Genomic DNA, 71,059 nt, shown 5'->3' with positions numbered 1-71,059 from the left:
TTCCTTTATTTCTATAGGCTGTGCCATTTGTTTGCCTTACATCCTCAGCCCTGGCCTGTTTATTTTTCTTGAAACAGAATTGTAATGTTCTCATTTTCAGCCCACTTCCTTACATGTGGTGTCAAAACACATAATCCATAATCCTTCTACGGCAAGAGGTAGGGGGAGAGAATTTCGATGGAGGCAAACTGAGCACACTAGCCTGGGTGGGCAGCCTTCACGAAGGAACGGATCCCTGTGGTAAAGGGTGCTTTTCAGCACCCTTGTAGAGCACTTCCAAACAAAGAGACATAGCCCAAGCGTGACGGGGCTCCATTCCTTCAAGGCTTCCAAGACATCTCTTGGGACACATTAGCCTGTACCCGGTGGGCCCCCGTGACGCCAGAGCTATGGAAAGTGAGACTGATCTGCAAAGAATGCCAGGGGCCTAGGAAAGGAGGCATCGAGTCTTCTCTTCAACGTCCTCAAGACCTCATTCTTGACTTTGGCTTATGCTTAAGGCAGAAGGACCACGTAGGTCTGATAAGGCCCAAGTCCGGCCTCTTGCTTCCAATCAAGTTGCAAGCTTGAATCAGCATGGCCTCCCCATAGACTTGAATAGATGACAACGTTCTCCTCTCGGGGCTTGTCCCTCTATTCTCGCTTCTTGCCAAGGATTCCTTTCTTACCCCTCGAATCAGCGTCTGTTTTATGTCTTCCAGTTTCTGTGTCCGCTTTCTGTTTCTCAAAGCTGTTTCTCGGTATCCCTCCCTTTAATAGCCTAGCCTAGGCCAATCCTCAGTCTGTAACCGTGCGGCCATCTTGGCGGACATGATCCTCGGGATGTCATAAACAACCTCAAAATTCGAAGTTGTCCTGACAACCTGCGTGCACACAGAGTTTCAGAGCCATCTCAGGCCAGTCTGACTCCTCACCCTTTCCTGGTAGGATAGTTTTCCTTTTTCTCGATTTCTTGTCGGTTTCTGTCTTGCCCCTCGAACTTTGGAAGGCCTGCTACATTCTCTCTAGACACTGGTTTCTGTCCTGTAAGATGATCCTGGGTTTCTCCTCTTACATTTTATGTAGATGGCCAAGTGGGTGGACGTTCCCCAGAGAAAGTCCTGGACTCCCTCCCAGGTTGAAGTTGCCCGGGCCATCCTCTGATGCGCAATGATCGTGTCATCTCCTAGCACTCTGCCGATTCCACCTTGGCAGGTCCCATGTTTTCCTTCCTTCTTCCTCTGGGGAAGTGTACCAGAGGCGTTCATGGATTGTAAAAGCCTCACGGTTCTTTTTCTGGTGCATATTGATAAGGTGACCTCACCATTGCTACTTAGTTTATGATCCCTGTCCGCACCGTACCATGAAATCTATATTTCCTAACACTGCTAATGTGATCTGCACCCGTGATGTGAAACAGTGAGGCCTGGGCCGGCCAAGCGGAACGTGGGCACTTACCCGCTCCGCCACAGGGCCGGCCCTGAATTGGACTTTTGGACCAACCTTTTGCCTGAGCTTGGGAACACGTGGGCCTGTTTGGATTATTCGTGAAGGTGATTAGTAGTAACATCCTGGACGGTAACCTTTTCCGTGGGTGCATGGGTTTAGCAGGCAGCATGTTCTGTGGGTAGTATTCCTCTTCATCTATTTGGAATGGTCTACCTTTCTGTAGCATCAGTACGCATTTTGAGGTGACTTTCCAGCCTTGGAAGTTCACCTTCTCTAATCTCTTTCAGCCCCAAAGCTTTATGCCGTCATTCTGGACCCCATTTTGGATTTTTTTTGCTTTTAGGTGAATTTATTGCCGCAACCCTGCATTAGAACATCCTATATCTTTCCGATTTGCATCCTCATCGATGTAGACTTCCGTGTAGCTGACATCATCTTCCCCTGCGTAAGCCTAATAGCAGGCCCTCACCACACACTTGTGCCTCATCATCTGTTTCACCCTCTCACACCTCCCCGCTTTGTCTCTGGGAACCCCCAATCAAATGTCCCGTGCCACCTGTTCCTGACCGCTTGTTTTGGCTTCTCCTACTCTTAAGTGAGGTCCTACGGTACTTGCCTTGCTCCCTGGGGCTTGTTTCACTTCCCTAAAACCCTCACAGCCATTCTGGTGGTCACAAATGGCTGGATTGCATCCTTGGTTCCGGCTGACTGGTATGCCATTGCGTGGCTATAGCCCATCTTCCTTCTGCACTCGTCCCTTGCTGGGCTCCAGGGAGGCTTCCAAGCCTTGGGTCGTGGGAGCGACGCTGTGGTGAACTCAGCGGTGCACATGTCTTTATGCAGGAGTGTTTCCGAGTTCTTTGGATCAACACGCCGCAGAGGAATAGCTGGATCATATGGGACATGGATTCTTCAAGTTCTGAGGCAGTTCCACACCGCTTGGCTTAGTGGCTGCACCGGTCTGCACTCCCACCAACGGTGCAGGAGGCTTCCCTTCTCTCCACCTCCTCTCTGACACTTGTGGCTTCCTGTCTGCTTCCTTATAGCCATTCTGACCACAGTGAGCTGCTGTGCCCTTGCAGTTTGCATTTGCAGTGGCCTGAGACTTCATGACGGTGAACAAGTGTTCATGCACCCATTGGCCCTCTTTCGATCTTCTTGGCAGAAATCTCTGTTTCCATCTTCTGCCCAGGTTTTCATTGGCTTGTTGTTTTTTTTTTTTTTTTCCTGTGGGGACGTGCGAGTTGATTGCATCTTTGCGCTTTTCACCCCTTGTCCGATGTGTGGTTTGCAAACATCCTCCCCCAGTCGTTGTGCTATCTTTGCATTCAGTCGATGGTTTCCTTCACTGGGCAGAAGCGTCCGCATTTGACGTGGTCCCGTTGGTTTCTTGTTGACTTGGTTGCCCTGGCCCAGTCGGACTTGCTTCTTCCAAACAGGCGGCTCAGACAGATGGCAAAGAGCACTCTGCCTAGGTCTTCTGCTACAAGGTTCACGGTTTCAAGTCTGCCATTCAAGGCTTTGATCCATTTCAGGTGGTGTGTGTGCCAGGTGTAACATCATGGTGTACTCTCGTTGTGTTCCATGTGGCTGTGCAGGCTTCCCAGCACCGTTTATGGTAGAGGCTCTCCTTTCTCCGCTGTCTCCTCTTGGCTCCCTGGTCGAAAATGGGCTGTCCATGTAGGTTTGAGTTGGGCTCTGGGTTCTCGATTCTGTTGCATGGGTCTGTGTGCCTGTTTTGGGGCCCAGACTGTGCCGTCTCGGTACCTAGTGCTTCGTCCTATATGTTGAAATCGGAAAGTGTGCCACGTCCTGCTTTTTTCGTTTTCCTGAGGATTCCTTTGCCTAGTCAGGGTCTCTTGTTGCTGGCTAGAAACTTTAGGATTCCCTCTTCTGTCTCTGTGGGAAACATTGCTGCAACTTTGACTGGGATTGCATGGAATCCAGAGATTCCTTGCTCTGGTAGGGACGTTTCCAGTGTGTTGATGCTTCCACTCCTAGATCCTGGAATCTCCTTCTTTCTCCTTGTGTCTTCTTGAATTTCTTTCCCCCAACGTTGGTTAGTTTTGCATTGCCATGGCTTTCACCTGTTCTGCTAAGTTTCTTCATAGAGATCTCAGCCTTCTCACTGGCATGCAGTTTTTCACTTTTTCTTTTCAGCTTCAGTTTCTCTATGCTTTGCAACTTGGAATCGGTTTTGTTCTGGCAGAAGTGCATCGCTGAGCTCACATCTGCTGGCAATGCTCCTGTCTTTGCTGTGGAAGTCTGGCCCTGTCTAACGTCCCTTCCCGTCTGCCTCTACACTACCTCGGACGCCTGCCCCAGAATGCCTGAAGCAGTGGTGAGCAGGCTCACCCGAGGGTCCACCCGGCCCACCCCGGGCCACCGACCCAGAAGGTGCGGACCTCACCGCTGCGCCACCGGCTGGCCCGTTTCATGTTCCGTTGGCAACCTGCAGTTGAGGGCAATGGGACTTGAATATGCTACTTGAGCCCAACTCTGGCACTGTGTAGATGAGGCCAGGTTGTTTTTCGGGTCCACTGCGATGTCAGAGGATTTGTCAGAATCGTGTCTCTGCTGTCCCGGCAAGCTTCACGGACACACGGTTTCCTGGCCCGCTTGGAGCAGTCTCATAACTCACCCTTCCCTCTTAGCCCAGCCTTGACCTTCGCTGCCGTCTTTTGGCTTGTGAATTTCTCTGCCTTTCAAACGTTCCAGCAGAGTCTGTCGAAAGACGGACATCATCTTTCATTGTGGATCATCCAGGTGTGATTTCTGTTCGAGTTGCATTTTCTGGGACCTTGGTCTCTTTTCCATAGGAGAATCGTCATGGTATTTCTCAGCGATCCCCCTTAGACATGCTTATCAGTCCGTTCCCCTTCCTTCCAAGTGATTCATTTTGCATTTCTGGAATCACCGTATGTTCTCTAGGACGAGGTGTGAGTGCTTTCGTGACTCTTGGTTGTTGTCTTTGAATTTGCACCGGTCACTTGAAGGAGTCTTTGCTGTCCTAGCCTGGGTCAAACTAAGCACCGGGAACACGTGGTCATCTGGGTTGGTTTGACATCCTGAGGTCAGAAACTCCAAACTCGAGGTGGTCCTGGCATCCCCCTTCACGGACACAATGTTTCCAGGACAAATTAGACGAGTCTGATGAATCCCTCTCTCCAGGAAAGATATTTTTCTGTCTCCTTTCCGGATTTGGGAAGTTTCGAACTTCACCCCTGATCCTGGAACGTTCCCCCAGGTGCCGTCTAGATACGGGCTTCCTTTATTTCTATAGGCTGTGCCATTTGTTTGCCTTACATCCTCAGCCCTGGCCTGTTTATTTTTCTTGAAACAGAATTGTAATGTTCTCATTTTCAGCCCACTTCCTTACATGTGGTGTCAAAACACATAATCCATAATCCTTCTACGGCAAGAGGTAGGGGGAGAGAATTTCGATGGAGGCAAACTGAGCACACTAGCCTGGGTGGGCAGCCTTCACGAAGGAACGGATCCCTGTGGTAAAGGGTGCTTTTCAGCACCCTTGTAGAGCACTTCCAAACAAAGAGACATAGCCCAAGCGTGACGGGGCTCCATTCCTTCAAGGCTTCCAAGACATCTCTTGGGACACATTAGCCTGTACCCGGTGGGCCCCCGTGACGCCAGAGCTATGGAAAGTGAGACTGATCTGCAAAGAATGCCAGGGGCCTAGGAAAGGAGGCATCGAGTCTTCTCTTCAACGTCCTCAAGACCTCATTCTTGACTTTGGCTTATGCTTAAGGCAGAAGGACCACGTAGGTCTGATAAGGCCCAAGTCCGGCCTCTTGCTTCCAATCAAGTTGCAAGCTTGAATCAGCATGGCCTCCCCATAGACTTGAATAGATGACAACGTTCTCCTCTCGGGGCTTGTCCCTCTATTCTCGCTTCTTGCCAAGGATTCCTTTCTTACCCCTCGAATCAGCGTCTGTTTTATGTCTTCCAGTTTCTGTGTCCGCTTTCTGTTTCTCAAAGCTGTTTCTCGGTATCCCTCCCTTTAATAGCCTAGCCTAGGCCAATCCTCAGTCTGTAACCGTGCGGCCATCTTGGCGGACATGATCCTCGGGATGTCATAAACAACCTCAAAATTCGAAGTTGTCCTGACAACCTGCGTGCACACAGAGTTTCAGAGCCATCTCAGGCCAGTCTGACTCCTCACCCTTTCCTGGTAGGATAGTTTTCCTTTTTCTCGATTTCTTGTCGGTTTCTGTCTTGCCCCTCGATCTTTGGAAGGCCTGCTACATTCTCTCTAGACACTGGTTTCTGTCCTGTAAGATGATCCTGGGTTTCTCCTCTTACATTTTATGTAGATGGCCAAGTGGGTGGACGTTCCCCAGAGAAAGTCCTGGACTCCCTCCCAGGTTGAAGTTGCCCGGGCCATCCTCTGATGCGCAATGATCGTGTCATCTCCTAGCACTCTGCCGATTCCACCTTGGCAGGTCCCATGTTTTCCTTCCTTCTTCCTCTGGGGAAGTGTACCAGAGGCGTTCATGGATTGTAAAAGCCTCACGGTTCTTTTTCTGGTGCATATTGATAAGGTGACCTCACCATTGCTACTTAGTTTATGATCCCTGTCCGCACCGTACCATGAAATCTATATTTCCTAACACTGCTAATGTGATCTGCACCCGTGATGTGAAACAGTGAGGCCTGGGCCGGCCAAGCGGAATGTGGGCACTTACCCGCTCCGCCACAGGGCCGGCCCTGAATTGGACTTTTGGACCAACCTTTTGCCTGAGCTTGGGAACACGTGGGCCTGTTTGGATTATTCGTGAAGGTGATTAGTAGTAACATCCTGGACGGTAACCTTTTCCGTGGGTGCATGGGTTTAGCAGGCAGCATGTTCTGTGGGTAGTATTCCTCTTCATCTATTTGGAATGGTCTACCTTTCTGTAGCATCAGTACGCATTTTGAGGTGACTTTCCAGCCTTGGAAGTTCACCTTCTCTAATCTCTTTCAGCCCCAAAGCTTTATGCCGTCATTCTGGACCCCATTTTGGATTTTTTTTGCTTTTAGGTGAATTTATTGCCGCAACCCTGCATTAGAACATCCTATATCTTTCCGATTTGCATCCTCATCGATGTAGACTTCCGTGTAGCTGACATCATCTTCCCCTGCGTAAGCCTAATAGCAGGCCCTCACCACACACTTGTGCCTCATCATCTGTTTCACCCTCTCACACCTCCCCGCTTTGTCTCTGGGAACCCCCAATCAAATGTCCCGTGCCACCTGTTCCTGACCGCTTGTTTTGGCTTCTCCTACTCTTAAGTGAGGTCCTACGGTACTTGCCTTGCTCCCTGGGGCTTGTTTCACTTCCCTAAAACCCTCACAGCCATTCTGGTGGTCACAAATGGCTGGATTGCATCCTTGGTTCCGGCTGACTGGTATGCCATTGCGTGGCTATAGCCCATCTTCCTTCTGCACTCGTCCCTTGCTGGGCTCCAGGGAGGCTTCCAAGCCTTGGGTCGTGGGAGCGACGCTGTGGTGAACTCAGCGGTGCACATGTCTTTATGCAGGAGTGTTTCCGAGTTCTTTGGATCAACACGCCGCAGAGGAATAGCTGGATCATATCGGACATGGATTCTTCAAGTTCTGAGGCAGTTCCACACCGCTTGGCGTAGTGGCTGCACCGGTCTGCACTCCCACCAACGGTGCAGGAGGCTTCCCTTCTCTCCACCTCCTCTCTGACACTTGTGGCTTCCTGTCTGCTTCCTTATAGCCATTCTGACCACAGTGAGCTGCTGTGCCCTTGCAGTTTGCATTTGCATTGGCCTGAGACTTCATGACGGTGAACAAGTGTTCATGCACCCGTTGGCCCTCTTTCCATCTTCTTGGCAGAAATCTCTGTTTCCATCTTCTGCCCAGGTTTTCATTGGCTTGTTGTTTTTTTTTTTTTTTTTTCCTGTGGGGACGTGCGAGTTGATTGCATCTTTGCGCTTTTCACCCCTTGTCCGATGTGTGGTTTGCAAACATCCTCCCCCAGTCGTTGTGCTATCTTTGCATTCAGTCGATGGTTTCCTTCACTGGGCAGAAGCGTCCGCATTTGACGTGGTCCCGTTGGTTTCTTGTTGACTTGGTTGCCCTGGCCCAGTCGGACTTGCTTCTTCCAAACAGGCGGCTCAGACAGATGGCAAAGAGCACTCTGCCTAGGTCTTCTGCTACAAGGTTCACGGTTTCAAGTCTGCCATTCAAGGCTTTGATCCATTTCAGGTGGTGTGTGTGCCAGGTGTAACATCATGGTGTACTCTCGTTGTGTTCCATGTGGCTGTGCAGGCTTCCCAGCACCGTTTATGGTAGAGGCTCTCCTTTCTCCGCTGTCTCCTCTTGGCTCCCTGGTCGAAAATGGGCTGTCCATGTAGGTTTGAGTTGGGCTCTGGGTTCTCGATTCTGTTGCATGGGTCTGTGTGCCTGTTTTGGGGCCCAGACTGTGCCGTCTCGGTACCTAGTGCTTCGTCCTATATGTTGAAATCGGAAAGTGTGCCACGTCCTGCTTTTTTCGTTTTCCTGAGGATTCCTTTGCCTAGTCAGGGTCTCTTGTTGCTGGCTAGAAACTTTAGGATTCCCTCTTCTGTCTCTGTGGGAAACATTGCTGCAACTTTGACTGGGATTGCATGGAATCCAGAGATTCCTTGCTCTGGTAGGGACGTTTCCAGTGTGTTGATGCTTCCACTCCTAGATCCTGGAATCTGCTTCTTTCTCCTTGTGTCTTCTTGAATTTCTTTCCCCCAACGTTGGTTAGTTTTGCATTGCCATGGCTTTCACCTGTTCTGCTAAGTTTCTTCATAGAGATCTCAGCCTTCTCACTGGCATGCAGTTTTTCACTTTTTCTTTTCAGCTTCAGTTTCTCTATGCTTTGCAACTTGGAATCGGTTTTGTTCTGGCAGAAGTGCATCGCTGAGCTCACATCTGCTGGCAATGCTCCTGTCTTTGCTGTGGAAGTCTGGCCCTGTCTAACGTCCCTTCCCGTCTGCCTCTACACTACCTCGGACGCCTGCCCCAGAATGCCTGAAGCAGTGGTGAGCAGGCTCACCCGAGGGTCCACCCGGCCCACCCCGGGCCACCGACCCAGAAGGTGCGGACCTCACCGCTGCGCCACCGGCCGGCCCGTTTCATGTTCCGTTGGCAACCTGCAGTTGAGGGCAATGGGACTTGAATATGCTACTTGAGCCCAACTCTGGCACTGTGTAGATGAGGCCAGGTTGTTTTTCGGGTCCACTGCGATGTCAGAGGATTTGTCAGAATCGTGTCTCTGCTGTCCCGGCAAGCTTCACGGACACACGGTTTCCTGGCCCGCTTGGAGCAGTCTCATAACTCACCCTTCCCTCTTAGCCCAGCCTTGACCTTCGCTGCCGTCTTTTGGCTTGTGAATTTCTCTGCCTTTCAAACGTTCCAGCAGAGTCTGTCGAAAGACGGACATCATCTTTCATTGTGGATCATCCAGGTGTGATTTCTGTTCGAGTTGCATTTTCTGGGACCTTGGTCTCTTTTCCATAGGAGAATCGTCATGGTATTTCTCAGCTATCCCCCTTAGACATGCTTATCAGTCCGTTCCCCTTCCTTCCAAGTGATTCATTTTGCATTTCTGGAATCACCGTATGTTCTCTAGGCCGAGGTGTGAGTGCTTTCGTGACTCTTGGTTGTTGTCTTTGAATTTGCACCGGTCACTTGAAGGAGTCTTTGCTGTCCTAGCCTGGGTCAAACTAAGCACCGGGAACACGTGGTCATCTGGGTTGGTTTGACATCCTGAGGTCAGAAACTCCAAACTCGAGGTGGTCCTGGCATCCCCCTTCACGGACACAATGTTTCCAGGACAAATTAGACGAGTCTGATGAATCCCTCTCTCCAGGAAAGATATTTTTCTGTCTCCTTTCCGGATTTGGGAAGTTTCGAACTTCACCCCTGATCCTGGAACGTTCCCCCAGGTGCCGTCTAGATACGGGCTTCCTTTATTTCTATAGGCTGTGCCATTTGTTTGCCTTACATCCTCAGCCCTGGCCTGTTTATTTTTCTTGAAACAGAATTGTAATGTTCTCATTTTCAGCCCACTTCCTTACATGTGGTGTCAAAACACATAATCCATAATCCTTCTACGGCAAGAGGTAGGGGGAGAGAATTTCGATGGAGGCAAACTGAGCACACTAGCCTGGGTGGGCAGCCTTCACGAAGGAACGGATCCCTGTGGTAAAGGGTGCTTTTCAGCACCCTTGTAGAGCACTTCCAAACAAAGAGACATAGCCCAAGCGTGACGGGGCTCCATTCCTTCAAGGCTTCCAAGACATCTCTTGGGACACATTAGCCTGTACCCGGTGGGCCCCCGTGACGCCAGAGCTATGGAAAGTGAGACTGATCTGCAAAGAATGCCAGGGGCCTAGGAAAGGAGGCATCGAGTCTTCTCTTCAACGTCCTCAAGACCTCATTCTTGACTTTGGCTTATGCTTAAGGCAGAAGGACCACGTAGGTCTGATAAGGCCCAAGTCCGGCCTCTTGCTTCCAATCAAGTTGCAAGCTTGAATCAGCATGGCCTCCCCATAGACTTGAATAGATGACAACGTTCTCCTCTCGGGGCTTGTCCCTCTATTCTCGCTTCTTGCCAAGGATTCCTTTCTTACCCCTCGAATCAGCGTCTGTTTTATGTCTTCCAGTTTCTGTGTCCGCTTTGTGTTTCTCAAAGCTGTTTCTCGGTATCCCTCCCTTTAATAGCCTAGCCTAGGCCAATCCTCAGTCTGTAACCGTGCGGCCATCTTGGCGGACATGATCCTCGGGATGTCATAAACAACCTCAAAATTCGAAGTTGTCCTGACAACCTGCGTGCACACAGAGTTTCAGAGCCATCTCAGGCCAGTCTGACTCCTCACCCTTTCCTGGTAGGATAGTTTTCCTTTTTCTCGATTTCTTGTCGGTTTCTGTCTTGCCCCTCGAACTTTGGAAGGCCTGCTACATTCTCTCTAGACACTGGTTTCTGTCCTGTAAGATGATCCTGGGTTTCTCCTCTTACATTTTATGTAGATGGCCAAGTGGGTGGACGTTCCCCAGAGAAAGTCCTGGACTCCCTCCCAGGTTGAAGTTGCCCGGGCCATCCTCTGATGCGCAATGATCGTGTCATCTCCTAGCACTCTGCCGATTCCACCTTGGCAGGTCCCATGTTTTCCTTCCTTCTTCCTCTGGGGAAGTGTACCAGAGGCGTTCATGGATTGTAAAAGCCTCACGGTTCTTTTTCTGGTGCATATTGATAAGGTGACCTCACCATTGCTACTTAGTTTATGATCCCTGTCCGCACCGTACCATGAAATCTATATTTCCTAACACTGCTAATGTGATCTGCACCCGTGATGTGAAACAGTGAGGCCTGGGCCAGCCAAGCGGAACGTGGGCACTTACCCGCTCCGCCACAGGGCCGGCCCTGAATTGGACTTTTGGACCAACCTTTTGCCTGAGCTTGGGAACACGTGGGCCTGTTTGGATTATTCGTGAAGGTGATTAGTAGTAACATCCTGGACGGTAACCTTTTCCGTGGGTGCATGGGTTTAGCAGGCAGCATGTTCTGTGGGTAGTATTCCTCTTCATCTATTTGGAATGGTCTACCTTTCTGTAGCATCAGTATGCATTTTGAGGTGACTTTCCAGCCTTGGAAGTTCACCTTCTCTAATCTCTTTCAGCCCCAAAGCTTTATGCCGTCATTCTGGACCCCATTTTGGATTTTTTTTGCTTTTAGGTGAATTTATTGCCGCAACCCTGCATTAGAACATCCTATATCTTTCCGATTTGCATCCTCATCGATGTAGACTTCCGTGTAGCTGACATCATCTTCCCCTGCGTAAGCCTAATAGCAGGCCCTCACCACACACTTGTGCCTCATCATCTGTTTCACCCTCTCACACCTCCCCGCTTTGTCTCTGGGAACCCCCAATCAAATGTCCCGTGCCACCTGTTCCTGACCGCTTGTTTTGGCTTCTCCTACTCTTAAGTGAGGTCCTACGGTACTTGCCTTGCTCCCTGGGGCTTGTTTCACTTCCCTAAAACCCTCACAGCCATTCTGGTGGTCACAAATGGCTGGATTGCATCCTTGGTTCCGGCTGACTGGTATGCCATTGCGTGGCTATAGCCCATCTTCCTTCTGCACTCGTCCCTTGCTGGGCTCCAGGGAGGCTTCCAAGTCTTGGGTCGTGGGAGCGACGCTGTGGTGAACTCAGCGGTGCACATGTCTTTATGCAGGAGTGTTTCCGAGTTCTTTGGATCAACACGCCGCAGAGGAATAGCTGGATCATATGGGACATGGATTCTTCAAGTTCTGAGGCAGTTCCACACCGCTTGGCGTAGTGGCTGCACCGGTCTGCACTCCCACCAACGGTGCAGGAGGCTTCCCTTCTCTCCACCTCCTCTCTGACACTTGTGGCTTCCTGTCTGCTTCCTTATAGCCATTCTGACCACAGTGAGCTGCTGTGCCCTTGCAGTTTGCATTTGCAGTGGCCTGAGACTTCATGACGGTGAACAAGTGTTCATGCACCCATTGGCCCTCTTTCCATCTTCTTGGCAGAAATCTCTGTTTCCATCTTCTGCCCAGGTTTTCATTGGCTTGTTGTTGTTTTTTTTTTTTTTCCTGTAGGGACGTGCGAGTTGATTGCATCTTTGCGCTTTTCACCCCTTGTCCGATGTGTGGTTTGCAAACATCCTCCCCCAGTCGTTGTGCTATCTTTGCATTCAGTCGATGGTTTCCTTCACTGGGCAGAAGCGTCCGCATTTGACGTGGTCCCGTTGGTTTCTTGTTGACTTGGTTGCCCTGGCCCAGTCGGACTTGCTTCTTCCAAACAGGCGGCTCAGACAGATGGCAAAGAGCACTCTGCCTAGGTCTTCTGCTACAAGGTTCACGGTTTCAAGTCTGCCATTCAAGGCTTTGATCCATTTCAGGTGGTGTGTGTGCCAGGTGTAACATCATGGTGTACTCTCGTTGTGTTCCATGTGGCTGTGCAGGCTTCCCAGCACCGTTTATGGTAGAGGCTCTCCTTTCTCCGCTGTCTCCTCTTGGCTCCCTGGTCGAAAATGGGCTGTCCATGTAGGTTTGAGTTGGGCTCTGGGTTCTCGATTCTGTTGCATGGGTCTGTGTGCCTGTTTTGGGGCCCAGACTGTGCCGTCTCGGTACCTAGTGCTTCGTCCTATATGTTGAAATCGGAAAGTGTGCCACGTCCTGCTTTTTTCGTTTTCCTGAGGATTCCTTTGCCTAGTCAGGGTCTCTTGTTGCTGGCTAGAAACTTTAGGATTCCCTCTTCTGTCTCTGTGGGAAACATTGCTGCAACTTTGACTGGGATTGCATGGAATCCAGAGATTCCTTGCTCTGGTAGGGACGTTTCCAGTGTGTTGATGCTTCCACTCCTACATCCTGGAATCTCCTTCTTTCTCCTTGTGTCTTCTTGAATTTCTTTCCCCCAACGTTGGTTAGTTTTGCATTGCCATGGCTTTCACCTGTTCTGCTAAGTTTCTTCATAGAGATCTCAGCCTTCTCACTGGCATGCAGTTTTTCACTTTTTCTTTTCAGCTTCAGTTTCTCTATGCTTTGCAACTTGGAATCGGTTTTGTTCTGGCAGAAGTGCATCGCTGAGCTCACATCTGCTGGCAATGCTCCTGTCTTTGCTGTGGAAGTCTGGCCCTGTCTAACGTCCCTTCCCGTCTGCCTCTACACTACCTCGGACGCCTGCCCCAGAATGCCTGAAGCAGTGGTGAGCAGGCTCACCCGAGGGTCCACCCGGCCCACCCCGGGCCACCGACCCAGAAGGTGCGGACCTCACCGCTGCGCCACCGGCCGGCCCGTTTCATGTTCCGTTGGCAACCTGCAGTTGAGGGCAATGGGACTTGAATATGCTACTTGAGCCCAACTCTGGCACTGTGTAGATGAGGCCAGGTTGTTTTTCGGGTCCACTGCGATGTCAGAGGATTTGTCAGAATCGTGTCTCTGCTGTCCCGGCAAGCTTCACGGACACACGGTTTCCTGGCCCGCTTGGAGCAGTCTCATAACTCACCCTTCCCTCTTAGCCCAGCCTTGACCTTCGCTGCCGTCTTTTGGCTTGTGAATTTCTCTGCCTTTCAAACGTTCCAGCAGAGTCTGTCGAAAGACGGACATCATCTTTCATTGTGGATCATCCAGGTGTGATTTCTGTTCGAGTTGCATTTTCTGGGACCTTGGTCTCTTTTCCATAGGAGAATCGTCATGGTATTTCTCAGCGATCCCCCTTAGACATGCTTATCAGTCCGTTCCCCTTCCTTCCAAGTGATTCATTTTGCATTTCTGGAATCACCGTATGTTCTCTAGGACGAGGTGTGAGTGCTTTCGTGACTCTTGGTTGTTGTCTTTGAATTTGCACCGGTCACTTGAAGGAGTCTTTGCTGTCCTAGCCTGGGTCAAACTAAGCACCGGGAACACGTGGTCATCTGGGTTGGTTTGACATCCTGAGGTCAGAAACTCCAAACTCGAGGTGGTCCTGGCATCCCCCTTCACGGACACAATGTTTCCAGGACAAATTAGACGAGTCTGATGAATCCCTCTCTCCAGGAAAGATATTTTTCTGTCTCCTTTCCGGATTTGGGAAGTTTCGAACTTCACCCCTGATCCTGGAACGTTCCCCCAGGTGCCGTCTAGATACGGGCTTCCTTTATTTCTATAGGCTGTGCCATTTGTTTGCCTTACATCCTCAGCCCTGGCCTGTTTATTTTTCTTGAAACAGAATTGTAATGTTCTCATTTTCAGCCCACTTCCTTACATGTGGTGTCAAAACACATAATCCATAATCCTTCTACGGCAAGAGGTAGGGGGAGAGAATTTCGATGGAGGCAAACTGAGCACACTAGCCTGGGTGGGCAGCCTTCACGAAGGAACGGATCCCTGTGGTAAAGGGTGCTTTTCAGCACCCTTGTAGAGCACTTCCAAACAAAGAGACATAGCCCAAGCGTGACGGGGCTCCATTCCTTCAAGGCTTCCAAGACATCTCTTGGGACACATTAGCCTGTACCCGGTGGGCCCCCGTGACGCCAGAGCTATGGAAAGTGAGACTGATCTGCAAAGAATGCCAGGGGCCTAGGAAAGGAGGCATCGAGTCTTCTCTTCAACGTCCTCAAGACCTCATTCTTGACTTTGGCTTATGCTTAAGGCAGAAGGACCACGTAGGTCTGATAAGGCCCAAGTCCGGCCTCTTGCTTCCAATCAAGTTGCAAGCTTGAATCAGCATGGCCTCCCCATAGACTTGAATAGATGACAACGTTCTCCTCTCGGGGCTTGTCCCTCTATTCTCGCTTCTTGCCAAGGATTCCTTTCTTACCCCTCGAATCAGCGTCTGTTTTATGTCTTCCAGTTTCTGTGTCCGCTTTCTGTTTCTCAAAGCTGTTTCTCGGTATCCCTCCCTTTAATAGCCTAGCCTAGGCCAATCCTCAGTCTGTAACCGTGCGGCCATCTTGGCGGACATGATCCTCGGGATGTCATAAACAACCTCAAAATTCGAAGTTGTCCTGACAACCTGCGTGCACACAGAGTTTCAGAGCCATCTCAGGCCAGTCTGACTCCTCACCCTTTCCTGGTAGGATAGTTTTCCTTTTTCTCGATTTCTTGTCGGTTTCTGTCTTGCCCCTCGAACTTTGGAAGGCCTGCTACATTCTCTCTAGACACTGGTTTCTGTCCTGTAAGATGATCCTGGGTTTCTCCTCTTACATTTTATGTAGATGGCCAAGTGGGTGGACGTTCCCCAGAGAAAGTCCTGGACTCCCTCCCAGGTTGAAGTTGCCCGGGCCATCCTCTGATGCGCAATGATCGTGTCATCTCCTAGCACTCTGCCGATTCCACCTTGGCAGGTCCCATGTTTTCCTTCCTTCTTCCTCTGGGGAAGTGTACCAGAGGCGTTCATGGATTGTAAAAGCCTCACGGTTCTTTTTCTGGTGCATATTGATAAGGTGACCTCACCATTGCTACTTAGTTTATGATCCCTGTCCGCACCGTACCATGAAATCTATATTTCCTAACACTGCTAATGTGATCTGCACCCGTGATGTGAAACAGTGAGGCCTGGGCCGGCCAAGCGGAACGTGGGCACTTACCCGCTCCGCCACAGGGCCGGCCCTGAATTGGACTTTTGGACCAACCTTTTGCCTGAGCTTGGGAACACGTGGGCCTGTTTGGATTATTCGTGAAGGTGATTAGTAGTAACATCCTGGACGGTAACCTTTTCCGTGGGTGCATGGGTTTAGCAGGCAGCATGTTCTGTGGGTAGTATTCCTCTTCATCTATTTGGAATGGTCTACCTTTCTGTAGCATCAGTATGCATTTTGAGGTGACTTTCCAGCCTTGGAAGTTCACCTTCTCTAATCTCTTTCAGCCCCAAAGCTTTATGCCGTCATTCTGGACCCCATTTTGGATTTTTTTTGCTTTTAGGTGAATTTATTGCCGCAACCCTGCATTAGAACATCCTATATCTTTCCGATTTGCATCCTCATCGATGTAGACTTCCGTGTAGCTGACATCATCTTCCCCTGCGTAAGCCTAATAGCAGGCCCTCACCACACACTTGTGCCTCATCATCTGTTTCACCCTCTCACACCTCCCCGCTTTGTCTCTGGGAACCCCCAATCAAATGTCCCGTGCCACCTGTTCCTGACCGCTTGTTTTGGCTTCTCCTACTCTTAAGTGAGGTCCTACGGTACTTGCCTTGCTCCCTGGGGCTTGTTTCACTTCCCTAAAACCCTCACAGCCATTCTGGTGGTCACAAATGGCTGGATTGCATCCTTGGTTCCGGCTGACTGGTATGCCATTGCGTGGCTATAGCCCATCTTCCTTCTGCACTCGTCCCTTGCTGGGCTCCAGGGAGGCTTCCAAGTCTTGGGTCGTGGGAGCGACGCTGTGGTGAACTCAGCGGTGCACATGTCTTTATGCAGGAGTGTTTCCGAGTTCTTTGGATCAACACGCCGCAGAGGAATAGCTGGATCATATGGGACATGGATTCTTCAAGTTCTGAGGCAGTTCCACACCGCTTGGCGTAGTGGCTGCACCGGTCTGCACTCCCACCAACGGTGCAGGAGGCTTCCCTTCTCTCCACCTCCTCTCTGACACTTGTGGCTTCCTGTCTGCTTCCTTATAGCCATTCTGACCACAGTGAGCTGCTGTGCCCTTGCAGTTTGCATTTGCAGTGGCCTGAGACTTCATGACGGTGAACAAGTGTTCATGCACCCATTGGCCCTCTTTCCATCTTCTTGGCAGAAATCTCTGTTTCCATCTTCTGCCCAGGTTTTCATTGGCTTGTTGTTGTTTTTTTTTTTTTTCCTGTGGGGACGTGCGAGTTGATTGCATCTTTGCGCTTTTCACCCCTTGTCCGATGTGTGGTTTGCAAACATCCTCCCCCAGTCGTTGTGCTATCTTTGCATTCAGTCGATGGTTTCCTTCACTGGGCAGAAGCGTCCGCATTTGACGTGGTCCCGTTGGTTTCTTGTTGACTTGGTTGCCCTGGCCCAGTCGGACTTGCTTCTTCCAAACAGGCGGCTCAGACAGATGGCAAAGAGCACTCTGCCTAGGTCTTCTGCTACAAGGTTCACGGTTTCAAGTCTGCCATTCAAGGCTTTGATCCATTTCAGGTGGTGTGTGTGCCAGGTGTAACATCATGGTGTACTCTCGTTGTGTTCCATGTGGCTGTGCAGGCTTCCCAGCACCGTTTATGGTAGAGGCTCTCCTTTCTCCGCTGTCTCCTCTTGGCTCCCTGGTCGAAAATGGGCTGTCCATGTAGGTTTGAGTTGGGCTCTGGGTTCTCGATTCTGTTGCATGGGTCTGTGTGCCTGTTTTGGGGCCCAGACTGTGCCGTCTCGGTACCTAGTGCTTCGTCCTATATGTTGAAATCGGAAAGTGTGCCACGTCCTGCTTTTTTCGTTTTCCTGAGGATTCCTTTGCCTAGTCAGGGTCTCTTGTTGCTGGCTAGAAACTTTAGGATTCCCTCTTCTGTCTCTGTGGGAAACATTGCTGCAACTTTGACTGGGATTGCATGGAATCCAGAGATTCCTTGCTCTGGTAGGGACGTTTCCAGTGTGTTGATGCTTCCACTCCTACATCCTGGAATCTCCTTCTTTCTCCTTGTGTCTTCTTGAATTTCTTTCCCCCAACGTTGGTTAGTTTTCCATTGCCATGGCTTTCACCTGTTCTGCTAAGTTTCTTCATAGAGATCTCAGCCTTCTCACTGGCATGCAGTTTTTCACTTTTTCTTTTCAGCTTCAGTTTCTCTATGCTTTGCAACTTGGAATCGGTTTTGTTCTGGCAGAAGTGCATCGCTGAGCTCACATCTGCTGGCAATGCTCCTGTCTTTGCTGTGGAAGTCTGGCCCTGTCTAACGTCCCTTCCCGTCTGCCTCTACACTACCTCGGACGCCTGCCCCAGAATGCCTGAAGCAGTGGTGAGCAGGCTCACCCGAGGGTCCACCCGGCCCACCCCGGGCCACCGACCCAGAAGGTGCGGACCTCACCGCTGCGCCACCGGCCGGCCCGTTTCATGTTCCGTTGGCAACCTGCAGTTGAGGGCAATGGGACTTGAATATGCTACTTGAGCCCAACTCTGGCACTGTGTAGATGAGGCCAGGTTGTTTTTCGGGTCCACTGCGATGTCAGAGGATTTGTCAGAATCGTGTCTCTGCTGTCCCGGCAAGCTTCACGGACACACGGTTTCCTGGCCCGCTTGGAGCAGTCTCATAACTCACCCTTCCCTCTTAGCCCAGCCTTGACCTTCGCTGCCGTCTTTTGGCTTGTGAATTTCTCTGCCTTTCAAACGTTCCAGCAGAGTCTGTCGAAAGACGGACATCATCTTTCATTGTGGATCATCCAGGTGTGATTTCTGTTCGAGTTGCATTTTCTGGGACCTTGGTCTCTTTTCCATAGGAGAATCGTCATGGTATTTCTCAGCTATCCCCCTTAGACATGCTTATCAGTCCGTTCCCCTTCCTTCCAAGTGATTCATTTTGCATTTCTGGAATCACCGTATGTTCTCTAGGCCGAGGTGTGAGTGCTTTCGTGACTCTTGGTTGTTGTCTTTGAATTTGCACCGGTCACTTGAAGGAGTCTTTGCTGTCCTAGCCTGGGTCAAACTAAGCACCGGGAACACGTGGTCATCTGGGTTGGTTTGACATCCTGAGGTCAGAAACTCCAAACTCGAGGTGGTCCTGGCATCCCCCTTCACGGACACAATGTTTCCAGGACAAATTAGACGAGTCTGATGAATCCCTCTCTCCAGGAAAGATATTTTTCTGTCTCCTTTCCGGATTTGGGAAGTTTCGAACTTCACCCCTGATCCTGGAACGTTCCCCCAGGTGCCGTCTAGATACGGGCTTCCTTTATTTCTATAGGCTGTGCCATTTGTTTGCCTTACATCCTCAGCCCTGGCCTGTTTATTTTTCTTGAAACAGAATTGTAATGTTCTCATTTTCAGCCCACTTCCTTACATGTGGTGTCAAAACACATAATCCATAATCCTTCTACGGCAAGAGGTAGGGGGAGAGAATTTCGATGGAGGCAAACTGAGCACACTAGCCTGGGTGGGCAGCCTTCACGAAGGAACGGATCCCTGTGGTAAAGGGTGCTTTTCAGCACCCTTGTAGAGCACTTCCAAACAAAGAGACATAGCCCAAGCGTGACGGGGCTCCATTCCTTCAAGGCTTCCAAGACATCTCTTGGGACACATTAGCCTGTACCCGGTGGGCCCCCGTGACGCCAGAGCTATGGAAAGTGAGACTGATCTGCAAAGAATGCCAGGGGCCTAGGAAAGGAGGCATCGAGTCTTCTCTTCAACGTCCTCAAGACCTCATTCTTGACTTTGGCTTATGCTTAAGGCAGAAGGACCACGTAGGTCTGATAAGGCCCAAGTCCGGCCTCTTGCTTCCAATCAAGTTGCAAGCTTGAATCAGCATGGCCTCCCCATAGACTTGAATAGATGACAACGTTCTCCTCTCGGGGCTTGTCCCTCTATTCTCGCTTCTTGCCAAGGATTCCTTTCTTACCCCTCGAATCAGCGTCTGTTTTATGTCTTCCAGTTTCTGTGTCCGCTTTGTGTTTCTCAAAGCTGTTTCTCGGTATCCCTCCCTTTAATAGCCTAGCCTAGGCCAATCCTCAGTCTGTAACCGTGCGGCCATCTTGGCGGACATGATCCTCGGGATGTCATAAACAACCTCAAAATTCGAAGTTGTCCTGACAACCTGCGTGCACACAGAGTTTCAGAGCCATCTCAGGCCAGTCTGACTCCTCACCCTTTCCTGGTAGGATAGTTTTCCTTTTTCTCGATTTCTTGTCGGTTTCTGTCTTGCCCCTCGAACTTTGGAAGGCCTGCTACATTCTCTCTAGACACTGGTTTCTGTCCTGTAAGATGATCCTGGGTTTCTCCTCTTACATTTTATGTAGATGGCCAAGTGGGTGGACGTTCCCCAGAGAAAGTCCTGGACTCCCTCCCAGGTTGAAGTTGCCCGGGCCATCCTCTGATGCGCAATGATCGTGTCATCTCCTAGCACTCTGCCGATTCCACCTTGGCAGGTCCCATGTTTTCCTTCCTTCTTCCTCTGGGGAAGTGTACCAGAGGCGTTCATGGATTGTAAAAGCCTCACGGTTCTTTTTCTGGTGCATATTGATAAGGTGACCTCACCATTGCTACTTAGTTTATGATCCCTGTCCGCACCGTACCATGAAATCTATATTTCCTAACACTGCTAATGTGATCTGCACCCGTGATGTGAAACAGTGAGGCCTGGGCCAGCCAAGCGGAACGTGGGCACTTACCCGCTCCGCCACAGGGCCGGCCCTGAATTGGACTTTTGGACCAACCTTTTGCCTGAGCTTGGGAACACGTGGGCCTGTTTGGATTATTCGTGAAGGTGATTAGTAGTAACATCCTGGACGGTAACCTTTTCCGTGGGTGCATGGGTTTAGCAGGCAGCATGTTCTGTGGGTAGTATTCCTCTTCATCTATTTGGAATGGTCTACCTTTCTGTAGCATCAGTATGCATTTTGAGGTGACTTTCCAGCCTTGGAAGTTCACCTTCTCCAATCTCTTTCAGCCCCAAAGCTTTATGCCGTCATTCTGGACCCCATTTTGGATTTTTTTTGCTTTTAGGTGAATTTATTGCCGCAACCCTGCATTAGAACATCCTATATCTTTCCGATTTGCATCCTCATCGATGTAGACTTCCGTGTAGCTGACATCATCTTCCCCTGCGTAAGCCTAATAGCAGGCCCTCACCACACACTTGTGCCTCATCATCTGTTTCACCCTCTCACACCTCCCCGCTTTGTCTCTGGGAACCCCCAATCAAATGTCCCGTGCCACCTGTTCCTGACCGCTTGTTTTTGCTTCTCCTACTCTTAAGTGAGGTCCTACGGTACTTGCCTTGCTCCCTGGGGCTTGTTTCACTTCCCTAAAACCCTCACAGCCATTCTGGTGGTCACAAATGGCTGGATTGCATCCTTGGTTCCGGCTGACTGGTATGCCATTGCGTGGCTATAGCCCATCTTCCTTCTGCACTCGTCCCTTGCTGGGCTCCAGGGAGGCTTCCAAGTCTTGGGTCGTGGGAGCGACGCTGTGGTGAACTCAGCGGTGCACATGTCTTTATGCAGGAGTGTTTCCGAGTTCTTTGGATCAACACGCCGCAGAGGAATAGCTGGATCATATGGGACATGGATTCTTCAAGTTCTGAGGCAGTTCCACACCGCTTGGCGTAGTGGCTGCACCGGTCTGCACTACCACCAACGGTGCAGGAGGCTTCCCTTCTCTCCACCTCCTCTCTGACACTTGTGGCTTCCTGTCTGCTTCCTTATAGCCATTCTGACCACAGTGAGCTGCTGTGCCCTTGCAGTTTGCATTTGCAGTGGCCTGAGACTTCATGACGGTGAACAAGTGTTCATGCACCCATTGGCCCTCTTTCCATCTTCTTGGCAGAAATCTCTGTTTCCATCTTCTGCCCAGGTTTTCATTGGCTTGTTGTTGTTTTTTTTTTTTTTCCTGTAGGGACGTGCGAGTTGATTGCATCTTTGCGCTTTTCACCCCTTGTCCGATGTGTGGTTTGCAAACATCCTCCCCCAGTCGTTGTGCTATCTTTGCATTCAGTCGATGGTTTCCTTCACTGGGCAGAAGCGTCCGCATTTGACGTGGTCCCGTTGGTTTCTTGTTGACTTGGTTGCCCTGGCCCAGTCGGACTTGCTTCTTCCAAACAGGCGGCTCAGACAGATGGCAAAGAGCACTCTGCCTAGGTCTTCTGCTACAAGGTTCACGGTTTCAAGTCTGCCATTCAAGGCTTTGATCCATTTCAGGTGGTGTGTGTGCCAGGTGTAACATCATGGTGTACTCTCGTTGTGTTCCATGTGGCTGTGCAGGCTTCCCAGCACCGTTTATGGTAGAGGCTCTCCTTTCTCCGCTGTCTCCTCTTGGCTCCCTGGTCGAAAATGGGCTGTCCATGTAGGTTTGAGTTGGGCTCTGGGTTCTCGATTCTGTTGCATGGGTCTGTGTGCCTGTTTTGGGGCCCAGACTGTGCCGTCTCGGTACCTAGTGCTTCGTCCTATATGTTGAAATCGGAAAGTGTGCCACGTCCTGCTTTTTTCGTTTTCCTGAGGATTCCTTTGCCTAGTCAGGGTCTCTTGTTGCTGGCTAGAAACTTTAGGATTCCCTCTTCTGTCTCTGTGGGAAACATTGCTGCAACTTTGACTGGGATTGCATGGAATCCAGAGATTCCTTGCTCTGGTAGGGACGTTTCCAGTGTGTTGATGCTTCCACTCCTACATCCTGGAATCTCCTTCTTTCTCCTTGTGTCTTCTTGAATTTCTTTCCCCCAACGTTGGTTAGTTTTCCATTGCCATGGCTTTCACCTGTTCTGCTAAGTTTCTTCATAGAGATCTCAGCCTTCTCACTGGCATGCAGTTTTTCACTTTTTCTTTTCAGCTTCAGTTTCTCTATGCTTTGCAACTTGGAATCGGTTTTGTTCTGGCAGAAGTGCATCGCTGAGCTCACATCTGCTGGCAATGCTCCTGTCTTTGCTGTGGAAGTCTGGCCCTGTCTAACGTCCCTTCCCGTCTGCCTCTACACTACCTCGGACGCCTGCCCCAGAATGCCTGAAGCAGTGGTGAGCAGGCTCACCCGAGGGTCCACCCGGCCCACCCCGGGCCACCGACCCAGAAGGTGCGGACCTCACCGCTGCGCCACCGGCCGGCCCGTTTCATGTTCCGTTGGCAACCTGCAGTTGAGGGCAATGGGACTTGAATATGCTACTTGAGCCCAACTCTGGCACTGTGTAGATGAGGCCAGGTTGTTTTTCGGGTCCACTGCGATGTCAGAGGATTTGTCAGAATCGTGTCTCTGCTGTCCCGGCAAGCTTCACGGACACACGGTTTCCTGGCCCGCTTGGAGCAGTCTCATAACTCACCCTTCCCTCTTAGCCCAGCCTTGACCTTCGCTGCCGTCTTTTGGCTTGTGAATTTCTCTGCCTTTCAAACGTTCCAGCAGAGTCTGTCGAAAGACGGACATCATCTTTCATTGTGGATCATCCAGGTGTGATTTCTGTTCGAGTTGCATTTTCTGGGACCTTGGTCTCTTTTCCATAGGAGAATCGTCATGGGATTTCTCAGCTATCCCCCTTAGACATGCTTATCAGTCCGTTCCCCTTCCTTCCAAGTGATTCATTTTGCATTTCTGGAATCACCGTATGTTCTCTAGGCCGAGGTGTGAGTGCTTTCGTGACTCTTGGTTGTTGTCTTTGAATTTGCACCGGTCACTTGAAGGAGTCTTTGCTGTCCTAGCCTGGGTCAAACTAAGCACCGGGAACACGTGGTCATCTGGGTTGGTTTGACATCCTGAGGTCAGAAACTCCAAACTCGAGGTGGTCCTGGCATCCCCCTTCACGGACACAATGTTTCCAGGACAAATTAGACGAGTCAGATGAATCCCTCTCTCCAGGAAAGATATTTTTCTGTCTCCTTTCCGGATTTGGGAAGTTTCGAACTTCACCCCTGATCCTGGAACGTTCCCCCAGGTGCCGTCTAGATACGGGCTTCCTTTATTTCTATAGGCTGTGCCATTTGTTTGCCTTACATCCTCAGCCCTGGCCTGTTTATTTTTCTTGAAACAGAATTGTAATGTTCTCATTTTCAGCCCACTTCCTTACATGTGGTGTCAAAACACATAATCCATAATCCTTCTACGGCAAGAGGTAGGGGGAGAGAATTTCGATGGAGGCAAACTGAGCACACTAGCCTGGGTGGGCAGCCTTCACGAAGGAACGGATCCCTGTGGTAAAGGGTGCTTTTCAGCACCCTTGTAGAGCACTTCCAAACAAAGAGATATAGCCCAAGCGTGACGGGGCTCCATTCCTTCAAGGCTTCCAAGACATCTCTTGGGACACATTAGCCTGTACCCGGTGGGCCCCCGTGACGCCAGAGCTATGGAAAGTGAGACTGATCTGCAAAGAATGCCAGGGGCCTAGGAAAGGAGGCATCGAGTCTTCTCTTCAACGTCCTCAAGACCTCATTCTTGACTTTGGCTTATGCTTAAGGCAGAAGGACCACGTAGGTCTGATAAGGCCCAAGTCCGGCCTCTTGCTTCCAATCAAGTTGCAAGCTTGAATCAGCATGGCCTCCCCATAGACTTGAATAGATGACAACGTTCTCCTCTCGGGGCTTGTCCCTCTATTCTCGCTTCTTGCCAAGGATTCCTTTCTTACCCCTCGAATCAGCGTCTGTTTTATGTCTTCCAGTTTCTGTGTCCGCTTTGTGTTTCTCAAAGCTGTTTCTCGGTATCCCTCCCTTTAATAGCCTAGCCTAGGCCAATCCTCAGTCTGTAACCGTGCGGCCATCTTGGCGGACATGATCCTCGGGATGTCATAAACAACCTCAAAATTCGAAGTTGTCCTGACAACCTGCGTGCACACAGAGTTTCAGAGCCATCTCAGGCCAGTCTGACTCCTCACCCTTTCCTGGTAGGATAGTTTTCCTTTTTCTCGATTTCTTGTCGGTTTCTGTCTTGCCCCTCGAACTTTGGAAGGCCTGCTACATTCTCTCTAGACACTGGTTTCTGTCCTGTAAGATGATCCTGGGTTTCTCCTCTTACATTTTATGTAGATGGCCAAGTGGGTGGACGTTCCCCAGAGAAAGTCCTGGACTCCCTCCCAGGTTGAAGTTGCCCGGGCCATCCTCTGATGCGCAATGATCGTGTCATCTCATAGCACTCTGCCGATTCCACCTTGGCAGGTCCCATGTTTTCCTTCCTTCTTCCTCTGGGGAAGTGTACCAGAGGCGTTCATGGATTGTAAAAGCCTCACGGTTCTTTTTCTGGTGCATATTGATAAGGTGACCTCACCATTGCTACTTAGTTTATGATCCCTGTCCGCACCGTACCATGAAATCTATATTTCCTAACACTGCTAATGTGATCTGCACCCGTGATGTGAAACAGTGAGGCCTGGGCCGGCCAAGCGGAACGTGGGCACTTACCCGCTCCGCCACAGGGCCGGCCCTGAATTGGACTTTTGGACCAACCTTTTGCCTGAGCTTGGGAACACGTGGGCCTGTTTGGATTATTCGTGAAGGTGATTAGTAGTAACATCCTGGACGGTAACCTTTTCCGTGGGTGCATGGGTTTAGCAGGCAGCATGTTCTGTGGGTAGTATTCCTCTTCATCTATTTGGAATGGTCTACCTTTCTGTAGCATCAGTACGCATTTTGAGGTGACTTTCCAGCCTTGGAAGTTCACCTTCTCTAATCTCTTTCAGCCCCAAAGCTTTATGCCGTCATTCTGGACCCCATTTTGGATTTTTTTTGCTTTTAGGTGAATTTATTGCCGCAACCCTGCATTAGAACATCCTATATCTTTCCGATTTGCATCCTCATCGATGTAGACTTCCGTGTAGCTGACATCATCTTCCCCTGCGTAAGCCTAATAGCAGGCCCTCACCACACACTTGTGCCTCATCATCTGTTTCACCCTCTCACACCTCCCCGCTTTGTCTCTGGGAACCCCCAATCAAATGTCCCGTGCCACCTGTTCCTGACCGCTTGTTTTTGCTTCTCCTACTCTTAAGTGAGGTCCTACGGTACTTGCCTTGCTCCCTGGGGCTTGTTTCACTTCCCTAAAACCCTCACAGCCATTCTGGTGGTCACAAATGGCTGGATTGCATCCTTGGTTCCGGCTGACTGGTATGCCATTGCGTGGCTATAGCCCATCTTCCTTCTGCACTCGTCCCTTGCTGGGCTCCAGGGAGGCTTCCAAGTCTTGGGTCGTGGGAGCGACGCTGTGGTGAACTCAGCGGTGCACATGTCTTTATGCAGGAGTGTTTCCGAGTTCTTTGGATCAACACGCCGCAGAGGAATAGCTGGATCATATGGGACATGGATTCTTCAAGTTCTGAGGCAGTTCCACACCGCTTGGCGTAGTGGCTGCACCGGTCTGCACTACCACCAACGGTGCAGGAGGCTTCCCTTCTCTCCACCTCCTCTCTGACACTTGTGGCTTCCTGTCTGCTTCCTTATAGCCATTCTGACCACAGTGAGCTGCTGTGCCCTTGCAGTTTGCATTTGCAGTGGCCTGAGACTTCATGACGGTGAACAAGTGTTCATGCACCCATTGGCCCTCTTTCCATCTTCTTGGCAGAAATCTCTGTTTCCATCTTCTGCCCAGGTTTTCATTGGCTTGTTGTTGTTTTTTTTTTTTTTCCTGTAGGGACGTGCGAGTTGATTGCATCTTTGCGCTTTTCACCCCTTGTCCGATGTGTGGTTTGCAAACATCCTCCCCCAGTCGTTGTGCTATCTTTGCATTCAGTCGATGGTTTCCTTCACTGGGCAGAAGCGTCCGCATTTGACGTGGTCCCGTTGGTTTCTTGTTGACTTGGTTGCCCTGGCCCAGTCGGACTTGCTTCTTCCAAACAGGCGGCTCAGACAGATGGCAAAGAGCACTCTGCCTAGGTCTTCTGCTACAAGGTTCACGGTTTCAAGTCTGCCATTCAAGGCTTTGATCCATTTCAGGTGGTGTGTGTGCCAGGTGTAACATCATGGTGTACTCTCGTTGTGTTCCATGTGGCTGTGCAGGCTTCCCAGCACCGTTTATGGTAGAGGCTCTCCTTTCTCCGCTGTCTCCTCTTGGCTCCCTGGTCGAAAATGGGCTGTCCATGTAGGTTTGAGTTGGGCTCTGGGTTCTCGATTCTGTTGCATGGGTCTGTGTGCCTGTTTTGGGGCCCAGACTGTGCCGTCTCGGTACCTAGTGCTTCGTCCTATATGTTGAAATCGGAAAGTGTGCCACGTCCTGCTTTTTTCGTTTTCCTGAGGATTCCTTTGCCTAGTCAGGGTCTCTTGTTGCTGGCTAGAAACTTTAGGATTCCCTCTTCTGTCTCTGTGGGAAACATTGCTGCAACTTTGACTGGGATTGCATGGAATCCAGAGATTCCTTGCTCTGGTAGGGACGTTTCCAGTGTGTTGATGCTTCCACTCCTAGATCCTGGAATCTCCTTCTTTCTCCTTGTGTCTTCTTGAATTTCTTTCCCCCAACGTTGGTTAGTTTTCCATTGCCATGGCTTTCACCTGTTCTGCTAAGTTTCTTCATAGAGATCTCAGCCTTCTCACTGGCATGCAGTTTTTCACTTTTTCTTTTCAGCTTCAGTTTCTCTATGCTTTGCAACTTGGAATCGGTTTTGTTCTGGCAGAAGTGCATCGCTGAGCTCACATCTGCTGGCAATGCTCCTGTCTTTGCTGTGGAAGTCTGGCCCTGTCTAACGTCCCTTCCCGTCTGCCTCTACACTACCTCGGACGCCTGCCCCAGAATGCCTGAAGCAGTGGTGAGCAGGCTCACCCGAGGGTCCACCCGGCCCACCCCGGGCCACCGACCCAGAAGGTGCGGACCTCACCGCTGCGCCACCGGCCGGCCCGTTTCATGTTCCGTTGGCAACCTGCAGTTGAGGGCAATGGGACTTGAATATGCTACTTGAGCCCAACTCTGGCACTGTGTAGATGAGGCCAGGTTGTTTTTCGGGTCCACTGCGATGTCAGAGGATTTGTCAGAATCGTGTCTCTGCTGTCCCGGCAAGCTTCACGGACACACGGTTTCCTGGCCCGCTTGGAGCAGTCTCATAACTCACCCTTCCCTCTTAGCCCAGCCTTGACCTTCGCTGCCGTCTTTTGGCTTGTGAATTTCTCTGCCTTTCAAACGTTCCAGCAGAGTCTGTCGAAAGACGGACATCATCTTTCATTGTGGATCATCCAGGTGTGATTTCTGTTCGAGTTGCATTTTCTGGGACCTTGGTCTCTTTTCCATAGGAGAATCGTCATGGGATTTCTCAGCTATCCCCCTTAGACATGCTTATCAGTCCGTTCCCCTTCCTTCCAAGTGATTCATTTTGCATTTCTGGAATCACCGTATGTTCTCTAGGCCGAGGTGTGAGTGCTTTCGTGACTCTTGGTTGTTGTCTTTGAATTTGCACCGGTCACTTGAAGGAGTCTTTGCTGTCCTAGCCTGGGTCAAACTAAGCACCGGGAACACGTGGTCATCTGGGTTGGTTTGACATCCTGAGGTCAGAAACTCCAAACTCGAGGTGGTCCTGGCATCCCCCTTCACGGACACAATGTTTCCAGGACAAATTAGACGAGTCAGATGAATCCCTCTCTCCAGGAAAGATATTTTTCTGTCTCCTTTCCGGATTTGGGAAGTTTCGAACTTCACCCCTGATCCTGGAACGTTCCCCCAGGTGCCGTCTAGATACGGGCTTCCTTTATTTCTATAGGCTGTGCCATTTGTTTGCCTTACATCCTCAGCCCTGGCCTGTTTATTTTTCTTGAAACAGAATTGTAATGTTCTCATTTTCAGCCCACTTCCTTACATGTGGTGTCAAAACACATAATCCATAATCCTTCTACGGCAAGAGGTAGGGGGAGAGAATTTCGATGGAGGCAAACTGAGCACACTAGCCTGGGTGGGCAGCCTTCACGAAGGAACGGATCCCTGTGGTAAAGGGTGCTTTTCAGCACCCTTGTAGAGCACTTCCAAACAAAGAGATATAGCCCAAGCGTGACGGGGCTCCATTCCTTCAAGGCTTCCAAGACATCTCTTGGGACACATTAGCCTGTACCCGGTGGGCCCCCGTGACGCCAGAGCTATGGAAAGTGAGACTGATCTGCAAAGAATGCCAGGGGCCTAGGAAAGGAGGCATCGAGTCTTCTCTTCAACGTCCTCAAGACCTCATTCTTGACTTTGGCTTATGCTTAAGGCAGAAGGACCACGTAGGTCTGATAAGGCCCAAGTCCGGCCTCTTGCTTCCAATCAAGTTGCAAGCTTGAATCAGCATGGCCTCCCCATAGACTTGAATAGATGACAACGTTCTCCTCTCGGGGCTTGTCCCTCTATTCTCGCTTCTTGCCAAGGATTCCTTTCTTACCCCTCGAATCAGCGTCTGTTTTATGTCTTCCAGTTTCTGTGTCCGCTTTGTGTTTCTCAAAGCTGTTTCTCGGTATCCCTCCCTTTAATAGCCTAGCCTAGGCCAATCCTCAGTCTGTAACCGTGCGGCCATCTTGGCGGACATGATCCTCGGGATGTCATAAACAACCTCAAAATTCGAAGTTGTCCTGACAACCTGCGTGCACACAGAGTTTCAGAGCCATCTCAGGCCAGTCTGACTCCTCACCCTTTCCTGGTAGGATAGTTTTCCTTTTTCTCGATTTCTTGTCGGTTTCTGTCTTGCCCCTCGAACTTTGGAAGGCCTGCTACATTCTCTCTAGACACTGGTTTCTGTCCTGTAAGATGATCCTGGGTTTCTCCTCTTACATTTTATGTAGATGGCCAAGTGGGTGGACGTTCCCCAGAGAAAGTCCTGGACTCCCTCCCAGGTTGAAGTTGCCCGGGCCATCCTCTGATGCGCAATGATCGTGTCATCTCATAGCACTCTGCCGATTCCACCTTGGCAGGTCCCATGTTTTCCTTCCTTCTTCCTCTGGGGAAGTGTACCAGAGGCGTTCATGGATTGTAAAAGCCTCACGGTTCTTTTTCTGGTGCATATTGATAAGGTGACCTCACCATTGCTACTTAGTTTATGATCCCTGTCCGCACCGTACCATGAAATCTATATTTCCTAACACTGCTAATGTGATCTGCACCCGTGATGTGAAACAGTGAGGCCTGGGCCGGCCAAGCGGAACGTGGGCACTTACCCGCTCCGCCACAGGGCCGGCCCTGAATTGGACTTTTGGACCAACCTTTTGCCTGAGCTTGGGAACACGTGGGCCTGTTTGGATTATTCGTGAAGGTGATTAGTAGTAACATCCTGGACGGTAACCTTTTCCGTGGGTGCATGGGTTTAGCAGGCAGCATGTTCTGTGGGTAGTATTCCTCTTCATCTATTTGGAATGGTCTACCTTTCTGTAGCATCAGTACGCATTTTGAGGTGACTTTCCAGCCTTGGAAGTTCACCTTCTCTAATCTCTTTCAGCCCCAAAGCTTTATGCCGTCATTCTGGACCCCATTTTGGATTTTTTTTGCTTTTAGGTGAATTTATTGCCGCAACCCTGCATTAGAACATCCTATATCTTTCCGATTTGCATCCTCATCGATGTAGACTTCCGTGTAGCTGACATCATCTTCCCCTGCGTAAGCCTAATAGCAGGCCCTCACCACACACTTGTGCCTCATCATCTGTTTCACCCTCTCACACCTCCCCGCTTTGTCTCTGGGAACCCCCAATCAAATGTCCCGTGCCACCTGTTCCTGACCGCTTGTTTTGGCTTCTCCTACTCTTAAGTGAGGTCCTACGGTACTTGCCTTGCTCCCTGGGGCTTGTTTCACTTCCCTAAAACCCTCACAGCCATTCTGGTGGTCACAAATGGCTGGATTGCATCCTTGGTTCCGGCTGACTGGTATGCCATTGCGTGGCTATAGCCCATCTTCCTTCTGCACTCGTCCCTTGCTGGGCTCCAGGGAGGCTTCCAAGCCTTGGGTCGTGGGAGCGACGCTGTGGTGAACTCAGCGGTGCACATGTCTTTATGCAGGAGTGTTTCCGAGTTCTTTGGATCAACACGCCGCAGAGGAATAGCTGGATCATATGGGACATGGATTCTTCAAGTTCTGAGGCAGTTCCACACCGCTTGGCTTAGTGGCTGCACCGGTCTGCACTCCCACCAACGGTGCAGGAGGCTTCCCTTCTCTCCACCTCCTCTCTGACACTTGTGGCTTCCTGTCTGCTTCCTTATAGCCATTCTGACCACAGTGAGCTGCTGTGCCCTTGCAGTTTGCATTTGCATTGGCCTGAGACTTCATGACGGTGAACAAGTGTTCATGCACCCATTGGCCCTCTTTCCATCTTCTTGGCAGAAATCTCTGTTTCCATCTTCTGCCCAGGTTTTCATTGGCTTGTTGTTTTTTTTTTTTTTTTTTTCCTGTGGGGACTTGCGAGATGATTGCGTCTTTGCGCTTTTCACCCCTTGTCCGATGTGTGGTTTGCAAACATCCTCCCCCAGTCGTTGTGCTATCTTTGCATTCAGTCGATGGTTTCCTTCACTGGGCAGAAGCGTCCGCATTTGACGTGGTCCCGTTGGTTTCTTGTTGACTTGGTTGCCCTGGCCCAGTCGGACTTGCTTCTTCCAAACAGGCGGCTCAGACAGATGGCAAAGAGCACTCTGCCTAGGTCTTCTGCTCCAAGGTTCACGGTTTCAAGTCTGCCATTCAAGGCTTTGATCCATTTCAGGTGGTGTGTGTGCCAGGTGTAACACCATGGTGTACTCTCGTTGTGTTCCATGTGGCTGTGCAGGCTTCCCAGCACCGTTTATGGTAGAGGCTCTCCTTTCTCCGCTGTCTCCTCTTGGCTCCCTGGTCGAAGATGGGCTGTCCATGTACGTTTGAGTTGGGCTCTGGGTTCTCGATTCTGTTGCATGGGTCTGTGTGCCTGTTTTGGGGCCCAGCCTGCGGCGTCTCGGTACCTACTGCTTCGTCCTATATGTTGAAATCGGAAAGTGTGCCACGTCCTGCTTTTTTCGTTTTCCTGAGGATTCCTTTGCCTAGTCAGGGTCTCTTGTTGCTGGCTAGAAGCTTTAGGATTCCCTCTTCTGTCTCTGTGGGAAACATTGCTGCAACTTTGACTGGGATTGCATAGAATCCAGAGATTCCTTGCTCTGGTAGGGGCGTTTCCAGTGTGTTGATGCTTCCACTCCTAGATCCTGGAATCTCCTTCTTTCTCCTTGTGTCTTCTTGAATTTCTTTCCCCCAACGTTGGTTAGTTTTCCATTGCCATGGCTTTCACCTGTTCTGCTAAGTTTCTTCATAGAGATCTCAGCCTTCTCACTGGCATGCAGTTTTTCACTTTTTCTTTTCAGCTTCAGTTTCTCTATGCTTTGCAACTTGGAATCGGTTTTGTTCTGGCAGAAGTGCATCGCTGAGCTCACATCTGCTGGCAATGCTCCTGTCTTTGCTGTGGAAGTCTGGCCCTGTCTAACGTCCCTTCCCGTCTGCCTCTACACTACCTCGGACGCCTGCCCCAGAATGCCTGAAGCAGTGGTGAGCAGGCTCACCCGAGGGTCCACCCGGCCCACCCCGGGCCACCGACCCAGAAGGTGCGGACCTCACCGCTGCGCCACCGGCCGGCCCGTTTCATGTTCCGTTGGCAACCTGCAGTTGAGGGCAATGGGACTTGAATATGCTACTTGAGCCCAACTCTGGCACTGTGTAGATGAGGCCAGGTTGTTTTTCGGGTCCACTGCGATGTCAGAGGATTTGTCAGAATCGTGTCTCTGCTGTCCCGGCAAGCTTCACGGACACACGGTTTCCTGGCCCGCTTGGAGCAGTCTCATAACTCACCCTTCCCTCTTAGCCCAGCCTTGACCTTCGCTGCCGTCTTTTGGCTTGTGAATTTCTCTGCCTTTCAAACGTTCCAGCAGAGTCTGTCGAAAGACGGACATCATCTTTCATTGTGGATCATCCAGGTGTGATTTCTGTTCGAGTTCCATTTTCTGGGACCTTTGTCTCTTTTCCATAGGAGAATCGTCATGGTATTTCTCAGCGATCCCCCTTAGACATGCTTATCAGTCCGTTCCCCTTCCTTCCAAGTGATTCATTTTGCATTTCTGGAATCACCGTATGTTCTCTAGGCCGAGGTGTGAGTGCTTTCGTGACTCTTGGTTGTTGTCTTTGAATTTGCGCCGGTCACTTGAAGGAGTCTTTGCTGTCCTAGCCTGGGTCAAACTAAGCACCGGGAACACGTGGTCATCTGGGTTGGTTTGACATCCTGAGGTCAGAAACTCCAAACTCGAGGTGGTCCTGGCATCCCCCTTCACGGACACAATGTTTCCAGGACAAATTAGACGAGTGTGATGAATCCCTCTCTCCAGGAAAGATATTTTTCTGTCTCCTTTCCGGATTTGGGAAGTTTCGAACTTCACCCCTGATCCTGGAACGTTCCCCCAGGTGCCGTCTAGATACGGGCTTCCTTTATTTCTATAGGCTGTGCCATTTGTTTGCCTTACATCCTCAGCCCTGGCCTGTTTATTTTTCTTGAAACAGAATTGTAATGTTCTCATTTTCAGCCCACTTCCTTACATGTGGTGTCAAAACACATAATCCATAATCCTTCTACGGCAAGAGGTAGGGGGAGAGAATTTCGATGGAGGCAAACTGAGCACACTAGCCTGGGTGGGCAGCCTTCACGAAGGAACGGATCCCTGTGGTAAAGGGTGCTTTTCAGCACCCTTGTAGAGCACTTCCAAACAAAGAGACATAGCCCAAGCGTGACGGGGCTCCATTCCTTCAAGGCTTCCAAGACATCTCTTGGGAAACATTAGCCTGTACCCGGTGGGCCCCCGTGACGCCAGAGCTATGGAAAGTGAGACTGATCTGCAAAGAATGCCAGGGGCCTAGGAAAGGAGGCATCGAGTCTTCTCTTCAACGTCCTCAAGACCTCATTCTTCACTTTGGCTTATGCTTAAGGCAGAAGGACCACGTAGGTCTGATAAGGCCCAAGTCCGGCCTCTTGCTTCCAATCAAGTTGCAAGCTTGAATCAGCATGGCCTCCCCATACACTTGAATAGATGACAACGTTCTCCTCTCGGGGCTTGTCCCTCTATTCTCGCTTCTTGCCAAGGATTCCTTTCTTACCCCTCGAATCAGCGTCTGTTTTATGTCTTCCAGTTTCTGTGTCCGCTTTGTGTTTCTCAAAGCTGTTTCTCGGTATCCCTCCCTTTAATAGCCTAGCCTAGGCCAATCCTCAGTCTGTAACCGTGCGGCCATCTTGGCGGACATGATCCTCGGGATGTCATAAACAACCTCAAAATTCGAAGTTGTCCTGACAACCTGCGTGCACACAGAGTTTCAGAGCCATCTCAGGCCAGTCTGACTCCTCACCCTTTCCTGGTAGGATAGTTTTCCTTTTTCTCGATTTCTTGTCGGTTTCTGTCTTGCCCCTCGAACTTTGGAAGGCCTGCCACATTCTCTCTAGACACTGGTTTCTGTCCTGTAAGATGATCCTGGGTTTCTCCTCTTACATTTTATGTAGATGGCCAAGTGGGTGGACGTTCCCCAGAGAAAGTCCTGGACTCCCTCCCAGGTTGAAGTTGCCCGGGCCATCCTCTGATGCGCAATGATCGTGTCATCTCCTAGCACTCTGCCGATTCCACCTTGGCAGGTCCCATGTTTTCCTTCCTTCTTCCTCTGGGGAAGTGTACCAGAGGCGTTCATGGATTGTAAAAGCCTCACGGTTCTTTTTCTGGTGCATATTGATAAGGTGACCTCACCATTGCTACTTAGTTTATGATCCCTGTCCGCACCGTACCATGAAATCTATATTTCCTAACACTGCTAATGTGATCTGCACCCGTGATGTGAAACAGTGAGGCCTGGGCCGGCCAAGCGGAACGTGGGCACTTACCCGCTCCGCCACAGGGCCGGCCCTGAATTGGACTTTTGGACCAACCTTTTGCCTGAGCTTGGGAACACGTGGGCCTGTTTGGATTATTCGTGAAGGTGATTAGTAGTAACATCCTGGACGGTAAACTTTTCCGTGGGTGCATGGGTTTAGCAGGCAGCATGTTCTGTGGGTAGTATTCCTCTTCATCTATTTGGAATGGTCTACCTTTCTGTAGCATCAGTACGCATTTTGAGGTGACTTTCCAGCCTTGGAAGTTCACCTTCTCTAATCTCTTTCAGCCCCAAAGCTTTATGCCGTCATTCTGGACCCCATTTTGGATTTTTTTTGCTTTTAGGTGAATTTATTGCCGCAACCCTGCATTAGAACATCCTATATCTTTCCGATTTGCATCCTCATCGATGTAGACTTCCGTGTAGCTGACATCATCTTCCCCTGCGTAAGCCTAATAGCAGGCCCTCACCACACACTTGTGCCTCATCATCTGTTTCACCCTCTCACACCTCCCCGCTTTGTCTCTGGGAACCCCCAATCAAATGTCCCGTGCCACCTGTTCCTGACCGCTTGTTTTGGCTTCTCCTACTCTTAAGTGAGGTCCTACGGTACTTGCCTTGCTCCCTGGGGCTTGTTTCACTTCCCTAAAACCCTCACAGCCATTCTGGTGGTCACAAATGGCTGGATTGCATCCTTGGTTCCGGCTGACTGGTATGCCATTGCGTGGCTATAGCCCATCTTCCTTCTGCACTCGTCCCTTGCTGGGCTCCAGGGAGGCTTCCAAGCCTTGGGTCGTGGGAACGACGCTGTGGTGAACTCAGCGGTGCACATGTCTTTATGCAGGAGTGTTTCCGAGTTCTTTGGATCAACACGCCGCAGAGGAATAGCTGGATCATATGGGACATGGATTCTTCAAGTTCTGAGGCAGTTCCACACCGCTTGGCGTAGTGGCTGCACCGGTCTGCACTACCACCAAAGGTGCAGGAGGCTTCCCTTCTCTCCACCTCCTCTCTGACACTTGTGGCTTCCTGTCTGCTTCCTTATAGCCATTCTGACCACAGTGAGCTGCTGTGCCCTTGCAGTTTGCATTTGCAGTGGCCTGAGACTTCATGACGGTGAACAAGTGTTCATGCACCCATTGGCCCTCTTTCCATCTTCTTGGCAGAAATCTCTGTTTCCATCTTCTGCCCAGGTTTTCATTGGCTTGTTGTTGTTTTTTGTTTTTTTCCTGTGGGGACGTGCGAGTTGATTGCATCTTTGCGCTTTTCACCCCTTGTCCGATGTGTGGTTTGCAAACATCCTCCCCCAGTCGTTGTGCTATCTTTGCATTCAGTCGATGGTTTCCTTCACTGGGCAGAAGCGTCCGCATTTGACGTGGTCCCGTTGGTTTCTTGTTGACTTGGTTGCCCTGGCCCAGTCGGACTTGCTTCTTCCAAACAGGCGGCTCAGACAGATGGCAAAGAGCACTCTGCCTAGGTCTTCTGCTACAAGGTTCACGGTTTCAAGTCTGCCATTCAAGGCTTTGATCCATTTCAGGTGGTGTGTGTGCCAGGTGTAACATCATGGTGTACTCTCGTTGTGTTCCATGTGGCTGTGCAGGCTTCCCAGCACCGTTTATGGTAGAGGCTCTCCTTTCTCCGCTGTCTCCTCTTGGCTCCCTGGTCGAAAATGGGCTGTCCATGTAGGTTTGAGTTGGGCTCTGGGTTCTCGATTCTGTTGCATGGGTCTGTGTGCCTGTTTTGGGGCCCAGACTGTGCCGTCTCGGTACCTAGTGCTTCGTCCTATATGTTGAAATCGGAAAGTGTGCCACGTCCTGCTTTTTTCGTTTTCCTGAGGATTCCTTTGCCTAGTCAGGGTCTCTTGTTGCTGGCTAGAAACTTTAGGATTCCCTCTTCTGTCTCTGTGGGAAACATTGCTGCAACTTTGACTGGGATTGCATGGAATCCAGAGATTCCTTGCTCTGGTAGGGACGTTTCCAGTGTGTTGATGCTTCCACTCCTAGATCCTGGAATCTGCTTCTTTCTCCTTGTGTCTTCTTGAATTTCTTTCCCCCAACGTTGGTTAGTTTTCCATTGCCATGGCTTTCACCTGTTCTGCTAAGTTTCTTCATAGAGATCTCAGCCTTCTCACTGGCATGCAGTTTTTCACTTTTTCTTTTCAGCTTCAGTTTCTCTATGCTTTGCAACTTGGAATCGGTTTTGTTCTGGCAGAAGTGCATCGCTGAGCTCACATCTGCTGGCAATGCTCCTGTCTTTGCTGTGGAAGTCTGGCCCTGTCTAACGTCCCTTCCCGTCTGCCTCTACACTACCTCGGACGCCTGCCCCAGAATGCCTGAAGCAGTGGTGAGCAGGCTCACCCGAGGGTCCACCCGGCCCACCCCGGGCCACCGACCCAGAAGGTGCGGACCTCACCGCTGCGCCACCGGCCGGCCCGTTTCATGTTCCGTTGGCAACCTGCAGTTGAGGGCAATGGGACTTGAATATGCTACTTGAGCCCAACTCTGGCACTGTGTAGATGAGGCCAGGTTGTTTTTCGGGTCCACTGCGATGTCAGAGGATTTGTCAGAATCGTGTCTCTGCTGTCCCGGCAAGCTTCACGGACACACGGTTTCCTGGCCCGCTTGGAGCAGTCTCATAACTCACCCTTCCCTCTTAGCCCAGCCTTGACCTTCGCTGCCGTCTTTTGGCTTGTGAATTTCTCTGCCTTTCAAACGTTCCAGCAGAGTCTGTCGAAAGACGGACATCATCTTTCATTGTGGATCATCCAGGTGTGATTTCTGTTCGAGTTGCATTTTCTGGGACCTTGGTCTCTTTTCCATAGGAGAATCGTCATGGGATTTCTCAGCTATCCCCCTTAGACATGCTTATCAGTCCGTTCCCCTTCCTTCCAAGTGATTCATTTTGCATTTCTGGAATCACCGTATGTTCTCTAGGCCGAGGTGTGAGTGCTTTCGTGACTCTTGGTTGTTGTCTTTGAATTTGCACCGGTCACTTGAAGGAGTCTTTGCTGTCCTAGCCTGGGTCAAACTAAGCACCGGGAACACGTGGTCATCTGGGTTGGTTTGACATCCTGAGGTCAGAAACTCCAAACTCGAGGTGGTCCTGGCATCCCCCTTCACGGACACAATGTTTCCAGGACAAATTAGACGAGTGTGATGAATCCCTCTCTCCAGGAAAGATATTTTTCTGTCTCCTTTCCGGATTTGGGAAGTTTCGAACTTCACCCCTGATCCTGGAACGTTCCCCCAGGTGCCGTCTAGATACGGGCTTCCTTTATTTCTATAGGCTGTGCCATTTGTTTGCCTTACATCCTCAGCCCTGGCCTGTTTATTTTTCTTGAAACAGAATTGTAATGTTCTCATTTTCAGCCCACTTCCTTACATGTGGTGTCAAAACACATAATCCATAATCCTTCTACGGCAAGAGGTAGGGGGAGAGAATTTCGATGGAGGCAAACTGAGCACACTAGCCTGGGTGGGCAGCCTTCACGAAGGAACGGATCCCTGTGGTAAAGGGTGCTTTTCAGCACCCTTGTAGAGCACTTCCAAACAAAGAGACATAGCCCAAGCGTGACGGGGCTCCATTCCTTCAAGGCTTCCAAGACATCTCTTGGGACACATTAGCCTGTACCCGGTGGGCCCCCGTGACGCCAGAGCTATGGAAAGTGAGACTGATCTGCAAAGAATGCCAGGGGCCTAGGAAAGGAGGCATCGAGTCTTCTCTTCAACGTCCTCAAGACCTCATTCTTGACTTTGGCTTATGCTTAAGGCAGAAGGACCACGTAGGTCTGATAAGGCCCAAGTCCGGCCTCTTGCTTCCAATCAAGTTGCAAGCTTGAATCAGCATGGCCTCCCCATACACTTGAATAGATGACAACGTTTTCCTCTCGGGGCTTGTCCCTCTATTCTCGCTTCTTGCCAAGGATTCCTTTCTTACCCCTCGAATCAGCGTCTGTTTTATGTCTTCCAGTTTCTGTGTCCGCTTTCTGTTTCTCAAAGCTGTTTCTCGGTATCCCTCCCTTTAATAGCCTAGCCTAGGCCAATCCTCAGTCTGTAACCGTGCGGCCATCTTGGCGGACATGATCTTCGGGATGTCATAAACAACCTCAAAATTCGAAGTTGTCCTGACAACCTGCGTGCACACAGAGTTTCAGAGCCATCTCAGGCCAGTCTGACTCCTCACCCTTTCCTGGTAGGATAGTTTTCCTTTTTCTCGATTTCTTGTCGGTTTCTGTCTTGCCCCTCGATCTTTGGAAGGCCTGCTACATTCTCTCTAGACACTGGTTTCTGTCCTGTAAGATTATCCTGGGTTTCACCTCTTACATTTTATGTAGATGGCCAATTGGTTGGACGTTCCCCAGAGAAAGTCCTGGACTCCCTCCCAGGTTGAAGTTGCCCGGGCAGTCCTCTGATGCGCAATGATCGCGTCATCTCCTAGCACTCTGCCGATTCCACCTTGGCAGGTCCCATGTTTTCCTTCCTTCTTCCTCTGGGGAAGTGTACCAGAGGCGTTCATGGATTGTAAAAGCCTCACGGTTCTTTTTCTGGTGGGTATTGATAAGGTGACCTCACCATTGCTACTTAGTTTATGATCCCTGTCCGCACCGTACCATGAAATCTATATTTCCTAACACTGCTAATGTGATCTGCACCTGTGATGTGAAACAGTGAGGCCTGGGTCAGCCAAGCGGAACGTGGGCACTTACCCGCTCCGCCACAGGGCCGGCCCTGAATTGGACTTTTGGACCAACCTTTTGCCTGAGCTTGGGAACACGTGGGCCTGTTTAGATTATTCGTGAAGGTGATTAGTAGTAACATCCTGGACGGTAACCTTTTCCGTGGGTGCATGGGTTTAGCAGGCAGCATGTTCTGTGGGTAGTATTCCTCTTCATCTATTCGGAATCGTCTACCTTTCTGTAGCATCAGTACGCATTTTGAGGTGATTTTCCAGCCTTGGAAGTTCACCTTCTCTAATCTCTTTCAGCCCCAAAGCTTTATGCCGTCATTCTGGACCCCATTTTGGATTTTTTTTGCTTTCAGGTGAATTTATTGCCGCAACCCTGCATTAGAACATCCTATATCTTTCCGATTTGCATCCTCATCGATGTAGACATCCGTGTAGCTGACAGCATCTTCCCCTGCATAAGCCTAGTAGCAGGCCCTCACCACACACTTGTGCCTCATCATCTGTTTCACCCTCTCACACCTCCCCGCTTTGTCTCTGGGAACCCCCAATCAAATGTCCCGTGCCACCTGTTCCTCACCGCTTGTTTTTGCTTCTCCTCTTAAGTGAGGTCCTACGGTACTTGCCTTGCTCCCTGGCGCTTGTTTCACTTCCATAAAACCCTCACAGCCATTCTGGTGGTCACAAATGGCTGGATTGCATCCTTGGTTCCGGCTGACTGGTATGCCATTGCGTGGCTATAGCCCATCTTCCTTCTGCACTCGTCCCTTGCTGGGCTCCAGGGAGGCTTCCAAGCCTTGGGTCGTGGGAGCGACGCTGTGGTGAACTCAGCGGTGCACATGTCTTTATGCAGGAGTGTTTCCGAGTTCTTTGGATCAACACGCCGCAGAGGAATAGCTGGATCATATGGGACATGGATTCTTCAAGTTCTGAGGCAGTTCCACACCGCTTGGCGTAATGGCTGCACCGGTCTGCACTCCCACCAACGGTGCAGGAGGCTTCCCTTCTCTCCACCTCCTCTCTGACACTTGTGGCTTCCTGTCTGCTTCCTTATAGCCATTCTGACCACAGTGAGCTGCTGTGCCCTTGCAGTTTGCATTTGCATTGGCCTGAGACTTCATGACGGTGAACAAGTGTTCATGCACCCGTTGGCCCTCTTTCGATCTTCTTGGCAGAAATCTCTGTTTCCATCTTCTGCCCAGGTTTTCATTGGCTTGTTGTGTTTTTTCTTCTTGTGGGGATGTGTGAGTTGATTGCATCTTTGGGCTTTTCACCCCTTGTCCGATGTGTGGTTTGCAAACATCCTCCCCCAGTCGTTGTGCTATCTTTGCATTCAGTCGATGGTTTCCTTCACTGGGCAGAAGCGTCCGCATTTGACGTGGTCCCGTTGGTTTCTTGTTGACTTGGTTGCCCTGGCCCAGTCGGACTTGCTTCTTCCAAACAGGCGGCTCAGACAGATGGCAAAGAGCACTCTGCCTAGGTCTTCTGCTACAAGGTTCACGGTTTCAAGTCTGCCATTCAAGGCTTTGATCCATTTCAGGTGGTGTGTGTGCCAGGTGTAACATCATGGTGTACTCTCGTTGTGTTCCATGTGGCTGTGCAGGCTTCCCAGCACCGTTTATGGTAGAGGCTCTCCTTTCTCCGCTGTCTCCTCTTGGCTCCCTGGTCGAAAATGGGCTGTCCATGTAGGTTTGAGTTGGGCTCTGGGTTCTCGATTCTGTTGCATGGGTCTGTGTGCCTGTTTTGGGGCCCAGACTGTGCCGTCTCGGTACCTAGTGCTTCGTCCTATATGTTGAAATCGGAAAGTGTGCCACGTCCTGCTTTTTCCGTTTTCCTGAGGATTCCTTTGCCTAGTCAGGGTCTCTTGTTGCTGGCTAGAAACTTTAGGATTCCCTCTTCTGTCTCTGTGGGAAACATTGCTGCAACTTTGACTGGGATTGCATGGAATCCAGAGATTCCTTGCTCTGGTAGGGACGTTTCCAGTGTGTTGATGCTTCCACTCCTAGATCCTGGTATCTCCTTCTTTCTCCTTGTGTCTTCTTGAATTTCTTTCCCCCAACGTTGGTTAGTTTTCCATTGCCATGGCTTTCACCTGTTCTGCTAAGTTTCTTCATAGAGATCTCAGCCTTCTCACTGGCATGCAGTTTTTCACTTTTTCTTTTCAGCTTCAGTTTCTCTATGCTTTGCAACTTGGAATCGGTTTTGTTCTGGCAGAAGTGCATCGCTGAGCTCACATCTGCTGGCAATGCTCCTGTCTTTGCTGTGGAAGTCTGGCCCTGTCTAACGTCCCTTCCCGTCTGCCTCTACACTACCTCGGACGCCTGCCCCAGAATGCCTGAAGCAGTGGTGAGCAGGCTCACCCGAGGGTCCACCCGGCCCACCCCGGGCCACCGACCCAGAAGGTGCGGACCTCACCGCTGCGCCACCGGCCGGCCCGTTTCATGTTCCGTTGGCAACCTGCAGTTGAGGGCAATGGGACTTGAATATGCTACTTGAGCCCAACTCTGGCACTGTGTAGATGAGGCCAGGTTGTTTTTCGGGTCCACTGCGATGTCAGAGGATTTGTCAGAATCGTGTCTCTGCTGTCCCGGCAAGCTTCACGGACACACGGTTTCCTGGCCCGCTTGGAGCAGTCTCATAACTCACCCTTCCCTCTTAGCCCAGCCTTGACCTTCGCTGCCGTCTTTTGGCTTGTGAATTTCACTGCCTTTCAAAGGTTCCAGCAGAGTCTGTCGAAAGACGGACATCATCTTTCATTGTGGATCATCCAGGTGTGATTTCTGTTCGAGTTCCATTTTCTGGGACCTTGGTCTCTTTTCCATAGGAGAATCGTCATGGTATTTCTCAGCTATCCCCCTTAGACATGCTTATCAGTCGGTTCCCCTTCCTTCCAAGTGATTCATTTTGCATTTCTGGAATCACCGTATGTTCTCTAGGCCGAGGTGTGAGTGCTTTCGTGACTCTTGGTTGTTGTCTTTGAATTTGCACCGGTCACTTAGAGGAGTCTTTGCTGTCCTAGCCTGGGTCAAACTAAGCACTGGGAACACGTTGTCATCTGGGTTGGTTTGACATCCTGAGGTCAGAAACTCCAAACTCGAGGTGGTCCTGGCATCCCCCTTCACAGACACAATGTTTCCAGGACAAATTAGACGAGTCAGATGAATCCCTCTCTCCAGGAAAGATATTTTTCTGTCTCCTTTCCGGATTTGGGAAGTTTCGAACTTCACCCCTGATCCTGGAACGTGCCCCCAGGTGCCGTCTAGATACGGGCTTACTTTATTTCTAAAGGCTGTGCCATTTGTTTGCCTTACATCCTCAGCCCTGGCCTGTTTATTTTTCTTGAAACAGAATTGTAATGTTCTCATTTTCAGCCCACTTCCTTACATGTGGTGTCAAAACACATAATCCATAATCCTTCTACGGCAAGAGGTAGGGGGAGAGAATTTCGATGGAGGCAAACTGAGCACACTAGCCTGGGAGGGCAGCCTTCACGAAGGAACGGATCCCTGTGGAAAAGGGTGCTTTTCAGCACCCTTGTAGAGCACTTCCAAACAAAGAGACATAGCCCAAGCGTGACGGGGCTCCATTCCTTCAAGGCTTCCAAGACATCTCTTGGGACACATTAGCCTGTACCCGGTGGGCCCCCGTGACGCCAGAGCTATGGAAAGTGAGACTGATCTGCAAAGAATGCCAGGGGCCTAGGAAAGGAGGCATCGAGTCTTCTCTTCAACGTCCTCAAGACCTCATTCTTCACTTTGGCTTATGCTTAAGGCAGAAGGACCACGTAGGTCTGATAAGGCCCAAGTCCGGCCTCTTGCTTCCAATCAAGTTGCAAGCTTGAATCAGCATGGCCTCCCCATACACTTGAATAGATGACAACGTTCTCCTCTCGGGGCTTGTCCCTCTATTCTCGCTTCTTGCCAAGGATTCCTTTCTTACCCCTCGAATCAGCGTCTGTTTTATGTCTTCCAGTTTCTGTGTCCGCTTTGTGTTTCTCAAAGCTGTTTCTGGGTATCCCTCCCTTTAATAGCCTAGCCTAGGCCAATCCTCAGTCTGTAACCGTGCGGCCATCTTAGCGGACATGATCTTCGGGATGTCATAAACAACCTCAAAATTCGAAGTTGTCCTGACAACCTGCGTGCACACAGAGTTTCAGAGCCATCTCAGGCCAGTCTGACTCCTCACCCTTTCCTGGTAGGATAGTTTTCCTTTTTCTCGATTTCTTGTCGGTTTCTGTCTTGCCCCTCGATCTTTGGAAGGCCTGCTACATTCTCTCTAGACACTGGTTTCTGTCCTGTAAGATTATCCTGGGTTTTACCTCTTACATTTTATGTAGATGGCCAAGTGGGTGGACGTTCCCCAGAGAAAGTCCTGCACTCCCTCCCAGGTTGAAGTTGCCCGGGCAGTCCTCTGATGCGCAATGATCGCGTCATCTCCTAGCACTCTGCCGATTCCACCTTGGCAGGTCCCATGTTTTCCTTCCTTCTTCCTCTGGGGAAGTGTACCAGAGGCGTTCATGGATTGTAAAAGCCTCACGGTTCTTTTTCTGGTGGGTATTGATAAGGTGACCTCACCATTGCTACTTAGTTTATGATCCCTGTCCGCACCGTACCATGAAATCTATATTTCCTAACACTGCTAATGTGATCTGCACCCGTGATGTGAAACAGTGAGGCCTGGGCCAGCCAAGCGGAACGTGGGCACTTACCCGCTCCACCACAGGGCCGGCCCTGAATTGGACTTTTGGACCAACCTTTTGCCTGAGCTTGGGAACACGTGGGCCTGTTTAGATTATTCGTGAAGGTGATTAGTAGTAACATCCTGGACGGTAACCTTTTCCGTGGGTGCATGGGTTTAGCAGGCAGCATGTTCTGTGGGTAGTATTCCTCTTCATCTATTCGGAATCGTCTACCTTTCTGTAGCATCAGTACGCATTTTGAGGTGATTTTCCAGCCTTGGAAGTTCACCTTCTCTAATCTCTTTCAGCCCCAAAGCTTTATGCCGTCATTCTGGACCCCATTTTGGATTTTTTTTGCTTTCAGGTGAATTTATTGCCGCAACCCTGCATTAGAACATCCTATATCTTTCCGATTTGCATCCTCATCGATGTAGACTTCCGTGTAGCTGACATCATCTTCCCCTGCATAAGCCTAATAGCAGGCCCTCACCACACACTTGTGCCTCATCATCTGTTTCACCCTCTCACACCTCCCCGCTTTGTCTCTGGGAACCCCCAATCAAATGTCCCGTGCCACCTGTTCCTGACCGCTTGTTTTTGCTTCTCCTCTTAAGTGAGGTCCTACGGTACTTGCCTTGCTCCCTGGGGCTTGTTTCACTTCCCTAAAACCCTCACAGCCATTCTGGTGGTCACAAATGGCTGGATTGCATCCTTGGTTCCGGCTGACTGGTATGCCATTGCGTGGCTATAGCCCATCTTCCTTCTGCACTCGTCCCCTGCTGGGCTCCAGGGAGGCTTCCAAGCCTTGGGTCGTGGGAGCGACGCTGTGGTGAACTCAGCGGTGCACATGTCTTTATGCAGGAGTGTTTCCGAGTTCTTTGGATCAACACGCCGCAGAGGAATAGCTGGATCATATGGGACATGGATTCTTCAAGTTCTGAGGCAGTTCCACACCGCTTGGCGTAATGGCTGCACCGGTCTGCACTCCCACCAATGGTGCAGGAGGCTTCCCTTCTCTCCACCTCCTCTCTGACACTTGTGGCTTCCTGTCTGCTTCTTTATAGCCATTCTGACCACAGTGAGCTGCTGTGCCCTTGCAGTTTGCATTTGCATTGGCCTGAGACTTCATGACGGTGAACAAGTGTTCATGCACCCGTTGGCCCTCTTTCGATCTTCTTGGCAGAAATCTCTGTTTCCATCTTCTGCCCAGGTTTTCATTGGCTTGTTGTGTTTTTTCTTCTTGTGGGGATGTGTGAGTTGATTGCATCTTTGGGCTTTTCACCCCTTGTCCGATGTGTGGTTTGCAAACATCCTCCCCCAGTCGTTGTGCTATCTTTGCATTCAGTCGATGGTTTCCTTCACTGGGCAGAAGCGTCCGCATTTGACGTGGTCCCGTTGGTTTCTTGTTGACTTGGTTGCCCTGGCCCAGTCGGACTTGCTTCTTCCAAACAGGCGGCTCAGACAGATGGCAAAGAGCACTCTGCCTAGGTCTTCTGCTACAAGGTTCACGGTTTCAAGTCTGCCATTCAAGGCTTTGATCCATTTCAGGTGGTGTGTGTGCCAGGTGTAACATCATGGTGTACTCTCGTTGTGTTCCATGTGGCTGTGCAGGCTTCCCAGCACCGTTTATGGTAGAGGCTCTCCTTTCTCCGCTGTCTCCTCTTGGCTCCCTGGTCGAAAATGGGCTGTCCATGTAGGTTTGAGTTGGGCTCTGGGTTCTCGATTCTGTTGCATGGGTCTGTGTGCCTGTTTTGGGGCCCAGACTGTGCCGTCTCGGTACCTAGTGCTTCGTCCTATATGTTGAAATCGGAAAGTGTGCCACGTCCTGCTTTTTCCGTTTTCCTGAGGATTCCTTTGCCTAGTCAGGGTCTCTTGTTGCTGGCTAGAAACTTTAGGATTCCCTCTTCTGTCTCTGTGGGAAACATTGCTGCAACTTTGACTGGGATTGCATGGAATCCAGAGATTCCTTGCTCTGGTAGGGACGTTTCCAGTGTGTTGATGCTTCCACTCCTAGATCCTGGTATCTCCTTCTTTCTCCTTGTGTCTTCTTGAATTTCTTTCCCCCAACGTTGGTTAGTTTTCCATTGCCATGGCTTTCACCTGTTCTGCTAAGTTTCTTCATAGAGATCTCAGCCTTCTCACTGGCATGCAGTTTTTCACTTTTTCTTTTCAGCTTCAGTTTCTCTATGCTTTGCAACTTGGAATCGGTTTTGTTCTGGCAGAAGTGCATCGCTGAGCTCACATCTGCTGGCAATGCTCCTGTCTTTGCTGTGGAAGTCTGGCCCTGTCTAACGTCCCTTCCCGTCTGCCTCTACACTACCTCGGACGCCTGCCCCAGAATGCCTGAAGCAGTGGTGAGCAGGCTCACCCGAGGGTCCACCCGGCCCACCCCGGGCCACCGACCCAGAAGGTGCGGACCTCACCGCTGCGCCACCGGCCGGCCCCTTTCATGTTCCGTTGGCAACCTGCAGTTGAGGGCAATGGGACTTGAATATGCTACTTGAGCCCAACTCTGGCACTGTGTAGATGAGGCCAGGTTGTTTTTCGGGTCCACTGCGATGTCAGAGGATTTGTCAGAATCGTGTCTCTGCTGTCCCGGCAAGCTTCACGGACACACGGTTTCCTGGCCCGCTTGGAGCAGTCTCATAACTCACCCTTCCCTCTTAGCCCAGCCTTGACCTTCGCTGCCGTCTTTTGGCTTGTGAATTTCACTGCCTTTCAAAGGTTCCAGCAGAGTCTGTCGAAAGACGGACATCATCTTTCATTGTGGATCATCCAGGTGTGATTTCTGTTCGAGTTCCATTTTCTGGGACCTTGGTCTCTTTTCCATAGGAGAATCGTCATGGTATTTCTCAGCTATCCCCCTTAGACATGCTTATCAGTCCGTTCCCCTTCCTTCCAAGTGATTCATTTTGCATTTCTGGAATCACCGTATGTTCTCTAGGCCGAGGTGTGAGTGCTTTCGTGACTCTTGGTTGTTGTCTTTGAATTTGCACCGGTCACTTAGAGGAGTCTTTGCTGTCCTAGCCTGGGTCAAACTAAGCACTGGGAACACGTTGTCATCTGGGTTGGTTTGACATCCTGAGGTCAGAAACTCCAAACTCGAGGTGGTCCTGGCATCCCCCTTCACAGACACAATGTTTCCAGGACAAATTAGACGAGTCAGATGAATCCCTCTCTCCAGGAAAGATATTTTTCTGTCTCCTTTCCGGATTTGGGAAGTTTCGAACTTCACCCCTGATCCTGGAACGTGCCCCCAGGTGCCGTCTAGATACGGGCTTACTTTATTTCTAAAGGCTGTGCCATTTGTTTGCCTTACATCCTCAGCCCTGGCCTGTTTATTTTTCTTGAAACAGAATTGTAATGTTCTCATTTTCAGCCCACTTCCTTACATGTGGTGTCAAAACACATAATCCATAATCCTTCTACGGCAAGAGGTAGGGGGAGAGAATTTCGATGGAGGCAAACTGAGCACACTAGCCTGGGAGGGCAGCCTTCACGAAGGAACGGATCCCTGTGGAAAAGGGTGCTTTTCAGCACCCTTGTAGAGCACTTCCAAACAAAGAGACATAGCCCAAGCGTGACGGGGCTCCATTCCTTCAAGGCTTCCAAGACATCTCTTGGGACACATTAGCCTGTACCCGGTGGGCCCCCGTGACGCCAGAGCTATGGAAAGTGAGACTGATCTGCAAAGAATGCCAGGGGCCTAGGAAAGGAGGCATCGAGTCTTCTCTTCAACGTCCTCAAGACCTCATTCTTCACTTTGGCTTATGCTTAAGGCAGAAGGACCACGTAGGTCTGATAAGGCCCAAGTCCGGCCTCTTGCTTCCAATCAAGTTGCAAGCTTGAATCAGCATGGCCTCCCCATACACTTGAATAGATGACAACGTTCTCCTCTCGGGGCTTGTCCCTCTATTCTCGCTTCTTGCCAAGGATTCCTTTCTTACCCCTCGAATCAGCGTCTGTTTTATGTCTTCCAGTTTCTGTGTCCGCTTTGTGTTTCTCAAAGCTGTTTCTGGGTATCCCTCCCTTTAATAGCCTAGCCTAGGCCAATCCTCAGTCTGTAACCGTGCGGCCATCTTAGCGGACATGATCTTCGGGATGTCATAAACAACCTCAAAATTCGAAGTTGTCCTGACAACCTGCGTGCACACAGAGTTTCAGAGCCATCTCAGGCCAGTCTGACTCCTCACCCTTTCCTGGTAGGATAGTTTTCCTTTTTCTCGATTTCTTGTCGGTTTCTGTCTTGCCCCTCGATCTTTGGAAGGCCTGCTACATTCTCTCTAGACACTGGTTTCTGTCCTGTAAGATTATCCTGGGTTTTACCTCTTACATTTTATGTAGATGGCCAAGTGGGTGGACGTTCCCCAGAGAAAGTCCTGCACTCCCTCCCAGGTTGAAGTTGCCCGGGCAGTCCTCTGATGCGCAATGATCGCGTCATCTCCTAGCACTCTGCCGATTCCACCTTGGCAGGTCCCATGTTTTCCTTCCTTCTTCCTCTGGGGAAGTGTACCAGAGGCGTTCATGGATTGTAAAAGCCTCACGGTTCTTTTTCTGGTGGGTATTGATAAGGTGACCTCACCATTGCTACTTAGTTTATGATCCCTGTCCGCACCGTACCATGAAATCTATATTTCCTAACACTGCTAATGTGATCTGCACCCGTGATGTGAAACAGTGAGGCCTGGGCCAGCCAAGCGGAACGTGGGCACTTACCCGCTCCGCCACAGGGCCGGCCCTGAATTGGACTTTTGGACCAACCTTTTGCCTGAGCTTGGGAACACGTGGGCCTGTTTAGATTATTCGTGAAGGTGATTAGTAGTAACATCCTGGACGGTAACCTTTTCCGTGGGTGCATGGGTTTAGCAGGCAGCATGTTCTGTGGGTAGTATTCCTCTTCATCTATTCGGAATCGTCTACCTTTCTGTAGCATCAGTACGCATTTTGAGGTGATTTTCCAGCCTTGGAAGTTCACCTTCTCTAATCTCTTTCAGCCCCAAAGCTTTATGCCGTCATTCTGGACCCCATTTTGGATTTTTTTTGCTTTCAGGTGAATTTATTGCCGCAACCCTGCATTAGAACATCCTATATCTTTCCGATTTGCATCCTCATCGATGTAGACTTCCGTGTAGCTGACATCATCTTCCCCTGCATAAGCCTAATAGCAGGCCCTCACCACACACTTGTGCCTCATCATCTGTTTCACCCTCTCACACCTCCCCGCTTTGTCTCTGGGAACCCCCAATCAAATGTCCCGTGCCACCTGTTCCTCACCCCTTGTTTTTGCTTCTCCTCTTAAGTGAGGTCCTACGGTACTTGCCTTGCTCCCTGGGGCTTGTTTCACTTCCCTAAAACCCTCACAGCCATTCTGGTGGTCACAAATGGCTGGATTGCATCCTTGGTTCCGGCTGACTGGTATGCCATTGCGTGGCTATAGCCCATCTTCCTTCTGCACTCGTCCCTTGCTGGGCTCCAGGGAGGCTTCCAAGCCTTGGGTCGTGGGAGCGACGCTGTGGTGAACTCAGCGGTGCACATGTCTTTATGCAGGAGTGTTTCCGAGTTCTTTGGATCAACACGCCGCAGAGGAATAGCTGGATCATATGGGACATGGATTCTTCAAGTTCTGAGGCAGTTCCACACCGCTTCTCGTAGTGGCTGCACCGGTCTGCACTCCCACCAACGGTGCAGGAGGCTTCCCTTCTCTCCACCTCCTCTCTGACACTTGTGGCTTCCTGTCTGCTTCCTTATAGCCATTCTGACCACAGTGAGCTGCTGTGCCCTTGCAGTTTGCATTTGCAGTGGCCTGAGACTTCATGACGGTGAACAAGTGTTCATGCACCCGTTGGCCCTCTTTCGATCTTCTTGGCAGAAATCTCTGTTTCCATCTTCTGCCCAGGTTTTCATTGGCTTGTTGTGTTTTTTCTTCTTGTGGGGATGTGTGAGTTGATTGCATCTTTGGGCTTTTCACCCCTTGTCCGATGTGTGGTTTGCAAACATCCTCCCCCAGTCGTTGTGCTATCTTTGCATTCAGTCGATGGTTTCCTTCACTGGGCAGAAGCGTCCGCATTTGACGTGGTCCCGTTGGTTTCTTGTTGACTTGGTTGCCCTGGCCCAGTCGGACTTGCTTCTTCCAAACAGGCGGCTCAGACAGATGGCAAAGAGCACTCTGCCTAGGTCTTCTGCTACAAGGTTCACGGTTTCAAGTCTGCCATTCAAGGCTTTGATCCATTTCAGGTGGTGTGTGTGCCAGGTGTAACATCATGGTGTACTCTCGTTGTGTTCCATGTGGCTGTGCAGGCTTCCCAGCACCGTTTATGGTAGAGGCTCTCCTTTCTCCGCTGTCTCCTCTTGGCTCCCTGGTCGAAAATGGGCTGTCCATGTAGGTTTGAGTTGGGCTCTGGGTTCTCGATTCTGTTGCATGGGTCTGTGTGCCTGTTTTGGGGCCCAGACTGTGCCGTCTCGGTACCTAGTGCTTCGTCCTATATGTTGAAATCGGAAAGTGTGCCACGTCCTGCTTTTTCCGTTTTCCTGAGGATTCCTTTGCCTAGTCAGGGTCTCTTGTTGCTGGCTAGAAACTTTAGGATTCCCTCTTCTGTCTCTGTGGGAAACATTGCTGCAACTTTGACTGGGATTGCATGGAATCCAGAGATTCCTTGCTCTGGTAGGGACGTTTCCAGTGTGTTGATGCTTCCACTCCTAGATCCTGGTATCTCCTTCTTTCTCCTTGTGTCTTCTTGAATTTCTTTCCCCCAACGTTGGTTAGTTTTCCATTGCCATGGCTTTCACCTGTTCTGCTAAGTTTCTTCATAGAGATCTCAGCCTTCTCACTGGCATGCAGTTTTTCACTTTTTCTTTTCAGCTTCAGTTTCTCTATGCTTTGCAACTTGGAATCGGTTTTGTTCTGGCAGAAGTGCATCGCTGAGCTCACATCTGCTGGCAATGCTCCTGTCTTTGCTGTGGAAGTCTGGCCCTGTCTAACGTCCCTTCCCGTCTGCCTCTACACTACCTCGGACGCCTGCCCCAGAATGCCTGAAGCAGTGGTGAGCAGGCTCACCCGAGGGTCCACCCGGCCCACCCCGGGCCACCGACCCAGAAGGTGCGGACCTCACCGCTGCGCCACCGGCCGGCCCCTTTCATGTTCCGTTGGCAACCTGCAGTTGAGGGCAATGGGACTTGAATATGCTACTTGAGCCCAACTCTGGCACTGTGTAGATGAGGCCAGGTTGTTTTTCGGGTCCACTGCGATGTCAGAGGATTTGTCAGAATCGTGTCTCTGCTGTCCCGGCAAGCTTCACGGACACACGGTTTCCTGGCCCGCTTGGAGCAGTCTCATAACTCACCCTTCCCTCTTAGCCCAGCCTTGACCTTCGCTGCCGTCTTTTGGCTTGTGAATTTCACTGCCTTTCAAAGGTTCCAGCAGAGTCTGTCGAAAGACGGACATCATCTTTCATTGTGGATCATCCAGGTGTGATTTCTGTTCGAGTTCCATTTTCTGGGACCTTGGTCTCTTTTCCATAGGAGAATCGTCATGGTATTTCTCAGCTATCCCCCTTAGACATGCTTATCAGTCCGTTCCCCTTCCTTCCAAGTGATTCATTTTGCATTTCTGGAATCACCGTATGTTCTCTAGGCCGAGGTGTGAGTGCTTTCGTGACTCTTGGTTGTTGTCTTTGAATTTGCACCGGTCACTTAGAGGAGTCTTTGCTGTCCTAGCCTGGGTCAAACTAAGCACTGGGAACACGTTGTCATCTGGGTTGGTTTGACATCCTGAGGTCAGAAACTCCAAACTCGAGGTGGTCCTGGCATCCCCCTTCACAGACACAATGTTTCCAGGACAAATTAGACGAGTCAGATGAATCCCTCTCTCCAGGAAAGATATTTTTCTGTCTCCTTTCCGGATTTGGGAAGTTTCGAACTTCACCCCTGATCCTGGAACGTGCCCCCAGGTGCCGTCTAGATACGGGCTTACTTTATTTCTAAAGGCTGTGCCATTTGTTTGCCTTACATCCTCAGCCCTGGCCTGTTTATTTTTCTTGAAACAGAATTGTAATGTTCTCATTTTCAGCCCACTTCCTTACATGTGGTGTCAAAACACATAATCCATAATCCTTCTACGGCAAGAGGTAGGGGGAGAGAATTTCGATGGAGGCAAACTGAGCACACTAGCCTGGGAGGGCAGCCTTCACGAAGGAACGGATCCCTGTGGAAAAGGGTGCTTTTCAGCACCCTTGTAGAGCACTTCCAAACAAAGAGACATAGCCCAAGCGTGACGGGGCTCCATTCCTTCAAGGCTTCCAAGACATCTCTTGGGACACATTAGCCTGTACCCGGTGGGCCCCCGTGACGCCAGAGCTATGGAAAGTGAGACTGATCTGCAAAGAATGCCAGGGGCCTAGGAAAGGAGGCATCGAGTCTTCTCTTCAACGTCCTCAAGACCTCATTCTTCACTTTGGCTTATGCTTAAGGCAGAAGGACCACGTAGGTCTGATAAGGCCCAAGTCCGGCCTCTTGCTTCCAATCAAGTTGCAAGCTTGAATCAGCATGGCCTCCCCATACACTTGAATAGATGACAACGTTCTCCTCTCGGGGCTTGTCCCTCTATTCTCGCTTCTTGCCAAGGATTCCTTTCTTACCCCTCGAATCAGCGTCTGTTTTATGTCTTCCAGTTTCTGTGTCCGCTTTGTGTTTCTCAAAGCTGTTTCTGGGTATCCCTCCCTTTAATAGCCTAGCCTAGGCCAATCCTCAGTCTGTAACCGTGCGGCCATCTTAGCGGACATGATCTTCGGGATGTCATAAACAACCTCAAAATTCGAAGTTGTCCTGACAACCTGCGTGCACACAGAGTTTCAGAGCCATCTCAGGCCAGTCTGACTCCTCACCCTTTCCTGGTAGGATAGTTTTCCTTTTTCTCGATTTCTTGTCGGTTTCTGTCTTGCCCCTCGATCTTTGGAAGGCCTGCTACATTCTCTCTAGACACTGGTTTCTGTCCTGTAAGATTATCCTGGGTTTTACCTCTTACATTTTATGTAGATGGCCAAGTGGGTGGACGTTCCCCAGAGAAAGTCCTGCACTCCCTCCCAGGTTGAAGTTGCCCGGGCAGTCCTCTGATGCGCAATGATCGCGTCATCTCCTAGCACTCTGCCGATTCCACCTTGGCAGGTCCCATGTTTTCCTTCCTTCTTCCTCTGGGGAAGTGTACCAGAGGCGTTCATGGATTGTAAAAGCCTCACGGTTCTTTTTCTGGTGGGTATTGATAAGGTGACCTCACCATTGCTACTTAGTTTATGATCCCTGTCCGCACCGTACCATGAAATCTATATTTCCTAACACTGCTAATGTGATCTGCACCCGTGATGTGAAACAGTGAGGCCTGGGCCAGCCAAGCGGAACGTGGGCACTTACCCGCTCCGCCACAGGGCCGGCCCTGAATTGGACTTTTGGACCAACCTTTTGCCTGAGCTTGGGAACACGTGGGCCTGTTTAGATTATTCGTGAAGGTGATTAGTAGTAACATCCTGGACGGTAACCTTTTCCGTGGGTGCATGGGTTTAGCAGGCAGCATGTTCTGTGGGTAGTATTCCTCTTCATCTATTCGGAATCGTCTACCTTTCTGTAGCATCAGTACGCATTTTGAGGTGATTTTCCAGCCTTGGAAGTTCACCTTCTCTAATCTCTTTCAGCCCCAAAGCTTTATGCCGTCATTCTGGACCCCATTTTGGATTTTTTTTGCTTTCAGGTGAATTTATTGCCGCAACCCTGCATTAGAACATCCTATATCTTTCCGATTTGCATCCTCATCGATGTAGACTTCCGTGTAGCTGACATCATCTTCCCCTGCATAAGCCTAATAGCAGGCCCTCACCACACACTTGTGCCTCATCATCTGTTTCACCCTCTCACACCTCCCCGCTTTGTCTCTGGGAACCCCCAATCAAATGTCCCGTGCCACCTGTTCCTCACCCCTTGTTTTTGCTTCTCCTCTTAAGTGAGGTCCTACGGTACTTGCCTTGCTCCCTGGGGCTTGTTTCACTTCCCTAAAACCCTCACAGCCATTCTGGTGGTCACAAATGGCTGGATTGCATCCTTGGTTCCGGCTGACTGGTATGCCATTGCGTGGCTATAGCCCATCTTCCTTCTGCACTCGTCCCTTGCTGGGCTCCAGGGAGGCTTCCAAGCCTTGGGTCGTGGGAGCGACGCTGTGGTGAACTCAGCGGTGCACATGTCTTTATGCAGGAGTGTTTCCGAGTTCTTTGGATCAACACGCCGCAGAGGAATAGCTGGATCATATGGGACATGGATTCTTCAAGTTCTGAGGCAGTTCCACACCGCTTCTCGTAGTGGCTGCACCGGTCTGCACTCCCACCAACGGTGCAGGAGGCTTCCCTTCTCTCCACCTCCTCTCTGACACTTGTGGCTTCCTGTCTGCTTCCTTATAGCCATTCTGACCACAGTGAGCTGCTGTGCCCTTGCAGTTTGCATTTGCAGTGGCCTGAGACTTCATGACGGTGAACAAGTGTTCATGCACCCGTTGGCCCTCTTTCCATCTTCTTGGCAGAAATCTCTGTTTCCATCTTCTGCCCAGGTTTTCATTGGCTTGTTGTGTTTTTTCTTCTTGTGGGGATGTGTGAGTTGATTGCATCTTTGGGCTTTTCACCCCTTGTCCGATGTGTGGTTTGCAAACATCCTCCCCCAGTCGTTGTGCTATCTTTGCATTCAGTCGATGGTTTCCTTCACTGGGCAGAAGCGTCCGCATTTGACGTGGTCCCGTTGGTTTCTTGTTGACTTGGTTGCCCTGGCCCAGTCGGACTTGCTTCTTCCAAACAGGCGGCTCAGACAGATGGCAAAGAGCACTCTGCCTAGGTCTTCTGCTACAAGGTTCACGGTTTCAAGTCTGCCATTCAAGGCTTTGATCCATTTCAGGTGGTGTGTGTGCCAGGTGTAACATCATGGTGTACTCTCGTTGTGTTCCATGTGGCTGTGCAGGCTTCCCAGCACCGTTTATGGTAGAGGCTCTCCTTTCTCCGCTGTCTCCTCTTGGCTCCCTGGTCGAAAATGGGCTGTCCATGTAGGTTTCAGTTGGGCTCTGGGTTCTCGATTCTGTTGCATGGGTCTGTGTGCCTGTTTTGGGGCCCAGACTGTGCCGTCTCGGTACCTAGTGCTTCGTCCTATATGTTGAAATCGGAAAGTGTGCCACGTCCTGCTTTTTCCGTTTTCCTGAGGATTCCTTTGCCTAGTCAGGGTCTCTTGTTGCTGGCTAGAAACTTTAGGATTCCCTCTTCTGTCTCTGTGGGAAACATTGCTGCAACTTTGACTGGGATTGCATGGAATCCAGAGATTCCTTGCTCTGGTAGGGACGTTTCCAGTGTGTTGATGCTTCCACTCCTACATCCTGGAATCTCCTTCTTTCTCCTTGTGTCTTCTTGAATTTCTTTCCCCCAACGTTGGTTAGTTTTCCATTGCCATGGCTTTCACCTGTTCTGCTAAGTTTCTTCATAGAGATCTCAGCCTTCTCACTGGCATGCAGTTTTTCACTTTTTCTTTTCAGCTTCAGTTTCTCTATGCTTTGCAACTTGGAATCGGTTTTGTTCTGGCAGAAGTGCATCGCTGAGCTCACATCTGCTGGCAATGCTCCTGTCTTTGCTGTGGAAGTCTGGCCCTGTCTAACGTCCCTTCCCGTCTGCCTCTACACTACCTCGGACGCCTGCCCCAGAATGCCTGAAGCAGTGGTGAGGAGGCTCACCCGAGGGTCCACCCGGCCCACCCCGGGCCACCGACCCAGAAGGTGCGGACCTCACCGCTGCGCCACCGGCCGGCCCGTTTCATGTTCCGTTGGCAACCTGCAGTTGAGGGCAATGGGACTTGAATATGCTACTTGAGCCCAACTCTGGCACTGTGTAGATGAGGCCAGGTTGTTTTTCGGGTCCACTGCGATGTCAGAGGATTTGTCAGAATCGTGTCTCTGCTGTCCCGGCAAGCTTCACGGACACACGGTTTCCTGGCCCGCTTGGAGCAGTCTCATAACTCACCCTTCCCTCTTAGCCCAGCCTTGACCTTCGCTGCCGTCTTTTGGCTTGTGAATTTCTCTGCCTTTCAAACGTTCCAGCAGAGTCTGTCGAAAGACGGACATCATCTTTCATTGTGGATCATCCAGGTGTGATTTCTGTTCGAGTTGCATTTTCTGGGACCTTGGTCTCTTTTCCATAGGAGAATCGTCATGGGATTTCTCAGCTATCCCCCTTAGACATGCTTATCAGTCCGTTCCCCTTCCTTCCAAGTGATTCATTTTGCATTTCTGGAATCACCGTATGTTCTCTAGGCCGAGGTGTGAGTGCTTTCGTGACTCTTGGTTGTTGTCTTTGAATTTGCACCGGTCACTTGAAGGAGTCTTTGCTGTCCTAGCCTGGGTCAAACTAAGCACCGGGAACACGTGGTCATCTGGGTTGGTTTGACATCCTGAGGTCAGAAACTCCAAACTCGAGGTGGTCCTGGCATCCCCCTTCACGGACACAATGTTTCCAGGACAAATTAGACGAGTGTGATGAATCCCTCTCTCCAGGAAAGATATTTTTCTGTCTCCTTTCCGGATTTGGGAAGTTTCGAACTTCACCCCTGATCCTGGAACGTTCCCCCAGGTGCCGTCTAGATACGGGCTTCCTTTATTTCTATAGGCTGTGCCATTTGTTTGCCTTACATCCTCAGCCCTGGCCTGTTTATTTTTCTTGAAACAGAATTGTAATGTTCTCATTTTCAGCCCACTTCCTTACATGTGGTGTCAAAACACATAATCCATAATCCTTCTACGGCAAGAGGTAGGGGGAGAGAATTTCGATGGAGGCAAACTGAGCACACTAGCCTGGGTGGGCAGCCTTCACGAAGGAACGGATCCCTGTGGTAAAGGGTGCTTTTCAGTACCCTTGTAGAGCACTTCCAAACAAAGAGACATAGCCCAAGCGTGACGGGGCTCCATTCCTTCAAGGCTTCCAAGACATCTCTTGGGACACATTAGCCTGTACCCGGTGGGCCCCCGTGACGCCAGAGCTATGGAAAGTGAGACTGATCTGCAAAGAATGCCAGGGGCCTAGGAAAGGAGGCATCGAGTCTTCTCTTCAACGTCCTCAAGACCTCATTCTTGACTTTGGCTTATGCTTAAGGCAGAAGGACCACGTAGGTCTGATAAGGCCCAAGTCCGGCCTCTTGCTTCCAATCAAGTTGCAAGCTTGAATCAGCATGGCCTCCCCATACACTTGAATAGATGACAACGTTTTCCTCTCGGGGCTTGTCCCTCTATTCTCGCTTCTTGCCAAGGATTCCTTTCTTACCCCTCGAATCAGCGTCTGTTTTATGTCTTCCAGTTTCTGTGTCCGCTTTCTGTTTCTCAAAGCTGTTTCTCGGTATACCTCCCTTTAATAGCCTAGCCTAGGCCAATCCTCAGTCTGTAACCGTGCGGCCATCTTAGCGGACATGATCTTCGGGATGTCATAAACAACCTCAAAATTCGAAGTTGTCCTGACAACCTGCGTGCACACAGAGTTTCAGAGCCATCTCAGGCCAGTCTGACTCCTCACCCTTTCCTGGTAGGATAGTTTTCCTTTTTCTCGATTTCTTGTCGGTTTCTGTCTTGCCCCTCGATCTTTGGAAGGCCTGCTACATTCTCTCTAGACACTGGTTTCTGTCCTGTAAGATTATCCTGGGTTTCACCTCTTACATTTTATGTAGATGGCCAATTGGTTGGACGTTCCCCAGAGAAAGTCCTGGACTCCCTCCCAGGTTGAAGTTGCCCGGGCAGTCCTCTGATGCGCAATGATCGCGTCATCTCCTAGCACTCTGCCGATTCCACCTTGGCAGGTCCCATGTTTTCCTTCCTTCTTCCTCTGGGGAAGTGTACCAGAGGCGTTCATGGATTGTAAAAGCCTCACGGTTCTTTTTCTGGTGGGTATTGATAAGGTGACCTCACCATTGCTACTTAGTTTATGATCCCTGTCCGCACCGTACCATGAAATCTATATTTCCTAACACTGCTAATGTGATCTGCACCTGTGATGTGAAACAGTGAGGCCTGGGTCAGCCAAGCGGAACGTGGGCACTTACCCGCTCCGCCACAGGGCCGGCCCTGAATTGGACTTTTGGACCAACCTTTTGCCTGAGCTTGGGAACACGTGGGCCTGTTTAGATTATTCGTGAAGGTGATTAGTAGTAACATCCTGGACGGTAACCTTTTCCGTGGGTGCATGGGTTTAGCAGGCAGCATGTTCTGTGGGTAGTATTCCTCTTCATCTATTCGGAATCGTCTACCTTTCTGTAGCATCAGTACGCATTTTGAGGTGATTTTCCAGCCTTGGAAGTTCACCTTCTCTAATCTCTTTCAGCCCCAAAGCTTTATGCCGTCATTCTGGACCCCATTTTGGATTTTTTTTGCTTTCAGGTGAATTTATTGCCGCAACCCTGCATTAGAACATCCTATATCTTTCCGATTTGCATCCTCATCGATGTAGACATCCGTGTAGCTGACATCATCTTCCCCTGCATAAGCCTAATAGCAGGCCCTCACCACACACTTGTGCCTCATCATCTGTTTCACCCTCTCACACCTCCCCGCTTTGTCTCTGGGAACCCCCAATCAAATGTCCCGTGCCACCTGTTCCTCACCGCTTGTTTTTGCTTCTCCTCTTAAGTGAGGTCCTACGGTACTTGCCTTGCTCCCTGGCGCTTGTTTCACTTCCATAAAACCCTCACAGCCATTCTGGTGGTCACAAATGGCTGGATTCCATCCTTGGTTCCGGCTGACTGGTATGCCATTGCGTGGCTATAGCCCATCTTCCTTCTGCACTCGTCCCTTGCTGGGCTCCAGGGAGTCTTCCAAGCCTTGGGTCGTGGGAGCGACGCTGTGGTGAACTCAGCGGTGCACATGTCTTTATGCAGGAGTGTTTCCGAGTTCTTTGGATCAACACGCCGCAGAGGAATAGCTGGATCATATGGGACATGGATTCTTCAAGTTCTGAGGCAGTTCCACACCGCTTGGCGTAATGGCTGCACCGGTCTGCACTCCCACCAACGGTGCAGGAGGCTTCCCTTCTCTCCACCTCCTCTCTGACACTTGTGGCTTCCTGTCTGCTTCCTTATAGCCATTCTGACCACAGTGAGCTGCTGTGCCCTTGCAGTTTGCATTTGCATTGGCCTGAGACTTCATGACGGTGAACAAGTGTTCATGCACCCGTTGGCCCTCTTTCGATCTTCTTGGCAGAAATCTCTGTTTCCATCTTCTGCCCAGGTTTTCATTGGCTTGTTGTGTTTTTTCTTCTTGTGGGGATGTGTGAGTTGATTGCATCTTTGGGCTTTTCACCCCTTGTCCGATGTGTGGTTTGCAAACATCCTCCCCCAGTCGTTGTGCTATCTTTGCATTCAGTCGATGGTTTCCTTCACTGGGCAGAAGCGTCCGCATTTGACGTGGTCCCGTTGGTTTCTTGTTGACTTGGTTGCCCTGGCCCAGTCAGACTTGCTTCTTCCAAACAGGCGGCTCAGACAGATGGCAAAGAGCACTCTGCCTAGGTCTTCTGCTACAAGGTTCACGGTTTCAAGTCTGCCATTCAAGGCTTTGATCCATTTCAGGTGGTGTGTGTGCCAGGTGTAACATCATGGTGTACTCTCGTTGTGTTCCATGTGGCTGTGCAGGCTTCCCAGCACCGTTTATGGTAGAGGCTCTCCTTTCTCCGCTGTCTCCTCTTGGCTCCCTGGTCGAAAATGGGCTGTCCATGTAGGTTTGAGTTGGGCTCTGGGTTCTCGATTCTGTTGCATGGGTCTGTGTGCCTGTTTTGGGGCCCAGACTGTGCCGTCTCGGTACCTAGTGCTTCGTCCTATATGTTGAAATCGGAAAGTGTGCCACGTCCTGCTTTTTCCGTTTTCCTGAGGATTCCTTTGCCTAGTCAGGGTCTCTTGTTGCTGGCTAGAAACTTTAGGATTCCCTCTTCTGTCTCTGTGGGAAACATTGCTGCAACTTTGACTGGGATTGCATGGAATCCAGAGATTCCTTGCTCTGGTAGGGACGTTTCCAGTGTGTTGATGCTTCCACTCCTAGATCCTGGTATCTCCTTCTTTCTCCTTGTGTCTTCTTGAATTTCTTTCCCCCAACGTTGGTTAGTTTTCCATTGCCATGGCTTTCACCTGTTCTGCTAAGTTTCTTCATAGAGATCTCAGCCTTCTCACTGGCATGCAGTTTTTCACTTTTTCTTTTCAGCTTCAGTTTCTCTATGCTTTGCAACTTGGAATCGGTTTTGTTCTGGCAGAAGTGCATCGCTGAGCTCACATCTGCTGGCAATGCTCCTGTCTTTGCTGTGGAAGTCTGGCCCTGTCTAACGTCCCTTCCCGTCTGCCTCTACACTACCTCGGACGCCTGCCCCAGAATGCCTGAAGCAGTGGTGAGCAGGCTCACCCGAGGGTCCACCCGGCCCACCCCGGGCCACCGACCCAGAAGGTGCGGACCTCACCGCTGCGCCACCGGCCGGCCCCTTTCATGTTCCGTTGGCAACCTGCAGTTGAGGGCAATGGGACTTGAATATGCTACTTGAGCCCAACTCTGGCACTGTGTAGATGAGGCCAGGTTGTTTTTCGGGTCCACTGCGATGTCAGAGGATTTGTCAGAATCGTGTCTCTGCTGTCCCGGCAAGCTTCACGGACACACGGTTTCCTGGCCCGCTTGGAGCAGTCTCATAACTCACCCTTCCCTCTTAGCCCAGCCTTGACCTTCGCTGCCGTCTTTTGGCTTGTGAATTTCACTGCCTTTCAAAGGTTCCAGCAGAGTCTGTCGAAAGACGGACATCATCTTTCATTGTGGATCATCCAGGTGTGATTTCTGTTCGAGTTCCATTTTCTGGGACCTTGGTCTCTTTTCCATAGGAGAATCGTCATGGTATTTCTCAGCTATCCCCCTTAGACATGCTTATCAGTCCGTTCCCCTTCCTTCCAAGTGATTCATTTTGCATTTCTGGAATCACCGTATGTTCTCTAGGCCGAGGTGTGAGTGCTTTCGTGACTCTTGGTTGTTGTCTTTGAATTTGCACCGGTCACTTAGAGGAGTCTTTGCTGTCCTAGCCTGGGTCAAACTAAGCACTGGGAACACGTTGTCATCTGGGTTGGTTTGACATCCTGAGGTCAGAAACTCCAAACTCGAGGTGGTCCTGGCATCCCCCTTCACAGACACAATGTTTCCAGGACAAATTAGACGAGTCAGATGAATCCCTCTCTCCAGGAAAGATATTTTTCTGTCTCCTTTCCGGATTTGGGAAGTTTCGAACTTCACCCCTGATCCTGGAACGTGCCCCCAGGTGCCGTCTAGATACGGGCTTACTTTATTTCTAAAGGCTGTGCCATTTGTTTGCCTTACATCCTCAGCCCTGGCCTGTTTATTTTTCTTGAAACAGAATTGTAATGTTCTCATTTTCAGCCCACTTCCTTACATGTGGTGTCAAAACACATAATCCATAATCCTTCTACGGCAAGAGGTAGGGGGAGAGAATTTCGATGGAGGCAAACTGAGCACACTAGCCTGGGAGGGCAGCCTTCACGAAGGAACGGATCCCTGTGGAAAAGGGTGCTTTTCAGCACCCTTGTAGAGCACTTCCAAACAAAGAGACATAGCCCAAGCGTGACGGGGCTCCATTCCTTCAAGGCTTCCAAGACATCTCTTGGGACACATTAGCCTGTACCCGGTGGGCCCCCGTGACGCCAGAGCTATGGAAAGTGAGACTGATCTGCAAAGAATGCCAGGGGCCTAGGAAAGGAGGCATCGAGTCTTCTCTTCAACGTCCTCAAGACCTCATTCTTGACTTTGGCTTATGCTTAAGGCAGAAGGACCACGTAGGTCTGATAAGGCCCAAGTCCGGCCTCTTGCTTCCAATCAAGTTGCAAGCTTGAATCAGCATGGCCTCCCCATACACTTGAATAGATGACAACGTTCTCCTCTCGGGGCTTGTCCCTCTATTCTCGCTTCTTGCCAAGGATTCCTTTCTTACCCCTCGAATCAGCGTCTGTTTTATGTCTTCCAGTTTCTGTGTCCGCTTTGTGTTTCTCAAAGCTGTTTCTGGGTATCCCTCCCTTTAATAGCCTAGCCTAGGCCAATCCTCAGTCTGTAACCGTGCGGCCATCTTAGCGGACATGATCTTCGGGATGTCATAAACAACCTCAAAATTCGAAGTTGTCCTGACAACCTGCGTGCACACAGAGTTTCAGAGCCATCTCAGGCCAGTCTGACTCCTCACCCTTTCCTGGTAGGATAGTTTTCCTTTTTCTCGATTTCTTGTCGGTTTCTGTCTTGCCCCTCGATCTTTGGAAGGCCTGCTACATTCTCTCTAGACACTGGTTTCTGTCCTGTAAGATTATCCTGGGTTTTACCTCTTACATTTTATGTAGATGGCCAAGTGGGTGGACGTTCCCCAGAGAAAGTCCTGCACTCCCTCCCAGGTTGAAGTTGCCCGGGCAGTCCTCTGATGCGCAATGATCGCGTCATCTCCTAGCACTCTGCCGATTCCACCTTGGCAGGTCCCATGTTTTCCTTCCTTCTTCCTCTGGGGAAGTGTACCAGAGGCGTTCATGGATTGTAAAAGCCTCACGGTTCTTTTTCTGGTGGGTATTGATAAGGTGACCTCACCATTGCTACTTAGTTTATGATCCCTGTCCGCACCGTACCATGAAATCTATATTTCCTAACACTGCTAATGTGATCTGCACCCGTGATGTGAAACAGTGAGGCCTGGGCCAGCCAAGCGGAACGTGGGCACTTACCCGCTCCGCCACAGGGCCGGCCCTGAATTGGACTTTTGGACCAACCTTTTGCCTGAGCTTGGGAACACGTGGGCCTGTTTAGATTATTCGTGAAGGTGATTAGTAGTAACATCCTGGACGGTAACCTTTTCCGTGGGTGCATGGGTTTAGCAGGCAGCATGTTCTGTGGGTAGTATTCCTCTTCATCTATTCGGAATCGTCTACCTTTCTGTAGCATCAGTACGCATTTTGAGGTGATTTTCCAGCCTTGGAAGTTCACCTTCTCTAATCTCTTTCAGCCCCAAAGCTTTATGCCGTCATTCTGGACCCCATTTTGGATTTTTTTTGCTTTCAGGTGAATTTATTGCCGCAACCCTGCATTAGAACATCCTATATCTTTCCGATTTGCATCCTCATCGATGTAGACTTCCGTGTAGCTGACATCATCTTCCCCTGCATAAGCCTAATAGCAGGCCCTCACCACACACTTGTGCCTCATCATCTGTTTCACCCTCTCACACCTCCCCGCTTTGTCTCTGGGAACCCCCAATCAAATGTCCCGTGCCACCTGTTCCTGACCGCTTGTTTTTGCTTCTCCTCTTAAGTGAGGTCCTACGGTACTTGCCTTGCTCCCTGGGGCTTGTTTCACTTCCCTAAAACCCTCACAGCCATTCTGGTGGTCACAAATGGCTGGATTGCATCCTTGGTTCCGGCTGACTGGTATGCCATTGCGTGGCTATAGCCCATCTTCCTTCTGCACTCGTCCCCTGCTGGGCTCCAGGGAGGCTTCCAAGCCTTGGGTCGTGGGAGCGACGCTGTGGTGAACTCAGCGGTGCACATGTCTTTATGCAGGAGTGTTTCCGAGTTCTTTGGATCAACACGCCGCAGAGGAATAGCTGGATCATATGGGACATGGATTCTTCAAGTTCTGAGGCAGTTCCACACCGCTTGGCGTAATGGCTGCACCGGTCTGCACTCCCACCAATGGTGCAGGAGGCTTCCCTTCTCTCCACCTCCTCTCTGACACTTGTGGCTTCCTGTCTGCTTCTTTATAGCCATTCTGACCACAGTGAGCTGCTGTGCCCTTGCAGTTTGCATTTGCATTGGCCTGAGACTTCATGACGGTGAACAAGTGTTCATGCACCCGTTGGCCTCTTTCGATCTTCTTGGCAGAAATCTCTGTTTCCATCTTCTGCCCAGGTTTTCATTGGCTTGTTGTGTTTTTTCTTCTTGTGGGGATGTGTGAGTTGATTGCATCTTTGGGCTTTTCACCCCTTGTCCGATGTGTGGTTTGCAAACATCCTCCCCCAGTCGTTGTGCTATCTTTGCATTCAGTCGATGGTTTCCTTCACTGGGCAGAAGCGTCCGCATTTGACGTGGTCCCGTTGGTTTCTTGTTGACTTGGTTGCCCTGGCCCAGTCGGACTTGCTTCTTCCAAACAGGCGGCTCAGACAGATGGCAAAGAGCACTCTGCCTAGGTCTTCTGCTACAAGGTTCACGGTTTCAAGTCTGCCATTCAAGGCTTTGATCCATTTCAGGTGGTGTGTGTGCCAGGTGTAACATCATGGTGTACTCTCGTTGTGTTCCATGTGGCTGTGCAGGCTTCCCAGCACCGTTTATGGTAGAGGCTCTCCTTTCTCCGCTGTCTCCTCTTGGCTCCCTGGTCGAAAATGGGCTGTCCATGTAGGTTTGAGTTGGGCTCTGGGTTCTCGATTCTGTTGCATGGGTCTGTGTGCCTGTTTTGGGGCCCAGACTGTGCCGTCTCGGTACCTAGTGCTTCGTCCTATATGTTGAAATCGGAAAGTGTGCCACGTCCTGCTTTTTCCGTTTTCCTGAGGATTCCTTTGCCTAGTCAGGGTCTCTTGTTGCTGGCTAGAAACTTTAGGATTCCCTCTTCTGTCTCTGTGGGAAACATTGCTGCAACTTTGACTGGGATTGCATGGAATCCAGAGATTCCTTGCTCTGGTAGGGACGTTTCCAGTGTGTTGATGCTTCCACTCCTAGATCCTGGTATCTCCTTCTTTCTCCTTGTGTCTTCTTGAATTTCTTTCCCCCAACGTTGGTTAGTTTTCCATTGCCATGGCTTTCACCTGTTCTGCTAAGTTTCTTCATAGAGATCTCAGCCTTCTCACTGGCATGCAGTTTTTCACTTTTTCTTTTCAGCTTCAGTTTCTCTATGCTTTGCAACTTGGAATCGGTTTTGTTCTGGCAGAAGTGCATCGCTGAGCTCACATCTGCTGGCAATGCTCCTGTCTTTGCTGTGGAAGTCTGGCCCTGTCTAACGTCCCTTCCCGTCTGCCTCTACACTACCTCGGACGCCTGCCCCAGAATGCCTGAAGCAGTGGTGAGCAGGCTCACCCGAGGGTCCACCCGGCCCACCCCGGGCCACCGACCCAGAAGGTGCGGACCTCACCGCTGCGCCACCGGCCGGCCCCTTTCATGTTCCGTTGGCAACCTGCAGTTGAGGGCAATGGGACTTGAATATGCTACTTGAGCCCAACTCTGGCACTGTGTAGATGAGGCCAGGTTGTTTTTCGGGTCCACTGCGATGTCAGAGGATTTGTCAGAATCGTGTCTCTGCTGTCCCGGCAAGCTTCACGGACACACGGTTTCCTGGCCCGCTTGGAGCAGTCTCATAACTCACCCTTCCCTCTTAGCCCAGCCTTGACCTTCGCTGCCGTCTTTTGGCTTGTGAATTTCACTGCCTTTCAAAGGTTCCAGCAGAGTCTGTCGAAAGACGGACATCATCTTTCATTGTGGATCATCCAGGTGTGATTTCTGTTCGAGTTCCATTTTCTGGGACCTTGGTCTCTTTTCCATAGGAGAATCGTCATGGTATTTCTCAGCTATCCCCCTTAGACATGCTTATCAGTCCGTTCCCCTTCCTTCCAAGTGATTCATTTTGCATTTCTGGAATCACCGTATGTTCTCTAGGCCGAGGTGTGAGTGCTTTCGTGACTCTTGGTTGTTGTCTTTGAATTTGCACCGGTCACTTAGAGGAGTCTTTGCTGTCCTAGCCTGGGTCAAACTAAGCACTGGGAACACGTTGTCATCTGGGTTGGTTTGACATCCTGAGGTCAGAAACTCCAAACTCGAGGTGGTCCTGGCATCCCCCTTCACAGACACAATGTTTCCAGGACAAATTAGACGAGTCAGATGAATCCCTCTCTCCAGGAAAGATATTTTTCTGTCTCCTTTCCGGATTTGGGAAGTTTCGAACTTCACCCCTGATCCTGGAACGTGCCCCCAGGTGCCGTCTAGATACGGGCTTACTTTATTTCTAAAGGCTGTGCCATTTGTTTGCCTTACATCCTCAGCCCTGGCCTGTTTATTTTTCTTGAAACAGAATTGTAATGTTCTCATTTTCAGCCCACTTCCTTACATGTGGTGTCAAAACACATAATCCATAATCCTTCTACGGCAAGAGGTAGGGGGAGAGAATTTCGATGGAGGCAAACTGAGCACACTAGCCTGGGAGGGCAGCCTTCACGAAGGAACGGATCCCTGTGGAAAAGGGTGCTTTTCAGCACCCTTGTAGAGCACTTCCAAACAAAGAGACATAGCCCAAGCGTGACGGGGCTCCATTCCTTCAAGGCTTCCAAGACATCTCTTGGGACACATTAGCCTGTACCCGGTGGGCCCCCGTGACGCCAGAGCTATGGAAAGTGAGACTGATCTGCAAAGAATGCCAGGGGCCTAGGAAAGGAGGCATCGAGTCTTCTCTTCAACGTCCTCAAGACCTCATTCTTCACTTTGGCTTATGCTTAAGGCAGAAGGACCACGTAGGTCTGATAAGGCCCAAGTCCGGCCTCTTGCTTCCAATCAAGTTGCAAGCTTGAATCAGCATGGCCTCCCCATACACTTGAATAGATGACAACGTTCTCCTCTCGGGGCTTGTCCCTCTATTCTCGCTTCTTGCCAAGGATTCCTTTCTTACCCCTCGAATCAGCGTCTGTTTTATGTCTTCCAGTTTCTGTGTCCGCTTTCTGTTTCTCAAAGCTGTTTCTCGGTATACCTCCCTTTAATAGCCTAGCCTAGGCCAATCCTCAGTCTGTAACCGTGCGGCCATCTTAGCGGACATGATCTTCGGGATGTCATAAACAACCTCAAAATTCGAAGTTGTCCTGACAACCTGCGTGCACACAGAGTTTCAGAGCCATCTCAGGCCAGTCTGACTCCTCACCCTTTCCTGGTAGGATAGTTTTCCTTTTTCTCGATTTCTTGTCGGTTTCTGTCTTGCCCCTCGATCTTTGGAAGGCCTGCTACATTCTCTCTAGACACTGGTTTCTGTCCTGTAAGATTATCCTGGGTTTTACCTCTTACATTTTATGTAGATGGCCAAGTGGGTGGACGTTCCCCAGAGAAAGTCCTGCACTCCCTCCCAGGTTGAAGTTGCCCGGGCAGTCCTCTGATGCGCAATGATCGCGTCATCTCCTAGCACTCTGCCGATTCCACCTTGGCAGGTCCCATGTTTTCCTTCCTTCTTCCTCTGGGGAAGTGTACCAGAGGCGTTCATGGATTGTAAAAGCCTCACGGTTCTTTTTCTGGTGGGTATTGATAAGGTGACCTCACCATTGCTACTTAGTTTATGATCCCTGTCCGCACCGTACCATGAAATCTATATTTCCTAACACTGCTAATGTGATCTGCACCCGTGATGTGAAACAGTGAGGCCTGGGCCAGCCAAGCGGAACGTGGGCACTTACCCGCTCCGCCACAGGGCCGGCCCTGAATTGGACTTTTGGACCAACCTTTTGCCTGAGCTTGGGAACACGTGGGCCTGTTTAGATTATTCGTGAAGGTGATTAGTAGTAACATCCTGGACGGTAACCTTTTCCGTGGGTGCATGGGTTTAGCAGGCAGCATGTTCTGTGGGTAGTATTCCTCTTCATCTATTCGGAATCGTCTACCTTTCTGTAGCATCAGTACGCATTTTGAGGTGATTTTCCAGCCTTGGAAGTTCACCTTCTCTAATCTCTTTCAGCCCCAAAGCTTTATGCCGTCATTCTGGACCCCATTTTGGATTTTTTTTGCTTTCAGGTGAATTTATTGCCGCAACCCTGCATTAGAACATCCTATATCTTTCCGATTTGCATCCTCATCGATGTAGACTTCCGTGTAGCTGACATCATCTTCCCCTGCATAAGCCTAATAGCAGGCCCTCACCACACACTTGTGCCTCATCATCTGTTTCACCCTCTCACACCTCCCCGCTTTGTCTCTGGGAACCCCCAATCAAATGTCCCGTGCCACCTGTTCCTCACCCCTTGTTTTTGCTTCTCCTCTTAAGTGAGGTCCTACGGTACTTGCCTTGCTCCCTGGGGCTTGTTTCACTTCCCTAAAACCCTCACAGCCATTCTGGTGGTCACAAATGGCTGGATTGCATCCTTGGTTCCGGCTGACTGGTATGCCATTGCGTGGCTATAGCCCATCTTCCTTCTGCACTCGTCCCCTGCTGGGCTCCAGGGAGGCTTCCAAGCCTTGGGTCGTGGGAGCGACGCTGTGGTGAACTCAGCGGTGCACATGTCTTTATGCAGGAGTGTTTCCGAGTTCTTTGGATCAACACGCCGCAGAGGAATAGCTGGATCATATGGGACATGGATTCTTCAAGTTCTGAGGCAGTTCCACACCGCTTGGCGTAGTGGCTGCACCGGTCTGCACTCCCACCAACGGTGCAGGAGGCTTCCCTTCTCTCCACCTCCTCTCTGACACTTGTGGCTTCCTGTCTGCTTCCTTATAGCCATTCTGACCACAGTGAGCTGCTGTGCCCTTGCAGTTTGCATTTGCATTGGCCTGAGACTTCATGACGGTGAACAAGTGTTCATGCACCCGTTGGCCCTCTTTCGATCTTCTTGGCAGAAATCTCTGTTTCCATCTTCTGCCCAGGTTTTCATTGGCTTGTTGTGTTTTTTCTTCTTGTGGGGATGTGTGAGTTGATTGCATCTTTGGGCTTTTCACCCCTTGTCCGATGTGTGGTTTGCAAACATCCTCCCCCAGTCGTTGTGCTATCTTTGCATTCAGTCGATGGTTTCCTTCACTGGGCAGAAGCGTCCGCATTTGACGTGGTCCCGTTGGTTTCTTGTTGACTTGGTTGCCCTGGCCCAGTCGGACTTGCTTCTTCCAAACAGGCGGCTCAGACAGATGGCAAAGAGCACTCTGCCTAGGTCTTCTGCTACAAGGTTCACGGTTTCAAGTCTGCCATTCAAGGCTTTGATCCATTTCAGGTGGTGTGTGTGCCAGGTGTAACATCATGGTGTACTCTCGTTGTGTTCCATGTGGCTGTGCAGGCTTCCCAGCACCGTTTATGGTAGAGGCTCTCCTTTCTCCGCTGTCTCCTCTTGGCTCCCTGGTCGAAAATGGGCTGTCCATGTAGGTTTGAGTTGGGCTCTGGGTTCTCGATTCTGTTGCATGGGTCTGTGTGCCTGTTTTGGGGCCCAGACTGTGCCGTCTCGGTACCTAGTGCTTCGTCCTATATGTTGAAATCGGAAAGTGTGCCACGTCCTGCTTTTTCCGTTTTCCTGAGGATTCCTTTGCCTAGTCAGGGTCTCTTGTTGCTGGCTAGAAACTTTAGGATTCCCTCTTCTGTCTCTGTGGGAAACATTGCTGCAACTTTGACTGGGATTGCATGGAATCCAGAGATTCCTTGCTCTGGTAGGGACGTTTCCAGTGTGTTGATGCTTCCACTCCTAGATCCTGGTATCTCCTTCTTTCTCCTTGTGTCTTCTTGAATTTCTTTCCCCCAACGTTGGTTAGTTTTCCATTGCCATGGCTTTCACCTGTTCTGCTAAGTTTCTTCATAGAGATCTCAGCCTTCTCACTGGCATGCAGTTTTTCACTTTTTCTTTTCAGCTTCAGTTTCTCTATGCTTTGCAACTTGGAATCGGTTTTGTTCTGGCAGAAGTGCATCGCTGAGCTCACATCTGCTGGCAATGCTCCTGTCTTTGCTGTGGAAGTCTGGCCCTGTCTAACGTCCCTTCCCGTCTGCCTCTACACTACCTCGGACGCCTGCCCCAGAATGCCTGAAGCAGTGGTGAGCAGGCTCACCCGAGGGTCCACCCGGCCCACCCCGGGCCACCGACCCAGAAGGTGCGGACCTCACCGCTGCGCCACCGGCCGGCCCGTTTCATGTTCCGTTGGCAACCTGCAGTTGAGGGCAATGGGACTTGAATATGCTACTTGAGCCCAACTCTGGCACTGTGTAGATGAGGCCAGGTTGTTTTTCGGGTCCACTGCGATGTCAGAGGATTTGTCAGAATCGTGTCTCTGCTGTCCCGGCAAGCTTCACGGACACACGGTTTCTTGGCCCGCTTGGAGCAGTCTCATAACTCACCCTTCCCTCTTAGCCCAGCCTTGACCTTCGCTGCCGTCTTTTGGCTTGTGAATTTCTCTGCCTTTCAAACGTTCCAGCAGAGTCTGTCGAAAGACGGACATCATCTTTCATTGTGGATCATCCAGGTGTGATTTCTGTTCGAGTTCCATTTTCTGGGACCTTTGTCTCTTTTCCATAGGAGAATCGTCATGGTATTTCTCAGCTATCCCCCTTAGACATGCTTATCAGTCCGTTCCCCTTCCTTCCAAGTGATTCATTTTGCATTTCTGGAATCACCGTATGTTCTCTAGGCCGAGGTGTGAGTGCTTTCGTGACTCTTGGTTGTTGTCTTTGAATTTGCACCGGTCACTTAGAGGAGTCTTTGCTGTCCTAGCCTGGGTCAAACTAAGCACTGGGAACACGTGGTCATCTGGGTTGGTTTGACATCCTGAGGTCAGAAACTCCAAACTCGAGGTGGTCCTGGCATCCCCCTTCACAGACACAATGTTTCCAGGACAAATTAGACGAGTCAGATGAATCCCTCTCTCCAGGAAAGATATTTTTCTGTCTCCTTTCCGGATTTGGGAAGTTTCGAACTTCACCCCTGATCCTGGAACGTGCCCCCAGGTGCCGTCTAGATACGGGCTTACTTTATTTCTAAAGGCTGTGCCATTTGTTTGCCTTACATCCTCAGCCCTGGCCTGTTTATTTTTCTTGAAACAGAATTGTAATGTTCTCATTTTCAGCCCACTTCCTTACATGTGGTGTCAAAACACATAATCCATAATCCTTCTACGGCAAGAGGTAGGGGGAGAGAATTTCGATGGAGGCAAACTGAGCACACTAGCCTGGGAGGGCAGCCTTCACGAAGGAACGGATCCCTGTGGAAAAGGGTGCTTTTCAGCACCCTTGTAGAGCACTTCCAAACAAAGAGACATAGCCCAAGCGTGACGGGGCTCCATTCCTTCAAGGCTTCCAAGACATCTCTTGGGACACATTAGCCTGTACCCGGTGGGCCCCCGTGACGCCAGAGCTATGGAAAGTGAGACTGATCTGCAAAGAATGCCAGGGGCCTAGGAAAGGAGGCATCGAGTCTTCTCTTCAACGTCCTCAAGACCTCATTCTTGACTTTGGCTTATGCTTAAGGCAGAAGGACCACGTAGGTCTGATAAGGCCCAAGTCCGGCCTCTTGCTTCCAATCAAGTTGCAAGCTTGAATCAGCATGGCCTCCCCATACACTTGAATAGATGACAACGTTCTCCTCTCGGGGCTTGTCCCTCTATTCTCGCTTCTTGCCAAGGATTCCTTTCTTACCCCTCGAATCAGCGTCTGTTTTATGTCT

This window comes from Equus asinus, chromosome 27, assembly GCF_041296235.1.
Source record: "Equus asinus isolate D_3611 breed Donkey chromosome 27, EquAss-T2T_v2, whole genome shotgun sequence".
Lineage (NCBI taxonomy): Eukaryota > Metazoa > Chordata > Mammalia > Perissodactyla > Equidae > Equus > Equus asinus.
Note: the sequence above shows the minus strand (reverse complement) of the source record.